General features: G+C 38.7%; 1 protein-coding gene across 1 annotated transcript; it reads right to left on the reverse strand.

The window, feature by feature from the left end:
- Positions 1–15052: 15052 nt before the first annotated feature.
- On the reverse strand, positions 15053–45149 carry GYPC (glycophorin C (Gerbich blood group)). The gene is made up of 3 exons (XM_009911115.2): positions 44973–45149; positions 18293–18343; positions 15053–15814 (listed from the first exon to the last, which is right to left on the reverse strand). Exons 1-3 carry the CDS (start codon positions 45004–45006, stop codon positions 15618–15620), a joined length of 282 nt encoding a protein of 93 aa, XP_009909417.1. The 5' UTR covers positions 45007–45149; the 3' UTR covers positions 15053–15617.
- Between the last annotated feature and the right edge of the window lie 26940 nt (positions 45150–72089).

Below are 72089 nucleotides of genomic sequence, written 5' to 3' on the forward strand. Positions count from 1 at the left end.
AGATTGAGACAAGTATTATTCACATCAGCCTCTACACCTGTACTTTTGGTGAATACTCAGTGCTAGGACTACTTACTAATTTATTTCTTTCATCACTCCATTCGTCATTCCCAATTCCCTTCTCTACTGACTTAATTTAAGCAAACAGCAGCATCTGAAGCATGTGGGGAGAAATTACAGAATTCATCTTTAAACTGACCTGGTTTTCATTTTAAGCAATGTCTATGCCCTACCCAGGCTTTGGAAGTTCACTGCTGGATAATGTAAAATGACTCTGACTGGGCTATTTATATCACTGTGAAGTGACTACATGATGGGATAATTAGCAGTGCTATATCTACTGGACTGAGCGATAACACTGTAACATATTTTTGTGTTAAACAATACAAACAACAATGCCTGCAGGTTAAACAACACCTGAGCAGCTGATAGGCCTCCTGCACTGTTATTTTCAGGAGGCAATATCTACTGGCTTCATTCATGCATGAGACACAGCTGTAATGCTGGTTTTATTACCTCTTGCTGTACTTGCTCTCTGTGCAAGTAAATGATTTTTGCAAGTAAGTTTGGTTTGGGCAAGTATGGGTATTCAGGACATTTTTAGAATAAGTAAAGTTCTGTAGAACTGTAGATCTGCTAACTAATGACCCTTGGATGAAAAAGTCAAAGTTCTTGGCCAATCAGCTTCACACTGTTATCACTGGATAGAATCCAATAGCTTGTGTTGTGCTTTGACTTTCATATTGCTTCAGAAAACACAACCAGTCTTGACTTGAAGCCATACAAGTGAGTGTGATCCATTTAGCCCACATTTAGATAAAAAGATTCTAGCTTGCTGATGAGATCCTTAGCTTCTTTTAAGCACAGACACAGCTGCAGTAAGGAAGAACTAATGTATTTCAATGGTTAATCACACTCATTAAAAATGTTTAATATGAATTTTCTCAATTTTCATAAATTGTCTGTTATGCTTTTCTCTGCAAGATTAAAGGACTATTTTGTATATGCTATTTTCTACCCAGGAAGGTTACCAATGCACTAATCGTGGCTGTCTCGAGTCTTCTTTGAGATAAGATCAAATGGTTTTCCATAAATACTTTTTTTCCATCGCTTGAGCTATGTTTGTGTCCCTTCCCTATATACTCTGTAGTTTTTCAACATCCTCTTTAAAATGTCAACAGTAGAATTAGACATGCCATTCCTGTATGCAGGAAATGTGCCAGCATCAGGTGAGCAGTGCCAGATTGTTAACAGAGATTGTGCCTGCTAGGACATCTAAGGCACGTGTTTGTTCAACCAGTATCACCCTTTGCAAAATATGTTGACCTGTGTCTTTGTTATGAACTATAAATATGACTCACAGGTTAGCAGAGTTCAATTTCTCACTCCTTTCTGCATTTCACTTAGCTAAAATGTATTTTGCTTGAATGGGCCAAACTTTCAAAGCAAAGTCTCTACCTACCTTATTGATTTTGTTTATCATGTCACCCTTTCTGAGAGGAGCAATTCTACATTTACCTCCAACTTACCTACAACACACCCCATAGGAAAGTGGACTAGGAAATCAACTTCTCATGTTTGCTGTTTCCTGGTTCTTGTGGAGAACTGTCTTGTGTTTCATGGAAAGACAAGAGAAGTCCTTGGTAAAGAATAGCATTATGACTGCGAAAAGAAACTGGAGAGTGAGGTGTAGGTGAAACATTCTGGTAATGTTCCCATGCTGTCAGCTAGTGTGACATACACCACCTCCATGACTAGGATTTATCAAATCTGCAGCCTGCAGCTGCTTTGTGTTAGCAGAAATTCCTGCCACCAGTTTATCTGGACAAGCAAGTCCATACAAACTAAGGCAAACTTTGTGCTCAAGTCTGTTAGATATCCATCAGAAGTTTGTCTTGCAAATGTTCATAACTAAGTCAAACAAATTCTGACACAACAGCTCATTATTTGGGGAAGAGAACAGTTTTTCACAAAGCAGTAAACAAATAGCCATTTATTTTATTTTTTTTAAATAGCAAAGCTACACCTGAAGACAGTCCTGAAAACCCTCTAGCAGTCTACAACAACACGAAGGTTAAAATGTTGCATGTTGCATAGAAGCCATGGATTGCAGTGTCACCTTCTCAAATCAAGGTGCTGCCACAAAGGTAGTGCCTTGGCAACTGTATTATGCAGAGAATAGGTGTCAAGCTTTAGAAGTCATTTAACAGAAGATGAGAACCATAAGAAATGCATTTCAGGAATGCAATCTTCTAGCTAGTTTAGTCTCACATCTTTTGAAAGTGCTGCTATATTTTTCCCTCATACAGGTCAGGTTGTGTTGCTGTAGCTGTTTTAAGTGGCTACTCAGAAGCCAGACAGGGTTTCCAAGTTACACCTAGGAAATAAATGGAAATAATTGTTAGTCATCTGTTCTGATGAAATGACTATTAGGGCTTGTGGTAATTTTAGGCTATGCCTTGATCTTGAGCAGAAAATTTGCTTCCAGCTGAGCTGTACTGGCAAAGGGGAGGTGGGGGGAGAAGAGAGAATTTCAACCCACCACATTAAAAAATAATAGAGACCAGGAGAGAGCTCTGCTGAGAAACCATCAGGACAGGTTCAGAACAAAGAAAAGGAAGTACTGCTTTATTAAATGTGCTGTTGAGCTGCATAGCTTCTTGCTTCAGCATGTCTGAGACAATATAAGTTATATAAATTCAAAACATTACACTGTAGTTAATGGAAGAAAAACCTTGCAATCTGAGAATGCAATGATCTTCCTCTGATATAGGATGTCTCTAAACCACAAATCTTTAGCCTATTTTTACAGAAACTGCACCATAAGCTTCCTCATTTTGTGTTCTTCCCTTAAAAATCTCAACTGGTAAAGGTTTAGAGATGAGGTGCTAGGTTACAGGGACCTGTCTTCTGTCCTGATAGAGCTATTTTATGTTATGCTTACCTACTTATAGAGCTGTACGTATTCTCCTTGACACGCTTAACTAAGCATCACTGTATTTTCACACTACACTTTTTCCTCATTCAAACTTTTCACCATGCTTGTCTTTGGTTACTACATTCTGAAACTTGAACATAAACCACTCTTTTTTTCACTCCTCTAGCCAATTCAGAGGACTGACTGAAAAACATAAAAATTTCTCCTCAGCTGTGGCTATTTACTGAATTAGCTTCTTGGTGGAAGCTGACACAGAAAGTACCTCCGTGCTGTGTTAGATTACAAACCCTAGGTGACTGGTTAAGATTCTTGGATAATAGCAGTGTTTAGGGGAATGAAATCCAGGTGTGCAAAGATTGAGTCAGTGTCAAGAAGCAAGGTACCCTGGGAGTTCTGTGTCACTGATAAAAAGCTTCTGGTCACTGAAGCCTAAAATAACTTTGGTAAAATATGAGTTGGGGCTGTAATGAGCTCGAGTGCTGTTGTCAGTCTTAGTAGCAATGCATAAATAAAGCCTTTGTTATTATTGACCTTACTAGGCAGTAAATATAGGGCTTTCTGAGATACTTCAAATGCACAGGTCTAGCTCTCAAAGGCATCTGTTAAATTTTCTGTTAGGTCTAAAGGATCCAGCCGTGTATCTCTATTTTTGCTGTGAAGGTCTTACTGATAGGAATGCTGCTTCTGAAGATAGGGTTCAACTCTGACTTAAAGAGTCTAATCAAGCCAGGGGTCTTCAGGCAGATTCTGTTCTCAGTTATCTCTGTGGAAATTGAGTATCTTTATCAAAACCATATATGAGAGCAGAGTGGTGGATAGCTTATGCTCTATGCAACTTTGTCTTCTAAATAACCTTTCTTGTGCTGCTACTAAATCACAATATTCCTTTTCAAGGAATATCTGAAATCACTTCCCTGCTGAACTAGAGGAGCTGCAAAATTTAGAGTATTCCTCTATTTCTATTTTATTTAGTCTTGCACTTAACTGAAACCAGGAAAAAAAAAAACCAAAACTATTTTTGTGAACTTTGAACATTCACCTAGTTCTCCATCTCAAGGAGTGGGAGAAGGAAGTTGTTCTTCCTCTTATTTTATACTTTAGGTTTAAGGTGATGTCTGTGCTGTACAAAGTGCTCGGATTATGGATGATAGTAGAACAAATTCTATTTGTAATCTTCTTATCTGTGACTAACTTGAAATTTTACCCTCCTTACCTCTCTATGATAATTTCTGGCTGTCATATGAACAGGATAGCCCACTTTAAGCATTATAGATCCAGCAGTAATTCCCAGATCTCCGGGAATTCTGAATCAGTGACCTATATTTTATGTGCCCTTTTAACATTAATGGCAGCTTAAATTTTGTTGGTTCTTTATGTACATATAAAAATTAATGATTTTCCATAAATTTTGCTCAAAAGTAATTACACTTATCAAATTATCTTTTTTTTTTCATCTATTTCAATTTCTCACCATTACCTTAAGCTGTTGCTATCCACAGAAAATGTGAGCAAGACTGTGCCTTCTTGAGAGATTCTCCAGCTTACACCCAGTGCAAGATCTCATGCAAGAAGTGAAAATCAATTAAAAATTGTTTCTGTTTTTTATGTCTCTAAGATGTTATATGCTTACAAGGGAGGACTTTCAAATTTTCTCCTTATTCTGACTATTCCTGTGAGGTAACTAACTTTGGACAGGCCCATAATAGTAAGCTATTGTCAGTAAGTCTTCCTTTTCAAGTGAACAGAAAAGCTTATTTAAAGCACCTTCCATCTTTGAAAGCATTTTCCCCTTCATAAACCTCAAAGTGCTACAGCAAGCTGGAGCTATCTGCATATGGAAGTTTGCCTGTCACTTATGGAAAATTCAGATTTCATATATCAAGGGCTTGTGTGAAAATTGCTTTGAGTGTTAATTGCCCAAATGATTCAGCTTTATAAGAGCCTCTCTTATATACTCAAGTATGTCTCATAGCACACCGAGTGCCAAGCTCCAATAGAGAGCCAGCTGTACTCTGCTCCCAGATGTTTGAAGAAGATAATTCTTGCCCATCATTTCAGTTCCCCTCCCAAAATCCTGAGAAATTTGTTTAATGAAGTTATTAATGCACAAAAGCATATTTCTTCTTTTTCTGTATTAAAAAAAACCAAAACTCTTCCTAGAAAGTATGCAAGTTTGTCTTGACTTTTAATTACAGTAACACATTGTTGGATTAACTGTGCCGAGAACATAAAACAAAAGCCATCAGTTCTGCAAAATTAAGACTCTGTCAATATAATTCAAAAGGACTGGATCTCCATGCTTTCAAAGATTCTTTGCTATTTCTTTGGTGTGTTTGTCATTTAAATTCTCTTGTTTACCTGTTGCAACATGAATTGTTGTTGGAAAACCAATAGAAATACTCAGTCTTAAGTCTTGGATTCAAGTCTTTTCTTAGCTATTCCTCATCTGGATCTCAATTTTCAACACATTTGTGATTCAGATGCTTGACCAATTTTAAATTAAGGTAGTTACAGTAAGGTCAAAGGATCTGTGTTTGTACCAGCTGCCTGAGCTAAACCCCTGGATCTAAACAACAAGAAAGTGGCCTTTTTAGATCACGTCTTGACTTTGCCTATGAATGTGCAGGTGCAAAGGACAGGTTTTCTGTGCTATACAGAAATAAAACATTTGTGAGATCCACACTTTGAGCTTCACAGTGAGTGACTACCATCAATTCCTGTTCATATCTGAGTTGGCTCTCAGAAGAGATTTCTCTCAAACTATGCTGTAGCTATGTTTCAACAACCACAGATAGATGCTGGGTTAATTTAGCCTGTCTTTGTGGACAGGCTGCTGTTGAGTCACAAGTATACAGATGTATTTACACAGCACAGGTGCTAGGCAATACAAATTCACTTTCCACAGTTCTCAAGGTACCATGGTGTAGTATATCTGTTTTCTCAGTTCTATGTGTCTATGTGTCTCCAACACAGCATTTTGAGCCCACAGGTTGCTCTGGTTTCACAGTATCTGAATTAGCTGCTGTTGTACGTTATGGATTCTGTCCAGCATCTGTAGTCTCTTTCAGGATTTGTTAGTTGTTGCAAAGCCCACTTTTGCTGGTTTAATCAGAGGTGATAAGACCCTATAAAAACACTTTGTAGAGGATGGCCCTCACAAGCTGGTGGCAGCTGTTAATGTGGAGGTCATTGAAGCTGCACACAATCTGAGATGTGTGGCAGTGGATCTCCTTCTGGTAAGAGTGGGATGAAGCAGCTGCTCTGAAACAGAACCACAGCCACAAAAAGCTGCACTAGTCTGGGGCAACCAGAGGAACAACAAATGCTTTTCCTCTTTAAGCAAATGGGGGATTTGCTTGTATCTCTATCATACACACCCCAGAATACAAATCTCCCTGATCTTGTTCCCACTAGTGTTACTGAGTATGGTGGTGCAAAGATTGGCTTTCTCTATACAGGCTTAGGCAAAGACCTTAAGAAATATGATTTGTATTGTTCTATTGTTCTGTTAGCTGAAATATGAAATTCTGTGGACTGCAGGATTGTTTCAGTGAGGTTCAGTGCAGCCAGGGTAGGATGTTCAGAACAAACATTTTAGACATATTTCTAAGACTAATGGACTACCTCATTCCCAGTTCTTGTAGACTCCATTGCCTTTTTGGTTGGAAATACCAACTTGCCTGAGTCACCTTGGATAATTCATCTCATAGACTTGAGCTGACTGCTTTTGTCCTTGATTTCTTTACAGATTTCCCTTGTTCTAGTGCCCTTAACTGGAAGAACACATGACATGACAACAATCCAAATTTGCCTGAAAGTCAGTGGATCTTATGGCTTTAAGTGAAACCTTCAGAAAATTGTGTGCCTTAGGAAGGGACCTGTCACCTGCTTTTAACTAATAATGTGGTTTTTTTCATATGAGAAGTAGTTTTAATAGGAGTGCTGGCTTCTTGTTACTCCAGAAACTGCTAGAAAAATAACCCAATGCTTAACTATTTCGTTATTAATTTTCTACAGATGGGTCCATTTCAAATGCTCATTCTTTTCTTTGTAGTTCTCAGGAAATATAGCATTTTTATTCTGACAGGCTTTGCTAAGTAAGTAAAATATAGTATGCAACTGCTCTCTTGAAGAAGTAGTTTTTCTACATCTTAACTCATGGAAAGGTTGTGGTCCCCCTATATTGTCTACAAGATACATATAGCTGAAGGGACCCTCCTAAAAGATGATTTTCTAGCTGCCGTTGGACAAAATATCCATGCCAACAACTATGCCATTACCTTCCTTATGAAAATGCCTTACAGAGCAGGGTTTGACAAACCTGTCTGGTCAAGTTTTAGTGGGTTTTTTTTTGTTTGTTTGTTTTATTGTATGGGAAAGCAAACATCCCATAACTAAACCAGGAACAATCCTTTCCCTCCCCTGAAGACTGGATCTATGAAAAAGTCAGCCAGAACCTAATAAGAAACTTCCTGATTCTACAGCAGGAAACAGCACAAGCTGGACTGGACGGCTAAGGCAAAATAAAGAATGTTTGGACAGGCCTGCAAAGTCTGTGTAACTTATACCTCTGAGTGGGGCACAGAGTAGGCTGTCTTGGCAGGTCAGATAAGGTTTAAAGTATTCTTATCCCGAACTGTTTGCTCTTCTACTTGGGCCTGTAATTAATTTTTCTTTGCAATAAGTAAAGCTGCAGAGATGAGTGATCTGGTTAAACATAGCTGCCAGATGTTTTTGGGGAAGAAGAAGGGAAGAGAGATGTTATATGCCAGGACTAAGAAAAGAATTCTTCGGGGGCTGGGCACAAGTCTCTATGACTAATACTTGTAGCTTAACTTTTGGCAAGTGTTCAGCACCTTCCTGTTCATGGGAATCAGCTGTTCCTGATTCTGCACTGTACTTTCATTTTTCATTCTTCTTTGCTATGTCCCAGTGTTAGAAGCATCACTGATGTCATACAAGAAGAAAGACTGAGAGATTCCTGAGCTGCCTTCATGGAACAGCAGTCTTCAACCCTTTACCAGAAAACTGAGAAACGTAATCATCTCTCTGATTCTTCAACTTGTGTTCTGGTAGGTGGCTTGTGTAGTTGGTGAGCAGAGGGGAATGGAGATATTTCAGCTCTAGGGACGAATTTCTGAATATAAGGCTGTATATATGCATAACATTACAGAAATATTAGAAAAGAGATGGAGAGCCCTGAGGGTCACACATGCATTCGTGGGGAAAATAAAGAAAAGAAAAAAAAAAAGATTATGAATGGAAAGGAAAACAGAAATTGACAGTAAAGAATGGCAGAAAGTGTAATTTAATTGAAATACAATATAGCATCATATTTGAGTTAAATGTGACTTACAGCAGGCTTTATTAAAATGCTATTGACCCCTTCATTAGGCGTTAGAATGAATAAAGATGATCGTTCCCAGTAACCAAGAATGTGATGCTGAGTTGCATTTTATCATTATATCCATATGTCACACAGAGAAGGGCTTTCAAGTGAAGATCCTAGCAATCACTTGGAGAGATAAATACTTTCTTTCCAACGTACTGGAAACTGAGTGACCACTCAGGTCGCCCTGCTTGTTAACCAATCACCAGAAATTAGGCAACCTCTCTATGTGTAGCTGTAGCAAGACTGGCTGCAAAAGCTTTAAGTGTTACTCTTTTTTTTTCTTCTTTTTCTTTTCCCAAAGCTGAAATAGAAATGCTAATCATAAATCTTGCTGGGAAGGAGGCTCATTACTTCAAGGTTTCTTAGTGAGTCAAAATATCCTTTGCTGAGGCTTCAGATTTAGTACCAATGACAGAAAGTTGTGAAGCAAATTATATGTATGTGTAAGATACAGCTATGTGATGGCACATGTTGCTGAAAAGACTCATTTTCATGTATTTGCCTTTATTTGGTAATTTTTCATTTACTCTGCAATTTTTTTCTGCTGTAAGCTTGTCAACCGCTGATCGTCTGTAAAGGATGAATTTGGTCCCAACACACTTTCATTGTTTCTCAGCAAACAACCTATGGTGCGTCTCCATGGAATTACATCCCATGGTAACAGTAAAAGCCATCACAGATTTGGGCTGCCTATGCACCTCCAGTAACACTGAAGCCCATTGTCAGATGTGGTATGAAATCAAGGTCAATCTTCCAAAATATGCTAAGTAATAATGGAGGATCCAGTGTGTAGCCTTCAGCAATCTTACCTCTCTGCTTGTCATCCCCCCAGGAGCATTGCTAATGACCTAATGGCTATTGCTGGCCTCTAAACATTCCTATGCATCAAAGTCCTATGGCACATGAAAGACCTATTGGAAGAGATGTTCTTACAGCTTTTTTATTTATGGATATTAAAACTGAGATGACACACTGTCTTTCTAGTTTCTTCCAAGTTTTCACTATTTTGAGGCAAAATACCACCCTTTAAAGACCTACTGTGTTGGGCTTTTGCCCATGGATAACAATGCTCGTTGAAAAGGAGTGGCAGTGGCAAGATTGCCATATATAGTATACTAAACATAGCCTCTAAATCTTCTTTAATTTGGGACATGTTGAAAGAAAAGATAAATCATATGGAAAGCATAACAAAAAAAGAGAGGAATACTCATATTTAGTAACAATTGGGGGGAAGGCAGACCATACACCAGTAAATACCAACTAGATGTTTTTAAGCCTGCCTTAGACAATAGACCAGTGTACAGATCCACACTGACATCTACAGGGTCTTCCCTCAGGAAGAATTATTGTTTAATTTACTGGAAGCGTGATTCCTTCTTAGATATACCAAAATCCCCCCTCTCTCTCTCTTTTTTTTTCAGTGCAGACACCACTATTATATCTTTTAGGGTTTATATACTCTATTGAGAACATTTCCAGCCCACTATTATTTTTTGATCTCCATTCTTATGAAAACAACATAATTGGCAATTTTAAAAGTTCTTGGTATTTTAAAAGAGAACAAAAATATGAGAACAGTCTTGTAAATGCTGAAAACAACAAGTTTAATTATAAAATTATTTGTTTCTGTGCTTTTTCTCCCCTCCCAATTCAAAATATAGTAGATTTAGACTACTAATGTATTAATAGCTTTGGTAAATACAAATACTATAGTCGGTTTTAACATACAGTGAGCAGTAAGCTTTGAACGCTCTATTTTCTCTACTCTTGTCATATCAATGCTTCAGTTCATATAAACTTTAATACAATATATAAGATACTTTCCATAATACATACAGTTTGAAACAACAGAAAAATGAGGAGAAGGCAAGAGGCCTTCTGAAAGATCAGCATTTATGAACATGTCTACTTTAATTTAGTGTGTTTATTTCCGAGATGGATGGTAAGGATAAACATATTCAGTGATATTCTTGTCTTGCTGAATTGAGTGGGCTTTTTTCCCCTCAACCACACAGGGAACAGTTCTACAGAATAAGTATTCCTTATCTGCAGCCACTGACAATATCACCTTTTGAACTACAAAAGTCCCTCTGCTGCTACAAGTGTTTCCTACCCTTGTAATATGGTGGGAACTTTTACTCACTGTGCATGTTTTTCTTTTATACCCTTAGATTCCTTTATTAACTATTTGAATTTCCAGACATCAGATGGGTGTTCTGTGCTTGTTCAGGGATTTGTTAGTTTCCTTTCTTATATGAACTGCTTCTGTGAAGCTTCTTCATTTTTTAAATGTACAAAGCTTTCTTATGTGAAAAACTGAGAGGTTCTAGAAAATACAATAAGCACCTCTTAATATATTTAATGTGAGTACTCTTTTGGTGTGCATTCATCATTTTTTGATGGGACTTGCACACACATGGAATTCAAACACCTCACATAATTCAAAGGAATTTGTTGTCAGCAGTTACCTTCAGCAAATAAGCTTTGATTTCTCCAAACAAATGTCTATTTGCTTGATGAAAAGCTGTTCTCCATCTCTATTGGCATCTAATTACCTTCTCCTACTCTGTATCATTTTACTGATTTACATCTTGCCTTAGCGTTTCCTGTATTCTGTGAGGAATACCTGCAGGCTGCAGCTAGTGGTGCCATAATACTTATCCTGCAGCTATAAATGTTTCAGCACCTCGTCGGCGTTCCTTCTGAAAGGGAGCAGTCCTTTTTACTTTCATGACATGGTGTTCCCTCAGTGATCCCTAGATTTGATTTAAAATCAAAATCGATGTCAATGTTCTGAGGGATTCTACAGTACTATTTTTAATAGTCCCCTGAAGTGATTTGGTCCTGTTGTTCTAAAAAGAAAAAAATAGAGAGAGTTACCTTGGCTAGGGGCTGACTCAATCCTCTTGCATTAATGTGCAGTGGCACACTGGACCTCAGGAAAACCTGGAATGATTCAGGCCATGCTCCAGAAAAAGAGTCCAGTAATGGGTGGTCAGATACAAATTTAGGACTGGCTGCTTTTGGACAGAATTACTCTGCTGAGCTGTAATGCTTCTACAGGGGCTGATGTTGGCAAGCAGTCATTTTTGTGTGGAGGAGGACTGTACAGATATACTCAAAAATTAGAAGAAATTAAGTTCCGGATGTTAAGGCAGAATGGTAGAACATTAAATCTGTGCAGAATGCTTTCAAAGCTTGAGAAGAAAAGATGGCTTAAAGGGAGATTAATTTCCCTTTGCAAACAATCACTTTTGTGGGTTTTATTTGTTTGGGGTGGGGTTTCTTTTTGGTGTGTGTGTGTGTTTGTTGTTTTTTTTTCAAGTGAAAAAAAAAAAGAAAACTCCGTGGACCCAGTCTAAAAGTTCACCCATGTAATCAGAAATACTGTGTTTAACTGTTGTTGCTTCCATTTATGTTTAAAAAAATCTTTTGTGTTCCTACAAGATCAGATTTATCTTCTCTTTTCCAGCTGCAGCAAATAATGGTAATTTTGATGCACTTCTTTCTTGTACATCATCAAAAAAGGACTTTGCGCTTCTAGATACGGACCTGGGGCTTTCTCTGCAAAGTGGGACTGCACAAGCTTTCACAGGGCACTAAGGCATCAGGACAAAAATGATTTGTTTGAGGGATCATCATACTTCTCCCTCATTCAGTAAACACTAGAGATTTATAGCACTAAGTTTAGCTAACTATAGAGCTTACAGTGCTATTTTTAGACCTGTTTTCTATGAAAATGTGGCACACGTGATCACTTTGCAAGCAAGACTCCATCAGGTCGGTCAGGTTTAATCAAATTTGACATAGGATTGGCAATCTGAAGCTAACACTTTTTGGTTCTTAACTGGCAGAGAGGGACAGAGTATCTTGACTGACAAAAAGAGGTAAATAAATACATAAGTAAATGGCCAATCCTTTCCCATGGGGGAGGCTGCAGGGATTCAGATGGGAGCCTGGGGAACTGTAAGTGAATATGGCAGCCATGGTTGAGGAGATGAGGTACTTGATAACAACAGGCCATAGCAGTTTAGGAATTTGGGATAAAAATATATGAGGGAGGGAAAGAAACTATTTCCTTAGTTCTCATCTTCAGGAAGCAAATTATAAAAAAATCATTTAATCATTAATGGTGAAAAGCTATGGATGCCAACTGAGATGTCTTGGCATTGTAAATAATGCTTGTTTTAGCATTGCTTGTTTCTTGCAGAAGGATGCTTTGTAATTAGTCCTAGAAGTTACACAAAGCTTGTAATGCACTTGTTTTACAACTAAATTGAATTACACAAGACAGTAGAGTTATTGTATGAGTGAAAAATAGCTGCATGAGGCCATTAGAGTCTGCCAGTCATCTGATGTCATGAGATTTCTTAATTGCAAAGCAAAACTTGTTCTGAAAAAAACACACACAAATAAGCAGAAAATCTCTGCAAACCATCTCTTCTCTCTATTCAGTGTGTTTGAGTCATTTCTAAATGCACAAAGCCCTGGAACCCAAAAGGACGCTGTAAAAAATAAACTAACTGAAAGCATAGCTCTTGCCAGAGTCATTGCTCTGCAAATATTCATAGTATCTCATTACTGACAGGGAAGCTGTTGCTGTACACTTGGGCTGTTTGACAGCCTAATTGAATAGGGAAAATGGGAAAAATAGATTTAATTAAGCTACTGAGAGGGAATATAATCAAAGACCAGTAGTTGCATTCAGTTCAGTTTTATGGGAAGCAACCACACCAAGCCTGATGTTGACTGAACTGCTAAGAATTGGCTGAGCTCAACTGAACTCATGCTGTACCATCAGAAAGTCTGGCCTTTGTAGTTCCAGTGCAGACAGCTGGTGTGTCTCAGTCCACTTCATAATTGAAAAAACACCTCAGCCCCCTAGTCTCCCCAAACAGACTCTAATACAAGTTCTCTCGTGTATCAGGTATGACATAGTTGTCTAATGATAATCAGCAGGCTGGAGTTGCAAAAAATAGAATTTAATGTCTGGAGAGGGAAGCAGGAATTTATTCTCCACATTCCTCACACCACCCTCTAAAGTCAATTTTCATTAAAAGCCATATGAACATTACTTTGTTCTGAGCATATGAAAGGGGACAAAAGGCTGGTAGCCTCCTGTACATCCCGCTTGCACTGGATAAATTTTTTTGGGTGCTCCCATGCCTTGTGTGGGAGATTCAGCAAAGCTCAAGTCACCACATTTGCGCTCTCCTCAAAGGAAGTATTTACATTTTATTGAATTGGAGGGTCAGGAGTCTTTAGCTTTACAAACTTAGCCCTATAGCTAGGATTAGTGAATTCCTCCCACACTTGTCCTAGTGAAATAAAACCAGATTCCTTTTTCAAAATTAATAACAGAAGATAGAACTAGAAGGAAACAATCAAGTACCAAATCAGGTATCAAAATACTTGTTCTGCTAGCACTGGTTTTCTGCATTTTATATTGTACTAGCCACCGGATACAATGTGTTTGTGCAATGGCATGTTACAAAAAATATCTTAAGCCTTTAATAAATTTGGTGTGATTTTGATATTATTTGGTTAAAATTCAAACACACAGAGATTTAAGACTCAAAATTGAAAGTATGAGGATTCTAAGAATAACTCAGAGTCTGTCTCCTTCAGATACTAAGAAAAGACTGAGATTGTGATTCCAAGACAAAAATATTCCATTTCTTCACTTGAGTCCTCATAGTCTTTTCTTGCTCAAATCTGTTTTCTCTTACAGCATTTTTGTGGCCAATGTTCAGGAGTATACCAATCTTTGGTGTCAAGGAGTGAGCACAAAGGATCAGATACTGTCTTGAAAGCAGAGTGACTTTATACATATATACACACATATATGATTGAAGCACAGGAAAAAACATGTTTAGCTGTGCAGAGTTCATCATCATCATCATTTATTTGTTATTGTGTATTCTCTATTTTCAGTAGTTCAGGGCACCATTGGAGCTGGAGATGAGCAGGTGCAAAGAACAATTATCCTGTTTCTGGGGGTAATAGTGGGCTTCAATTAGAAAGCCAACTTCCTGGGGTAAAGAAACTCATTGCCATCTATTCTTTGGTGAGGAATAAGATCTTTTCATGTGATCCACCGTGACTACTCTATTCATTTATTTATTATGAAGCATCAGTGATCGCTGTAATTCTCTAGCAAAATGTAAGGGATACAGAGGCCTTACAGAAGGAGACATCAATGAAAGCTGGTGGGATGCAGATGATCAGGCTTCTTTATAGTGTCAGCTTTATAATTCCATTGGTATACAATCTATCAGTATCTACACCCAAACAGAAATCTCTCCCTGCAAAAATTCAAAATCCTGCTGACAGGCACGCCAAAGAATTTTCCAATGCAAAATAAATAAATAAATAAATAGTCAGGTAAAAATCTTACATGAAAAAAGTCTAGCTGAGCTCCATTGTTTCTAAGGCCTGCTCAAACCAATATGCTTTACCTTTCAATATCTATTAATGCATGTATGCAAGGAATCCAACAACTAATTGGAATTGTATTTGTAAGTCAAGTCTCCGGACTATTATATACTACATTGTAAATTCCAACATTTTGCACTTCTCAAGCTGCCATGCAGATCAAGTTAAAAGTTCATCCTCATTCTTACATTTCCTGTGTTTTCCAGCAATTTTCTTTTCTTGAAATGTCTTTAATTTTTATATATATATATAAAATTTAAAAAACCAAACCCAATCTAAATCCCCAAACAAACAAAACTAACTCCCTTGTGCAATAAAATTGCACATTTAAAAGGAGGGGGGTTGTGGGGAGATATCTGGGCTACAAAGCTATTTTTGCTCCAGCTATATCAGCTTTATCTAGTTTAATGTTTGTTCTGTGACCATTTGAAATTCAATTTCAGTTAGGTCTGTATCATATCAGCATAGGATGCATCATTAACTCTAAGAGGATGTTTTCCACTGGCATCTGCTATTTTCACCAAATGTCAAGGCCTGACATTTGCTGTCTTTATCTAGTTTTGGTATATCACTCATACTGAGATTTTGTTTCTTCTTATCTGATATTGATTTCAACTGTGACCAGCTGTGTTGCTAATAAAATCAACAGGCAAGTATCTGGCATTTAGTTCTTCACTGGCAGAGGAAATGGAACAAACCAGTGACACAAAAAAAAACCAACCCAAAATGTAGAGATATTTTTCAATTGGGATGCTCGCCTGTATCCTCATATTATCCATTGCTTAGCACTTCTGATGATGTAGCATTTCTGATTCACTCCCTTGGTAAAGTCTCCATGGAAATCCTTGCTTCTCAAATGAAATATTCCTTTTTGCTCTCATCCACTGCTTCCTGGAGAGCAGGGTCATTTTTCAAAGCAGCATCTGCGCTTTCAGCAAACTCAGTTCCTTTTGCCTCATTGGTGTGGTAGGTGCCCTTATGCCTGTACATGTACCGGACCATCACCACCAGCAAGCAAATGAGGACAAACACCACTGCAGCAATCACACCTAGAGGAAAGAAACCCATTAAATATATTGCCAGTAATAAAACATGAGCAGTATCTCACAGCCAGACATCACAACCTAAGTTACTTGATAGGGAAAAGCCCATGTATTATAAAATGTTCCACATCGCAGTGGCCAGAATCAGATCAGTCTGACACTGAAAAAAACAACCCCCAACAACAACAAACAACAAAACCAAAGCCAACAAAACCTAACCAAACAAACAGAAGAAAGTGCAGGAATGTAGGTCAGATTCTCACTAGTTTTCTTTCAAATCAATATCTTGATTTGACTGAAGTTGTTGGAGCTGAAAGTTCATTACAAAATAAAGAGAAATAAGAGAATGTGAAGGAAAACCAATAGCCTTCTTTCATCCTTCCGGTAACAAATATCCAGGGGAGTTAGCAGGCAAGCTGACCCTGCCTCCACAAGTGTACTCCGTTTCAGGACAAGTACAGGGCACTCAGGATTTCTTAGAAGACATTCAACAAATAGCAAGAGCCATGTGACTGCACTACTGCTCTGTGTTTGCAAGCAACCATTTCATGCTGTGCTCTAATTAAGAAAGTCTGGTTGTAATGAATGTGGAAGTGACACTTGGGATGAGAAAGGGATTCTGGCTATATCTTTCCTGTCTCCTGGATTAAGGCTAATTACTAGCAATTGGTTGACTGGACAAAAAATTTCAATAGGTAACCTGCATGCACATGGGAATGGAAGGACTTCCACAGGCATGATGAATTGGTAGCACTGCTGGTGAAGGAAAGTAAATTCAAGTTGTACAGAGAAAAATGTGAGCCTTTGCTTCAAAAAACCCTTTTTCTTCTTCTTTTTTTTTTTTTTTTTCTTCTCCATTTCCACTGTGAGAAGTCCATAAAAGAGAGGCACTCCTGACAAATCCATTGTTGAAAAGTTAAAAGCTGTACCCTTTTTCTCCCAGATCAAATTGTTCACTTAAGGATTCTGACAATAAGTGAAGTATTTTGAAGTTTATTCAACTTGTATGATTTTTATTTTTAAAATGAAACAAACTTTCTACATAGGAGTGAGATGTGCTTATAAATGTTTTAGCTGCGATTCTGTACCAAGCTGATTGTTTATTCACATGACTCCAGGAGTAAACCAAGCATTAGAGAAATTCATAACAAAATGCACCAGAGCAGGACATTCCAAGGAAAATCACATATGTGGAGCGTGAAGCTGCTCTGAGGAGGCAGTAGGCAGGAATTCATGTGACTCATTGTAGTCTTCTACAGTTCAGCAGGCCCCATCAGAGTTTGCCTCATTGGGCTTCCTCAACTGTCATTGGAGGGTGGGTGCAGTGGGGAAGTGTGCGATTGCTCCTCTAGAACTGAATTTCTAGTTCAGATTAATTGCTGGCTGGAAATGTCTACTATTCTGCAGAGACAATGAAGGTTATGTAGACAGTATCTCTCTTCTGTCCCCTGTATCCAACATATATGGGAGGAGTGAATATCTCCAAAGCTTTAGATTTATCAGCATCACTAAAGTGATTAGGGATACTTTATTGGGAATGGACAGAATATTAGCAGGGTAAATAAAAATGATAACTGTCATAAAAAAATATGTCTGCAGTGTTATGCCACAGATTTTATGGTACCTGGCCTGGAAAGTAAAGTTACTGCTGGCAGAAATAAAATTGCCCTTAAAGGGAACTTTAGGTTTATAATAATATCATAGTTGCACTGGAGGCTTCATCAATTTTTAGGACCTCACTGGTATCCCTTGACACAAGAGGCTCTAATAGGCTTTGGATGTAGCACAATATTAATAAGCCTAAGGGACTAAGTACAAATCAATTTACCTGCTAGTTGCTCATAGAAAGCTGAAATTAAAGTTACACAAGATGGGACCTGAGGGAAATATAGCAGAACCTCACCAGTTTGCACTAATGATTGGTGCACCCCCTTGTGAATGACTGGAATTAGTGTGTTAGCATGGAAATGAACAAACACAATAAAAAGAAAAAGACAGGTTCTCTCCATGAACATAGCTTTGCTCATTTATTCTGACAACTGTATTTAGTTTAAATGCATGAGAGAGCTTTAATGCAACACCAGGAAATGCACTATGGTATACTCAGTAAAAGGTCAGCTGGTATGAGCTATCATGGCTCAAATCAAAGGTACTACAACATTTCTGTATTAAATGACAGTTTTGGCCCAGTGAATAATGAAGAATATCAGAGATTCACTTTGCTACTGGACTGTTAGGTATTTTGCTCTAAAATGAGGAATGGATTAGGGTGGTACTGCTCACTATATGATTTATGCTCATTACCTCATCTCGTTATCTTGCCAATAGTCCCTCTGGGAGCAGATTTCCCACTAGCCTAATTAACTCTAATTGTGTTGCTCCTGTTGTCTTGTCAGCAAAGTAAGGGTTTTGCAAAATGCAAGAAATCAACCAGCCCGCTGTTTTAATTTTGATGGTGCTGCTTTGTACAGTTTGCTAACATACCTCCAATAACAGCCACATCTGCTCCAGCTGTGGGGCTCTCAATGTCTCCATCTATAAATAGATTAGAACAAAAGGAAGTTAATTAAAGAAGAAGGAATTGGATCATATGTAACAGCAGTGACCGTACTGTTGATGCTGTTATTATTTTAACCTCTGAAACTCAAAACTTAAACAAGATCTCTTGCTAGGGAAAGACATTTATGAAACTTCTCATTAGACTTAGCTGTACTGTAACAATTTTCTGTCACCATAATACTGGAAAATAAATAACTAGCACATTATGCAAACTAACATGGCCCTCAGGGAAACACCTACTGTTTATTATGAGCACTTACCTGTAACATCCTCTAGTAAATGATTAAATTAAGAGCATTTAGATACTGTGATTACTCTCAGAAAGGTAGTTTTGGGGAATAAAAATGTTACTGCCTATTTATTTTCCTGATTTCAGCTCCATTTTATGGTCTGGATCTTGATTTGATGCAGAATAAGCTAGATCTATTCATTTATATTAGTATTTACTTATCTGTAATATCCTGCACTTAATCTTAGCATTTGTTTTCTTTTAAACTTGTATTTGAATTCAAGGCAAGCTTATTATGTGTGTGGCATAAAACACAATCCCCACTTAGACTAAGTCTGAATTTGGTACCCATAAACCAAATTACATATTTTACTGGGTTATAATTTATAAGCCCAGATAACTTCACAATGTAAATGCAAAAGAGAACTACCTGACGATGAAGAAATTGCTATGAAAAATTGTAACCTCCCGAAGAAGCATTTAGAATCTGAACTATATTTTGATATAGCACTTAATAAGACTATCCAAAACCAATTAATGAATAGCCAAAGTGTTTTAAAGGAGAAAGGAAAAAAATCCTAAAACAGAGTGAGAATTTTTCTCTCCTTACTGTTTGATACAGACATTAAGTGAAAATTAGTTCATATGCACATGCTTTTCTTCACTAGCTTCCCCTTAGCTGATCAGGGTAAAATCCTATTCTTGATTTCTGCTTGTATCACACAGTTGCTACTAGCTTCTTTAGTCCTGAATTATGTGGATGTCTGAGAAGGTGAAGAACTCTTGAGTTCTTTCCATGCTAGGTTTATGACTGGACACTTCTCTCTTTGTTTATAATCATACTATTTATACAGTTCCAAATTGTATTGGTTTCCAAACAAGGCAAATATCTTTATGTGAGGATTTGGGGTTTTTGTTTGTGTGTTTGTGGGTTTTGGTTGTGTGGGGGGTTTTTTGTTTGTTTGTTTTAATTTCCCTTTGGTAAATACAATGGGAAGAAAGGTATTCTTGAAAAGGTAAAAATAATAATTCCAAGTTCAACAGTGCCACTATGGCTCTTAATGATCTCTGCTTATGCTAAATTTGTGAAATATTGTGCAAGGATAAAACACTGTAAGCAGCTTTCTTCTTACTTGTGTCTAATCTCTGATATCAAATTGCATCAAACTGAAGAAAGTTGAGTCTCAAAGGATCTCCCCCTTCCCAAACAGGGGAGATGATTTTTCTGGAAAGTAGGAGTACCTTCCTCACCCTGAGAGATGCCACCCAGATTTTCTTACAGCTATATATGGATGGAGAGATTGAGCACACCTTGTGTAATTTAAAAACTCTAATTATACCTATGTCCATTCAAAACCCATGTGCCTTAGAAGAGATTAATTGCTTCAAGGTCAAACTGTTCTGTATTTCTTTATACACCAAATATATGCTGCATGCGAAGAAGCAGGCTCCTCCATAGTAATCAAATACTTGAAGGTGTGAATTCTAAAGTACTTCCCTAGCCACACAGCTTGCTTCCAAACATTAATTCCAGATCAAATCATTATCTGTTTAATTATAAAAAGGTATGCAAGTAACTCTCTGCTCTTTCCTGTCATTCCCAGGTGCTTCTCAGATTAAGATAACAAGCAGGTGCCTTATCTCTAGTGCTTGCCACCACAGTGCTTTTTGATAATGGATTACAGTACCATCACTTTGCAGAAAAGTTTCATTTCCATACTCTATTTTCTAAGTTTTCATAAGAATACTGGATCCATCTTGAGCTATTGTGTAGCCAGCACTGATCTGTTAACCTGATGAGGCTGTGCCATTCAGGAACCAGCTAAGATAATGATGCATTTTCAACTCACCACAATTCCCATTTTACTGTGAGCATGAATATATAACTTCTGCTTTGTGTGTTGACTTTTGACCTTACTGTCCTCCCAGATGGCCTTTGGTTCCATCATCTGGAGTTCCAAGACACTGCAGATACAACCAAGGACCAGAAATTTTCCAGGTTTGCTCCCCAGAACAGTTCTGGAGCAACAATGATAGAGGAGAGAGAGACACCCTCTATCCTCATCCCACAGTATCTGAAATTTCACTTTGTCCAAAAATAGATATGTGATTTATAGCAATATCACAATATTGCTGGCAAGGAGGGAAGGTATCGGTGTCATGCAAGATTCAAGCAGTATCATCCTTCATGAAATATGAATGAGGAAAATGCAAGGCATGTGCTCATGAAATGAAACTGCCTTCCCAGAGCAGGGTTTGACAACAGGCACTATCCTGAAAGGAATCCATGCTTGGCCAGTAACCTCAGCATAGCCTTTCTAAACTTCAGCTCAGTCTATGAGAGAAATACATTGCATTACTGTAGGACTGAATCCTCACTTTCTGAGGGAGCAAAGATATCCAACGTACTGGAGGAATTTTCAGCTGAGCAGTGGCTGTAAACGTTCTTTATTATGTTCTTCACAAGCAGAACACTCTGAGGTCTGTGTTTCAGTAACTGCTATTGCACCTGATTTGGTTGTTTTCCTTTGTTTTAAGGATATCTTTTGTGTTATCTGCTGCTAAATTGCCCTTGAAAAACTTCCTCTGACTGTTATACTGGCGCTTGTCCATAGCTACACTCTGGTAGCAAAAGTGTTTAGACAGTGTTGTTATTTAGTGCCATTGGTTACCATGACACAGAGAAATCCAAAGATTGTGGGGAAACTTGTTTTTCATAAAGGCTCTGGCCATCAGAATGAGTTGTCTCGATCAAGAATAGAACATACAAATCAAATTGTCTGTTGTTGGAACATATGTTTCTAGAAGCCCAAATGAAGGGAAAGAAATGTCTTTGTACCATGACCTGAAATTCATCAAATCCCAGTTCTGCCCAGAAACTTACAGATAAGGAATTTTGCAATAGAACCACAATTGCTACCTGTGTCATTCTCATCAGTCAAATAATACTGAGGAGGTGACAGACTCTGAAAGCCCCAGGAATATTCTTGACTTAAATATTGCGAACAGAACTTGGGTTTTGTGTTACAAAGGTGAGAAGTCAGTACAGCTAACTTTTATGCAGCCAATAGTGAGTTTTTCCTACTAAATTTGTTAGTAAATTTGTTAAACCATTTATTTCAGGTATTAATTTTTTTTTCCAATAAAACTTTAATTAATTTTTTCTGTTTATTTGTTTAAGCAGATCTGATTTTGTTTTGGCTAAGGTAAACTTGTTTCAAGGAGGCGGGTCCAGCAGCAAAAATGTTTGTTTGATGTTCAGCACATTCCTTGTTTTCCTACACACTTCTCCTGGTGTTTATGATACACTTTTTTCTTTATAATACAAATCTAAACCACTAAAAGGTGTAAGTCACTTTATGCTCAAAAATTATGGCATAGGTTTAAAATAATCCAAAATATACTCTACTCACCCTTTCTTTCATATGTGAGCTTCATTTATGTGTTACTTTCCAGCCCTTCTCTAAAATATCCAGGACAAAATGTGCTTTGTATGTGAAAACTGAGGTTATAATTGGCATGTCTTTGTGACATTGGGAAACAGGTCTTTAAAGAAAACACATTGTATCATGAGACTACTGATAAAGATGCAAGACTTATCAGTGAGCTGCTTTAGAAACATAACCATGTTAAGACATCCAAACTGACCAGCCTTTCAGCTTATATGGTGATGGGAAGGGACATATTTGTTTCCAAACTTCTGTCTCCCATTCAGCATAGAAACACAGATTTTAGATACTTGCAGAAAACAATACCTTAATGTGCTTCTGTGGATACTGCCAGTGACACATGAGATAAACTTGCAGAGGGCTTCAAGCTTTCTAATTTTTTAGGCATTATGTTCACCTCCTCAAGGACTTTCCAGAAAAAAATCCACTGCTTTCACCCTTACTGGTTTTCCACTCAGCACTGTAGTTATCAGTTTAGGTATCTACATGTTTGATTGCTATGGATTTATACATCAAAGAGTAATGTCACCTTCAAAGGGATCCCTACATAGGATATTTGATATGAATGCACTGGAACCACCAAATCTCTGCTGTGTAATACACAAGGACAGTTTGATGGGATAGCATAAGGCCTTACCCCAAACTTTTGTGTCTCTCTCATTTCCAAAGATAAAGCTCCAAACTAAACCTGGACAAGTGCTTACTGCTAAGTACTGTTGAATATAGAAATAAAAGCTGAGAGTACAGCTCACATTGTAATGATTTCCTTGCAGCTGTGGGTGATACTTGCCTTTTTGAAGTGGTAAGTAAAGCTGAGTGAGAATGCAGGTATCTGTGTGGGATAAGGGGCTTTTACAACACAGTTTTCAAAGTGACTCTTGACCACTCAGGCAGCACTGCTCCTGTATTTCAGGATTTTCCTACCCACAAGCTTATGCTTTTTATTCTTAGCAGCCTTAGCCATGTCTTATCATGATGCTTCATTGCTGCCTGCTTAAGGTTACAATCTCAGACAAAGCCTTGGCTGCTTTCTTGATCAACCCATTTCCTCTCTTGATGTGCCTGTTCATTGCATAAGAAATGCTTGAAATTCATTCAGTCCCTGTGAATAATGAGTTGGGTCCTTAGGGCAATCATTTCCTTCTTAGAGCTTTCCTAGATGTGCAGACTAGGAAATGTACTGTAAAATTCAATCTTCAGTCAGCTCACCTGATCACCTTATGAAAAACATCGCTGCTTCTGGGCCTTTTCCAGGTGAGGAGCAACCCAACCTTTACATGGCATTTCCATGGATGTGTTTTGCAGAACCACCCCAAACATTGATTACGATGTTGCAGGATTAAGTGGTGTGCAAGAAGTCTGTAGGAGGAAATGTTTCTTTAGAAGTCAACTATTAAATGTTTATGGGTTTTGCTTAAATATTAGCGCTATCTACCTGTGCACTTCCAGTAAACAGGGGAGATGTTAAAACATAACAACACCCAGTTCAGGATATTCAGGACAGATATCAATGGAATTCAAAGAAGGATTTTGCCTCTGTTTAGTTTGTTCTTTCAGAAAATAAAAAAATTGAGAGAGACCTTTAAATGTAAGTGGAGACTAATGAAACACGTTCAGTCTCTTTGTTTTTTGGGATTTTTTTTGCATCAACTAACCAAGTCAAACAAACCATAGTAGCTTTGCAATGTTTTTTAAAAATAGCTGTAAATGTAAAGGAAGGTTGCATTTTTATGTAGAGAATTTAAGTGAGGTTTCAAAACCACTCACTCATTCCTGATCTAATTGTTTCCACTGAAGATAATAGTAAGGTATTTGATTTGGTTCAGTAAAACATTTACTTCTGAAAGTATTGAGGGAATCAGAAAGTCTAAAAGGAAGCTTTTGCAACATTTTGGTTTTTAATATTATGTGTATAAAAATGTGTTTACTATAACTGTTCCTTTCTCAGGGGCTCTTTTTGTTCTTTGTGTGTTCTTCTGCAGTCATTATTCTTCTTGACTGTAAAAGCAGGTCTTAATATGTCCCTATTATCACCACTAAGGCAAGATTTTCCTTACCACACATTTAGTATAGAGGAACAAATGAAGTCTTAACATCTCCATTGTTTATGCAACTGTGGTATGTCCTCCTTGCCCTTTGGTTTATGTTTGTGCCTTGCCAACACATTGCATTCATGAGAAAATCATTAATCTATTAACCTTAGCACACCAATTTAATTTACAAGTTATAGTTAGAACTGCTTCACTGCGGCTGCATGTGTAAAAATGAATTGAATCAACTTCTTAAAACTTCATGTTAAAAATATGTTAATTGCTCAATCTACTCTTGGGTATGTGTTATGATATCAGACACACTGCATTGAGGACATTCTGGATTAAAAAGAAAGGAAAGAAGCAAAAGCAAGGAAGGAAAGGAAGGAAAGGAAAGGAGGAAAGGATGAAGGAAAGAAAGAAGTCATTGCCTATTTTAATATTTGACAGTAAGCATGCAGTGCCCTGCCAGAACTGGCATCTCTTATTCCAAAATGTCATCAGCCTGAAACCATCAATTTGAAATATTCTGCTGAAAAAGCCATCACCATCTCCCATTAGATAATGAAACACATCAAAGCTGTTCTTTCAAAATTAAGAAACATTTTCTCATCTGTCAATCTGGAATAGAGACAGAATTATCTGGCTTCCATTTATATACTAAATTATTATAGGGACAATAATGGTAACATAAAACAACCACATAATCTTTTGGGTAAGTAAATGGGCTGTACTCCAAATGTAAGGTAAATAACGCAGACTAAAAACATCTACAAAATTAAAATGCTCCTATGGGAAAGCTGCTTGATATTTGAAGAGCCAACACTGTCATCTTATCATATGAAGGGTGCATGAAACGAGCAGGCCTCAAAGAAGGTCTAAACTTTTTCAAAAACTGCTGCATGTGGCAACTTGCAAGTTGTACCCTGTTTTGTCTGCTGCATGCTTATAGTTGTGTCACTGCAGAATGTTCCTTACTGTCCAACTGTCAAAGTTGGCTCACATTCTGAACCTACAACATCTTGCTGTGGAATATAAATTGACCTGGTATTGCTTCATTAAAGGAGGAGTGATATATGAGGTATGAAAAAGTCTATAAGGTATAGCCCATGATCAGGAGGTTTTTTTCTGCCCCCCCCACCCCGCCCCTGCTTCATCAAAACAGAATACTCCTCTTAAGGGTTTTTAAATTGGGAATGTTTTGAATGAAACACTAAATATCCAGTGAATGTATCAAATAATTTCTGCTTGACTTTCGTCTAAAGTCAACAATTTCAAGGTCTAGTAATTTTTTTCACGAATCAAAATGGGAACAAACCAGCCATTTCTTCACTCATTGAGATCAATGCTGGATGGAAAGGAGTCACTGGCTTAACTGATTAACCATTGCAAACGTTGCAAATGATTGCAGGTAGTCAAAGCAACTGACTGTGGACATAATGAAAGCCCATCTGACAACCTGTAACAGATAGTTGTAATTCTTGAGAAACAGTGCATGAAAGAAGCATACCCCCTTGACCTAAACTTTGTGTGTTAGAAGCACAAGCATAAAAATTCGAGCCAGAACCCTTCAGCGGAAAGTCAGAGGCTAAGAGGTCTTGGACAATATGATAATTCCTTCCCAACCTCTTACGTAAATGGTTATGTGATGCAGTAAGACAATTTGACTGTTAAACTGCTTGTAATCATTTACAAAGATGTGCTTTTAATTTGTACCTAACAGGTCTGCCAGCCTCAGTCCTGACCCTCAGGCTTTTTGACTGTGTCATGAGAGGATAAGGTGATCTCTGTGTTTCTTGATATTGCTGTGCTTGATTTTATGACCTTTATAACTTTTTAAGATCAGGTCTTAGTTTACATTTGAAACATACACTTTTTAATGGATATAACAGTGTTCAAGACAAACACTAGTTCAAATTTGTCTGCCTAACTAAGACAGACTGAATTGTTTGTTAGCATTTGAAATATTTCCACTGGAATATACTTGGTAGCATTTTCCCATTGATTTTTCTCTGTTCCTGCTGTGTGCCTGACTGTCCTTGTAACCTTTGAAAGTTTGGAATCCATTATTCAGCTTCAACTGTTTTTAAAGGAAGAGCAGGCAAACACAAGCACTTTGCCTCCATTTTAATGAAAACTGTTGTCTGGAGATATAAAAGAGAGAAAAGAGTAGTCCAGCAGTGAGGGAAATGTGCCAAGGACTCAGGAATTTTAAGCTCTGTTTAGCACAAGGCAGTTCTCTAGCCACCAAGTGCTTTCCAGTCATCATGCACACAAGTCCAGAGAAGCTACAGCAAGGTGCTTCCACCACTCATGGGGAGCTGCTGTGGGAGGGAGCAAGTGTATGTTGAGGGTGTGATTTAAGGGGCAGAGACATAAATCCAAATGCAAGTGTGTTTCACTGGTTCTGCTCCTGGCAGAAAACCTGTTTTAATGAATGCTGCCATGCAAGGAAAGAAATATGACCATTAGTTCATTGCAGGTGGCAAACGCCTGTTTCTCATTTTGAGATGAAAAATCTTGGCCTTGTGTTTAAATCACATGACCAAATTACAGGTGATGTCATCTAGAAATTACCTGGAACCTGGAGAAAGCCTGTAGTTATGCACAAAGATACTAACTATCCTGACCAGTCAAAGGACGTAGTACCAGCTATTCTGTTTAGAAAAGTAAAATAATTTTTCCAACATGGGCAGATTTCTTCCTTTATATCTCATTCCAATACCGCCAATATTTTGTGGCAAAGTTGTTAACAAGTGACAATTTTTGGAAACAGGAGCTCTCTGTGATCCATCCCCTACCTTATTGATATGAATTGTATTCAGCTATATCCAGCTCATATACCAGAGCTTGCCTAAGGCATTGTCTACTAAGCATTGCAAGTGGAAATGTCAGGATGTTTAGCATACGCTCTTCAGGGACACAGAGATGTTTTCTGGAGCACTGATGAGGTTAATATTATTAAGGGAGATATCTGTAGTGGAAACAATCTTCCAAATGCTTTAAATATTGAGCATATTAAACAAAGAAAATAAAACATATTGAAACGCCTTAGAAACTTGCAAGGCAAATAATAGCTCAGGGCAAAAACATTTCTTGTTTTCCAAGGTTTCTGCAATGAATATGCAGATTTCTTTTGCATACCTGCTCAATTTAAAAAGACAAAATCTGTTTTATTATCTAAAAAGAACTTAAGTATCAGTCCAAGCTGCCTGAATTGAGCTGAGCAATCTTACCAAAATATTTTACCACCCACCATTCATCTGAGCAATTCTAGGGAGATTGTGCAATAATTGTTAAAAAAAAAGCAGAAAGAAAAAGAAAAAGAAAAAGTAAAAGAAAAAAATAGAGAAAAAGAGAAAAATATGTGTTGTTTGTCTATTATTTTTAGACAGTTGTCCAGTATTAGTTGACAAATTGCATATTTAGTATAGTGACTACATTGACAAAGCTGAGCATGAAATAGCATTTTTGAATCCATAACTGAAGGGGTTATTTTCAATGTGGGTCTTATATTGTTGTGAAATTAATTAACAAATCATTATTAATGTTCCTCTCTTCTAATGAAACATGAATGGTAAGTACTGTGTAGATGGAGAGCTAATAACCAGACTGGCAAGATGTTTGACTACTGGAAGGGAGTTTGTTATCTAAACTATTTTCACAGGTGTTTCAGAGAGGACATTAGCTGATAGTTGGCCTAGTTCCCTTCCAGCTGGAACTATTCTATTCTATTCTATTCTATTCTATTCTATTCTATTCTATTCTATTCTATTCTATTCTATTCTATTCTATTCTATTCTATTCTATTCTATTCTATTCTATTCTATTCTATTCTATTCATTGTCTTGTCTAGTCTCGTCTAATCTATTCTGAAATGTCTGCTTTCAAGGATATCCATCCAGCTCCAACAGAGGTGTGATGAGTCATGGGGAATAGGATGAGAATTTTTCTTCCCATCAAGCAAACATCAAACCTAGAAGAATAGCTTAGATTACAAGACTAGCATTCTGGAGTTTATAATTAGGGAAAATGAATCCTAACCATTACTGTTAGCATTGCTTTTCCAAAGCCTGTGCTGAGTGATTTGCCCTTCTATAAGGCAGTCAGACACATTTTTTGCAGAGCTTTCAACATGACTTTGTCAGAAGGGCCAGATCTCTCCTACAGGTGTTTAAGTAACATTGTTCACTGCATTTGTCTATTAAGTTGCAGTCAGTTGTGTTTTTGGAAGCAATCTTATTGTCACAAAATTTGATGATACTTAAATTTCTAGTTAGGAAAGCAATCAATTTAGTTTAGTCTCCTAATAAGGAGTGCCTTTTGGGTTACTATGCACTTGAATGATTTCTGTAGAAAAATGTTGACTTTCATACAACTTGAGGAATAACAATAATAATTTCTGGGGCTTTTGCTTCCCTTTCAAATCTGGCTGGAACTGGTCAACGGATCCCAAAGTTCTTGATGGTAAGTGACAGATGGAAGAACAGATGATTAAGCAGACAGATAGCAGGAACACATAAGACTCATTTAATTAGGAAACTGGACTGGAAACTGAAGTTGCTGGGGGTACTTGGATAATACTCCTATTTTGTTCACTAGTTTAAAAAATGCCATGTTTGTGTGATCATTTCAAAGCCTACAAGACAATGCCTTTAGTGGTTTAAATGACAAAGGAAAAAACCAAAGGGACATTGCTGATTCTTTTCAGCTCCATGTATGGTCAGAATACAACATTTTTATGTTCAGAATATATTTTAATCCTTTAAAGACAGATTTGGCTTGGACAGCCCTAGCAATTTCATTGAAGGATTACTGTGTGCCATTAAGCAAAGACATATGGTCTAGTACATTTCAATAGCAACAAATAGTAGTGATGGCACTTTTCTGATCAATGTATTTTCGACATACTGTAAAGCCTTTGGGCTGCTCCTTTCCTAGATGATCTTGAAGGTCTCCTCCAACCTGGTCTATTCTATTCTATTCTATTCTATTCTATTCTATTCTATTCTATTCTATTCTATTCTATTCCATTCTAAATATACATGCAGGAAAGCTGAGTGTGGATTCTTGTGATTAGAGCTGGCTGCTACATTCCAAAAGAAAATGACATGCTTGTTCCTAACCCTTTCCCTTTCCAGCTGATCCAGTGGAAAAACAGCCTGCTAAAAGTAAAGAGGTGGAGACTATTTACTTAGAGGCAAACTGATCCAAGTCTCTATGTGGTCTAATCATCCATTGATCTTTTAACAAGGAGGGGTTTGCTAGATGTAGACAGAGGGCAAAAGGCAGGAATGCTGTTTTGGGTGGGTGAAGTACATTATAAATCTATACTCAGAGAAGCATAACAAGAAAAATATCTGGATGCAGCTGGTGATTTCGTTGCTGGATTGCAGTAAACAGAACAGAAAACTCCAATTTTCACAGCTAAGTGACTCCTTTGAAATACAGCAAGTCTAGAAGGCCATAGAAAAAGTTGGGCTTGGCATCCCCTTTGTAAGAATACATTTGAATGGGTTAAGAAGTTAAGAACCCTGTCTCAGCTGTCAAAATAGAGATCTTAGGGCAGAGCTGTTATTCTGTACTTCTCTCCCTGCCTGGAGGCCTGTTGCTCTTCTACAGCTGAATCAGAGGCAATAACACTGCAACTGAGCAGCAGCAGTCATTGCTATCCCATTTACACTTGTATCAAATAAGCGCACTTTTCCAAACACAAAGTGAAATCCAAGTGGTATACATACAAGAGTGGATTTGCAAAAGCAAAAGCACTTTCTGTTAAACTGCTTCTTCTGCCTTTGAAGCTGGTGGCGGACCTCCCACACATTCCAACTGGTCATTTGGGGCAAAAGTGAAAGTTTTAAAAACCTCTATTTTTTATGAATACTCCAAACATACAGAACCAAAGATTCATAGTCAAGGTCATCATATATAGTTTTTGTCCATTCTCTCTTCTCCAGCTTCCCAGATTAATTCACCAGCTGATGCTGCTTAACAGGGTGTAAAAAATCTACCTTCTTGAGTAATTTTGAGAGAGCCTGTAAATGTCTCAAATCCTTTTCATAAAATACCCAAACTATTTACCATTGCCTCCAGAGAAGTCTGCTTTGGAACAGTATTATAAGGTCAAGTTATCCCGCTGAAACACCTCTTACTATAGAGAGAATGAAAAACAAAAAAAAGAAAAAGAAAAAAAAATAAAACAAGAGCACTAGCACAGCCCTGGAAAATATGAAGTCATAAGTAGAGTTCAGCCAGAGCAGACTCTCATTAAACTTTGTTCAAGAGCCAAGTTCCTCCCTGAGATATGTGTGAACTGCAGTTTATTTCAGGGAGAGCTGTGCTGTACTTCATGTCAGGGAAAGGCTTGCACAGAGGTATGTAGCTGTTACACATCAGAGAGGAGTAAAGCCCATTTCTCTTTAGCTTTTCTTGGATGGGACAGGAAACTGAAAGAAGTGGACAAAACAGCCCACACTTTTACAGGGCCTGTTTGTCAAACTTAATTTCACCTTCCACAAGACCCATGTTTCTAAATCCACTAAGCTAACTACATAATACATGGCAGCTTTTTCTCATGCCCCTGCCACACACAGAGAAACTCCAAAGCTTGTTTTTCTAGCTTCCTTGCTCTTGGGAGTCCCTTTAGGAGACAGTCAGCAAGAGATGTTCACTAGGATACACACATGCTTTATAAAGAAGACATGTACATAGCCTGTACTTCCTTAAAGCCTTCTGCTGAACTTTTTTGCCTGATAAACAGGAGCTTCCCTGAATAAGGAGGGAAGGAGAGGCAGAGAATTTCCCTGTCCTGTTTGCATTCCTAGACAAGGGCTAGGCACATCAGCAGCATGGACAGCTTCAGGCAACAGCCTTTATCATTGCTGGATTCAGGTCCTGCTGCTCAGCTGGCTATTAGAGGATAAAGCCATGGCTACATGCATTTCTTCCTGGCTCCTGGAGGCAATAGTTCCTGGCAGAGCAAGACATGGTCCCTGCCATGAGCTGTGCCTTCAGTAATGGTGAGCTTCCAAGGCTGAATTCCTTCAACTACAAGTTAAAAGTGATCATTCAAGAAGAGGGAAGAGGGGGAGGTAAGATTCAGTCCTGCCAAGTGCTGAGCCTGGATGTGAGCAGGAGGTTAAGTATTTCATATGTGAAACTGGTAAATACAAAAGCTTTTATACTCTAGTGCAACCCTTTATACACTGAAGTTCTCACTCTAGCTCAAGAATTTTCCATGTCTTAGATGCTTGCCCTGTGCTTTAACTCTCCATTAGGCATCTGATACTGGCTGTAATGGGCAAGATGAACCACCAGCTCCATGCTCTCTACAGCCCTTTCATGTCAAAGCTGAATAAGTGTTTAAGGCCTGTTCTTAAGGCAAGAACACCCAGCACTATCAGGATAAAACCTTCTTTGGCAATCACTTGTTAAGGATATTGTAATAGTTAGGAAGACATAGTAGTATTCCTGGGAAATTTACCTTTTCTCTATACTTGTGGAAAAATCCATGTCAAATCCCACTAGCTAGAAGATGGACTAGAAATAACCTAGCAAGGCTGGGGAATAGGAGAGACAGGTATGTGTTCCCTGGGAGATGATGCAACCATCAGCCACAGCTGGCATGCCATGGCTTTGCACCTGTCAATGAATTTGGTTTACATTTCTTGCTACATACCCCTCACACAGGATTATGTTCAGTGTGAAGAAGTACTCTCTTTTAGGGATAGGGATGTTCGTGCCTATAGTGAGCAAGATGTTACATCATTGTGCCAAACAGTGGCAAACAAAATCAATTGCAAAATTGGACATCCACATTTATCAATATCTCCCCTCCAGAATTCCCTTAGCTGCCTACAAGTCCTAGACTTTGCTGTGTGCTGCAGGCAGCAGGGCATGCTTGGGGAGGGTTAATCTCTTAGGATTTGAGAGCCTTTTCTCAGATGTGAGCTTTAAAGGGAGCCGCTTAGATGGAAACCAGCATGTGCTAGATGTTCCATTTTCAAGCCCATTTTCCTCATTCAGTTGTGAAAATACATCCTTGTCCTCTGGAATGTATCACAGATGCAATTTTTAATTACAGAGCATGTGCTCCTCCCCCACCCAATGACAAAAGTAGGTGATCAGATTTCTGAAGGGAGTAACTTGTATTTCCTACTTTGGCTACCTTCAGCAGCTGCCAGAATCTTCAAGGTCCTGGGACTAGGCTACACCACGTTTGAAAGGGAAGGAGATTTACCCATTGATTCAGTACTAAGGTCACTTTAAAACAGCATAAGGGAAGCAGTGATGTGGAAGTCATGCTCTCATCTGCTCCACTACCAGCCTCTGGAGAAAACAGGACATAGGATACATTTCCTGCTTGGGGAAAGCTTAGAGCAGCCCCAGAGAAAAGGCATGACCTTTTCCTTAAAGGAAATGCAAGTCATGGAAAGGAGCAGGGGGGTAAAAGTCCAGGCTGCACTTTATCTTAAAAACAGTGTCATGTGATTGTACCTCCTCATGCTTTCTTCGCCTGTGCTTAAAGCTGATCCTCACTTACTTAGCAATGACACATTTTAAATAGTTTAATCTGTCTCTGTCACCCCATTGTTACGCCAGTCATTTATGAACCTTCTGACACAAGTCAGATGCTGTTGAAATGAAGGGTTTCATCCATCACAACAAAGGAAATCAGAGAAGGTACCTTAAGTGAAGGGCTTGGCTCGTACTCTGCTTCCAGCTCACAAGTGCAGGATGCAGAGATTAAGCATCTCACACAGAATGTGGGAGGAGGAAGAAGAATCTTTGTCTGAGATTCACAGATTTTAATGGATTCCAGAAGGGGCAATCTTCTACTGAGGAGCAACAGCAAAGTTCAGAGAAATGCAAAACCATTTATCTCCCCAGTCACATTCCTGCCTGCCAAAAGTGGGAGGAGTGATTTACTCCTCCTTGGTACAAGAAGTCCCTTATGGATCATTAATCCACAGGGAGAATGAGCTCAGGAGCCATAGAAATTTTTTTATTATTATTATTTTTTTAATGTGCAAGAGCCTTGAATCAGCAGGAATTATTCTTCTTTGGGAGCATACAGGATCAGTTTATCTTTATTTGCTCCCCAGTACCCGTTGCCTTCAGTAGTAGTTCCTACAAGAGCTCCAGTTACTTTGCCCTCATTACCATCTGTGGTGATAGTAGATGAGGCTGCCATGAGCTAAATCAATGCATTTGAAGCAGAATAATATTAAAAAGTGAAGATGAAAATCAGGAAACTAAATCAATATAAGCAATCTCACGTTCTAGAGGACAAGTATCTCAACACCACTGACTTTGGCAGTGCAATGATAACTTGCACATAGTAAGGCGTTTCCTGAGAAGCTCTGCAGGACCATGAAGGAGAAAAAACATAAAAGGTCAATTGTGTACATGCCAGGACCTCAGGTGATGAAGCATTCTGTTTGCAGCTAGAACTGACCAGAAAAAATGCATCAAAAGTCATGGTAGGAAAGGGGTAGATCTGGTGGACAAATCTTGTCATTATGTAATGAGAAGAAAAATAATCTTTGTCTCACTTTGACTCTTTGAAACCCCCTGAAAATATTTCAACAGTGCTTCAGTTGCTAAGAGAGGAGCATGAAAGACTAGTTCTATCTATGGGCAACAAAGCTGGTGAGGGGTTTGGAGCACAAACCCTGTGAAGAGAGGTTGAGGGAGCTGGGTTTGCTTAGCCTGGAGAAGAGAAGGCTCAGAGGAGACCTTATTGCTCTCTACAACTACCTGAAGGGAGGTTGTAGCCAGGTGGGGGTTGGTCTCTTCTTCCAGGCCACCAGCACCAGAACAAGAGGACACAGTCTCAAGCTGCACCAGGGAGGTTTAGGCTGGATGTTAGGAAGAAATTCTTCACAGAAAGAGTGATTGGCCATTGGAATGGTCTGCCCAGGGAGGTGGTGGAGTCACCATCATTGGAGGTGTTTAGGAAGTGACTGGATGGGGTGCTTGGTGCCATGGTTTAGTTGACTGGATAGTGTTGGATGATAGGTTGGACTCCAGGATCTTGAAGGTATTTTCCAATGCAGTTAATTCAATTCAATTCAATTCAATTCAATTCAATTCAATTCAATTCAATTCAATTCAATTCAATTCAAGTCTAGTCTAGTCTAGTCTAGTCTAGTCTATCCTATCCTATCCTATCCTATCCTATCCTATCCTATCCTATCCTATCCTATTCACAATACACAACCATTTATGAAATCATAGAATCAATAAGGTTGGAAAAGACCTCAAAGATCATCAAGTCCAACCTGTCACCCAAGACTTCATGACTACTAAACCATGGCACCAAGTGCTACATCCATTCCCCTCTTGAACACCTCCAGGGGTGGTGACTCCACCACCTCCCTGGGCAGCCCATTCCAATGGCTAACAACTCTCTCAATGAAGAACTTTCTCCTCACCTCAAGCCTAAACTTCCCCTGGCACAGCTTGAGACCGTGTCCTCTAAATGCCACCGGTCTGTAGTGGATGACATTTTACACTCTTTAGCTCTTGAACTTTGCAACATTTTTGTAAAATATAGAACTACAATTTCTGTATTCAGATCTCCCAGGAAGCACTCACTCCATGATCAGATTTGCCAGTCTGGTAAATCCACATCTTTATTGCTGTAAATGACTTTACTGATCAGAAATATGGCTGAAAGAAAACCCCCAAAGCTGACTGGTGTCCTCAGGTTTCACCATCTCCCATGTGTGCATGCAGCAGCCTTTTTTATTTTTTGCTTTTTATCAAACATTGTGTCACAGAGTTAGTCTTTGACAAGTTGAAAAGTATGAAGATTAGAACAATCATGTTTACATGTATTACCACCTGCTACTTCATTTCTTCCATGGCACTTAAATGTTCAGGCATGTGGCTTTGAAGCATGCTACCTTCAGTGCACTTAAAAACTCCACTGGATTTCCAGCTCCCTTTGATCTCCACAGTCTGGAGACTATCTCAGAGAATACAAATAAATGTATTTAAGGGAAAAATATTTTCAAGGAGAAAACCCTACAGTCCTTACAACATGCTATGTTTTGCCAGCTAATGTCATACCTAAGGTTGTTTTTGCATTTTATCTTTATGATTCAGGAGGCCTAAATCTCTGCCCAGAATAAGCAACTTGATGAAGTAACTTGGGAAGTGAGATGTGGTCAGTGCCCTTTATCATAAGCACTGAAGTGGAAAACAGTTGTTTGGTGATTTTTTGTTTGCAAAGAAGATGGAAGGAGGGACATTTCTGTCCTGTGAAATTTACAGACTAAACAAAGTCAAAGGGATATATTTATGCAATAGAGAAGGGTCTATTTTGTTAAGAAGGAATGGGAAGGATGTTATTGATAAGATGGTAAGGCCTTGCTATTACTCATGAGTGAGAAGGAGACACTGACTGGAGAACTAGAAAGAGAGGAAAAATGTGGCTAACCCAGGCTATGAGCAAACTGGCTTCTTTCTGGTGTTACACAACACCACCTTTTTCTTCTCTCTGCATTACTGTCTTTGTGCTAATAGCTTAGACTTCATGTAATCTGAAATTGTCCACTGTACAGCAAGCAAGTACAAATGAGAGACATGTTCTTGGGTAAGAGCATGGTTAACTTGAGAAAGACGAAGCATAAACTGGAGAGATATGGTGAGGCAAGCAGCATGGGAGAGGTATTTGGAAGGACCAGATCCATCCAACTCTACAAAAGGTGAGACAGAAAGTTTTTCATCTTTTAAAGAGTAATCAAGAGCCTTGCCACTAACTGTTGCTTGAGCGCTAAGTGTGGAGAAGACACCTCTTAGTGGAAGACCAAAAGATGGCAAAAGCAATCACCAGAATGGAAGAATGAGTCCCTTTCCATAAGGTGGAGGCAGCCCGCAGAGGTGGGACCTACAAAGCTTCCTCTTCTTCCCTGATCTGATGCTGTTCTTGGCTGTGGTGATGTTAGCAGAAGCCATTCAATCATCGTCACTGGACCAGGGATAGAATGAGTAATAAGTAAGTGAGAGAGTCCAGAGAACACTGAGTGGTTTTAAAACAGAGTGAAAAAATAATAACTTCCCCTTTTCCCAAAGCAAAGGGGAAGCTGAAATGGAAGCATGGCTCTCAGCAATTTTCTTTCCTGGTCTGCTCTGCTGAACACCTTGTGCAGGGTGTTCTGTAGAGATGCAGCCTAATATCCACCTGTTTCCATCAAGTGTTTAATTGTTCTTAGTAACTAGTAGTATAGGGTTCATTAAACTAAAAATGTCCCAATGAGTTCAGTTAGGGGAAAAGTGGATTTCTATGCATCAGAGTCCAAAAATTAAAGTCCACTGATATAATTACAGCAATTCAAGAGACACAGACAATAATAAAGTCTCCCAATGTATGATCCAGGATATAAAAAATGTGCCTCAGGTTGTCTCCTGTCCTGTGTGGTGACAGGAAAGATGTTTCAGAGTAAGTTGTGAAGATGAGCGAGCAAAGCGAAACCAATGGAGAAGAAAAGAGGGTGGGAGATGGAAAAGGGAGAGACTCCCAAAGGAAACAAGTCCTCAGCTCAGAGAATGACATGAGATTTATGTCTTCCTTGCCTGTGATTTTCTTCCTTCCCACTGTCAGGACTGTGAAAGATCCTTTAAAGGAGGGAGGAAATGGCATTTAACAACTGGCATCTGTGTATCTCTCCTATGCTGAGATATGAGCATTTATTCTCAGGAAAATGTAAAGGGTCTCACCTGAGAAAGGGACTGACAGGAAGGATTAGGAGGTGCAGAAGATATCTGAACTAGACAGCTTGAGAGGGCAGGTGTGAGAGACAGGTAATGATAGAGATTGGCCCTCTCTTTGAGAGCATCCTGGAATCACAGATACCCCAGGAACTTCATTTTCTGTTCTCTGTATTGGATTGCACAGGGCACTTGAAAGAATCATCAATAGAAGAGTAACCCCTGCTAGCTCATGAATGCTGGTTATTTAAGCCTCAGAAAATAACAGACTCTTCTAAAAATGTAACTTTATGATAAATTGGTAGATTTCTAACCCTAATACATGCTTAGAAAACCTTGAAAGCAGAATTCAACAATATATCCACACAGATTCCAGAAGATGCAAACAATAGATAAAAATCCAGAGTGTAATTTTAAACATACTTCAGAATTTTTGGAAATACACATGTGGTGATTACATTTATATGGTAACTCTCCACAGTCCACTAGAAATATGCTTTTTCCTTCTGCTCATTCACGCATGTAATTCTTTAATCACCTGTGGTTAAGTGATTCATGGGCTATTTATTTTATCTAAGGGTTATTTGGTTTAGCTAAAGGTGGTTGTCAAAAGCTGTTTTTTTCATTATTATGTAACTGAAATTTTTGAAACACAAAGTTAACAGATGAGAGGTGCCTTACTTTTGTCTTAGTAAGAATGTTTTTTCAAACAAAGCAACCTTACGTTTCTTGTGTACAGAGAACAAATTTGCCTTCACCTGGAGTGAGAGCTATTTCAGTATAAATTCATTTTCCCATCACTCTTTGAAGTGGACACAGGATTACATAATATGATGGAATTGGTTCTTGAATAAGTATTCTGTTTCTAAAGAGGGGCAGATATCCTTTGAAGAATTACTTTTATTTCTGCATTAATAGGCTAAAATTATTGGTTTTCCTAGATAATGATCCTGAAGATGCAACTACCAAATTCCCCCAGCACAGATGTGGTAGTGGAGGAACACAAACCTAACCAAATCTTCTGCTGGCTTGAGGTTTAAACTTGCACCTTTCCCTGCCTAAAGAACACAGAGTTAATTTTTCCTTATCTGGATTCTCCACTTCTAAGATTTTGTCCAATAATCTACTTGTTTCTTGTGTCATTATCATTGCTTTTCTCTAGATCTTTGCCTATGTGGACATGGATTCTGTAACAGTCTTCAGGATGGATTCAGGCAAATAATATATACACTTAAATTCAAAACATGAAATGATTCAATGTCTGTACCATTGTGTACAATCAGCAGAAAGACACTTGAATCTGCCATCTGCAGGGGATAGTTTGCATAAGGCCATTCCACTGAAGTTTTGCTATAATGAGTGGATATTCTGTAATGGTTTCCAGCTTCATATATATAAATCTCTTGCTTGCTTCCTTTTTACTCAGTTTAAACCTCTTCTAAGCCATCAAAAATCTAATATTTATTTTTTCTGCTACTTTTGAAGGAATCTATCTAATAGAAAGGGAAACATGAGCTTCTGGGTATTCATCTGTGAATAGAGATTTGGTCAGGAAAATAAAACTCTTCATACCCAGATGTCTGGCTATCAAAAGGCCATACAAGTAGTGAAAAGGATGATGTGCATGTATATGTATGTCTGTACATATGTATGCATACAGATATAGAGTATATTATGTATATATACACACTGTGTGCATATAGATGCACATGTATAAAGTTTTCAAATCCATTTTCTAGGTTTGATGCTAATAAAGTAGTCTGCTTGCAAATTTAAATGCCTAAACATACGTAAAAGACTTGACGTCTGATTCTGCATTGCTGTGACCTTGTCACACATGCTCTTCATAATGTCAACTGCCTCATAAAACTGGATATTTTAAACATGCAGTCCCTAGTAAAATAGGCATTTATCACTCATGATAACATGGAGCTGTCTCAGGGTGTGTTCAAAAGGCCCCCTGCAACTTACTGATAAAAAGCTTAACTCCGTTTCAGGGCTTATCTGAAGAAGAAAGAGGTAGACCCTCATGAAATAGCTAAATTTACTTTTATTTATTTATTTATTTATTTTCCACTAAGATGAAACAGAAAGGGAGAGGAAAAGGAAAAAATAGCAAACCACAGACAAAAAACATACAAACCACTTTAAAACTTCAATGCAGTAGAATAAGTTTAACCCATTGAGATTTTAAGTGAAGTTTTCTGCTTCATCAGGAAGAACCCTGTGGTGAAACATATGTCAGAATCGACGAAGATATGAGAAATTGGCCTCCTTTGCAGATGAGAAGATTAATTAAGAGGAAAATCACTTAGCCAGATGTCTCATTGGTTAAGCTGCACATGCAAGGTACATCTAAAATAATGGTGTAACATAGCACAGAGAGTGAATTTGATTTGCTAATGTTGAAGAGATAGGAATCTGGTGTGAATTAGATCATGCTGACTCTTAGAGAAACAGAGGAGCACAGATCTTATTTCAGCTACAAATTATGAGCTGCATGTCTATTGTTATAATGTTCAGTATCGTTACCTGATGCAGTTGAGTTATAGGTTACAAATAAATTATCCAGAGAAGACAGTCCTTTTCTCCATTCGTGTTCATAAATTGTTGGCAAACCAAACCTGATTTCTCCAAGTGCCACTTTTCTTCATTCACCAAGTAGTTTTTCAGAATGCTTAGCAGCTGATGAATTTTTCATCAGCTCATTACTGGTGTAACACTGTCAAATTCATTTGACTTAGGAATGTAAGTCTTTCAGAAGTAAGTAAAACATAGTCTGTCTGCTGTCCAAATACTTGCCCAACTACGGTGCTCACGTATTCATGTCACTGTGCATCTCTGTGTCCCCTCAATTTTTCATGAATTTCCTGTTACAACTTGGATGTGAAGAAAGAAAAATGTAAACAAAGATCCTACTAGAGCCAAATGTCATGTTTAAAAGTTTTCTGTGGGAAGAAAACAGGCCAGTTGCTAAATGACTTCTGAGCTACTAATTCTTACTAAGAATGCCTTACAAAATTAAGAGTGGGAAGCAGAGAACTCTTCCCCCAGCGGATCTACTAGAGCTAACTCCTACCTCCTCACTGCTATAAATGCCTTCCTATAGCCAAAAGCTGCCCTTCCCAGTAGTGCCCCTGGAAAGCAGTCATTTCTGTCCTACCTGTAATCTGCCCTCTCTATGTAGTCTACCAGTCTTTGGAAGAAAGGGTGCCTGTACAGCACCTAGCACAATCAGATCCCTCTGTTGGCTTGAATTTCACTATGCTATAGGAATACTAATCCCTCCACAACAATAGAGACAGGCATTCTACTGAGCAGACACACAAACAGACTTTCATGAGAGAATGCAGTCCCAAAAGCCTGTTTTACAAAAGGCTTTGCTGATTGGACTCAGTCATTTGAACAGTGATGGATGCAAGGTATATGCCTAGAGCCTAGAAAGAAAGGTGCAGCACTATCAGCAATGAGATGTAAAGACCACACAATTCAGCAATATTAACAGGCTAAAGCACATAACCAGCCATAACCTAAAGCTTTAACATCTAATGTAGAAATCATTGGCTTTTTAAATTTGTTGAAATTCTTTTGGTTGCTTGGTTGGAGTTTTTTTGTTTGCTGGTTGGTGGGGGTTTTTGTTATGTTTTCATGTTTGGTTGGTTTTGGTTTTGGGTGGGTTTTTTTTTTAGGCTGCTGTTTTGTTTGGTTGAAGGTTTTGGGTTGGGTTTTTTTTTTGTGTGTGTGTGTGAAAAGCAGCACCCAGACTCCTATTTGGGTGCACGTCCCCTCCTTATTCCCCTCCAGCTTAGCACTTTGGCAATATCTCTGCTGTTTATTAGTGAAATTTCAGGTGTATTCTAAGCCTTTCAATTTGTGGACTTTCACACATACATCTCAGACAATGAGGGAGAACCCTGGGGTATAAAGCCAAATTTTCCATTTCATATGCATCACAGTGGTTGGAGACAAGTATACAACACACAGAATCACAGAATTAACCAGGCTGGAAAAGACCTTTGAGATCAATAAGTCCAACCTATCAGAAGCAGAGGTATTGCCATTTACATAAATGCTTGTGGGATGTATTTTGAGGCTTCTGTGCTAAAACGGAAAGGTTATTATTATCTTTAGGTTTTCATTGCTTATAAATTCTGACAAGTTTACTAGTGAAGACCAACATTTTCATAATCAATAGCCTTCATTTTTGTTTATTAGTTACTGTCACAGAAAAGTAATTCTGTTGATTAAGGGCAATTAAATCAAATCTGTTGCCAAGGCAGTGAAATAACATGATTAAAAGCCTACAGAGATCATTTGTGCCTTTTCATATGGCCTGTGTGTAAGGTAAGTGGTACTTCTTCAGGAACATTTAAAGGACCAGTTTGCAGCCCCAAAATGTATCTTATAATGAGTTAAATCTAGAGCAACGCTACTCTCAGAACAAGACTCACCATTCATAGCTGTAAGTCACTTTGTCCTCACTGGGGGCCACTATTGCCATGTTCTTATGCCTCCTCCTCTTTCTGGAGGAGACAGCCTACACATACCTGACTCTTTTTGCCAGAAGCTTTAGCTGCCATTGCAGCAGTTGGAGAAGCTAGGCATGATAGCACTAGACTCTGGTCCTCCTTGTGCTAGGTAAGGTTTGCACCTGGGCTACTGCTGAAATGCAGCTGGCAGTGCAGATGGCAACCATACAGATCACAAAGCTTGCTTTGCTTCATCCTCTTCCTGACCCTCTTCCTCTCTGAAGCTGAGGCACAGCCTAAGGTCCAATCTTGCCTCCTGGTTTCATGTTGGGCCAGTTCTTCTACATAGCACAGAATGCACTGCTTCTCTATCCCAGAAGGAAGACATTATCTACTGGTAGATATAAAAGATGCCTGCCTGCAGGAAGAGAGGCTTCCACGAATTTATCTTTTTAATCACTAACTCCTTTAACAGCTACATCTGGAGTACAAGGGGCCCCAAATAAAACATTCTGAACATGCTGAGTACATATTAAATCCTGTAAGGTGCATCACACTTTCCCCATGGGGAGGAATGCCTTAGACCCAAACAAATAGCTTTGCATAGATCACTGCCTCCCCAGACTGAGCCTTCAACCTTTATTTGTGCGAATCCTTCACCTCGTTTGAGCTGTCCCATTGCCTTGGAACTGGGTCACTACAGTGTAAAAAAGAAGAGGGCAAAAGCAGCAGTCTGAACAGAGAGTGCTGAACGTGTGGAATTTCTCAGATTTTGTAATAAGTCAGGCACCTACTGCCTGTACATCTGAGCAGTGGTGGGAGGAAGCAAAATTTATAAGTGATGCATTTAACACTCAGGAAGTTCACATTCCTGCAGTCAGGCTACATCTCTTTTATATCATACTAGTACTACTAACACCACCTTTACTAAGAAGAAGAAAAAGAAAAGGAAAGAAACTGGAGATATATTCACAGCACAACACTATATTGAATCCAAACCAACAAAATTCAAGACCAACTCCATTTTTAGCTTTGATAGCAGACATCTTTACTTAGATATTTCACTTTATCCCAGCTATATACAAATGTTCATTAACAAAGAATGATGGAGAAAATATACACACACTGCCTAACATCAGCAGGCTGAATTACTGTCTCTCTTGCCTCTCTGTTCACTATACTGAGAGCCCACTCCAACTGATGGGTTATCTGATCTGGGAATGGGAAGAGCCCAAAGTTAGATGGTATATGTGTTGTGGCATCCCTGTATAAAAGCAGAACTCATTTGCAGGGTTCACAGACTCGATTATTTTAAATCTGAAACAGTAGTCTGCTCCTACCTGGATTGCCCAGATTTTACTGCATTTATATCATAGTATCACTCAGGGTTGGAAGGGACCACAAGGATCATCTAGTTCCAACGCCCCTGCCATGGGCAGGGACACCCCACACTAGATCAGGCTGGCCAGAGCCTCATCCAGCCTGATCTTATCAGCCATGAGTGAATACAAGGAGATAGGCAAAGAATACAAGCAATTAGATAACACTGTACATCAGTAGGCAGCTGCTCTGTAGTCTCACCTTCAGGCACTCAGCAAAGGATTAGTATGTTCAGTATAGTCAAAAGGTTTTGTTGGTTCTTTATGCTTTTTCACATCCATTTCTAAGATTTTCACTGTGGTTATGTAGCAAAATTATTTTTCCAATTACTCTGCCTCTCTGGCAAACATCTGCTGTCCATGCTGTGCAGTGCCTTTCAACACGCTGATCTTTCAATATCTTGTTTTCTTGCAAATATTGCAGGAATTTTACTATGAAATAAGACCTTTTTTGTCAAGACCTACCTCAAAAACTATTACAAAAACAGGAACATAAACTATTGTACTTCCTTCTAATTTAATTTTGTTTTTAATTTATAAATTTGATCCATGAAATTAAAAAAAAATAAAAAATAACGAAGGGTGGAAAGAGAATACAGGAGCATTCTATCTGGATCAGTAGAAGACATTATGAGAGCAAAGAAAGAATAGTTAGCCACTATTTTTTTTCAGTCAGAACATTTCTTCTAGCTAGATGGAAAGCCATTTATTTTCACTGGCAATCATATGATCTCAAAACATTTCAAGCCTAGATTTCCTGTCTAGATGTTGGAAGAAAAAAACCCAAGAGAACCTGATGCATCAGCCTTTTTTCATGATGAAAAGACAAAAGGCCCCACGAGGTACTGACATCTCATGCAGATTCACCCTCACGCCTTCTCCATGGTCCTCTGACGACCTGGGTCTGCCAGAGAAGTGATTCATAATATATCAGAAATGAACATCTAGTCCTGGACTTGTCATCTGGCCAGGCCCATCTCTAAAGATACCTGATTGGGTCTAGACCCTTGTTAATATTACGTAATGAGCAAAATGCCCCTCAGTGAGTCATGACCACCGTCTTGCACATGCAGTAATTTGCTCAAGCTTTTCAAAACCCAAACTCTCAGAATCCTGAATTAATCTGCATGTTTCTTTCCCATCAATAATAGAAGGCAAGCTGCAATAAAAACAAAAAATAAGCTATCATACTCTAAACAGTCAAATAAAAGGAAAAACAATATAATACAGCAGTAGTATTTAATCTTTCTCATTGGTTAGAACTTGCAGAAATGACTAAAGGGTAAACAGAAATTGCTGGATGGGATTCCAGAGATGCTGCTCACTGTGTCATTTCTGCTGGATCAGCCTGCCTCATTCAACATGGAAACATTGTCAGTGTCAACATCCATACAGAACAAATTTCAGGCAGCTCCCAGCAGTGCTGTCTGCACTTCCTCCCTTCATTACTGATATCACAGTATGATAAACAATTCTGCTATTGGCAGTTTGTTTATTAAAAATAATATAAAACTACTGTTGAATTAAACCAGGGAAAAGCCATAAAAGAGATATGGAGTTATTGCAGCACTGAAGACTCAAGAGTTTTCACATTGACTTTTTTCAGCTTATCAAACCAATATTCAACTCCTTCCTGACCGTTTTCTTTTTAATACTGTCCCAACAATGCTGCCATGCTGCAGCTGATCCTCTGTGCTCACTTGAGCGTTCAGGCAAATTATCTCTTTTCAAGTTTACTGAAATATGCCAAGTTACACCAGCAAAGGACTTCCCCTCCTGTACCCTCTCTTGCTGCAAAACTAATTTGTTTGTCCTTTAGCTCACATTTATAAATTTCCAGGAGCAAAAACATACTGTGGCTTTAAATATAGACTGTCAGTTTGTGGCTTGTGTCTCATATTACACGCAGACAGCTTGAGACTCTGAACGCAAGTTGGGCAACAGCATTAATATCTTAGAAAAGCGTCAGTATGCTTTCAAAATGCTCTATCTTTTCATTCCTGGAGGTGGGGGGAGGGAAAAGCATTCAAATGAAACTTTTCTAAGCAGGCGTTTAGGCGGAAATGTTGCTAACTTTTCTGGGTCCTCTTCGGGAGCCAGAGTTTGCAGAGCCCATTTCAGTTCTTCACACACACCCACAAGTGCACAAACACAAAGAATAAAAAAGGAAAACAGTTTCACCACAACTTTTTTCCTTCAAGATTAGTTTCAGGCTTTTTTTTTTTTTTTTTTTAGGTAGATAAAACACATTAAACAATCTTTCCCTTAAGTGGAAGACTGATAAATCCACTCTTATTGTAAGGGGGGGGAGGGAGAGGATAAGGGTACTCACGTGGTTGAGATGTCGTATTGTTTGGGTAACTCATAATTTACGCCTCTGAAAAATGCCTTATTTGTGTTGACAAACTCTCTTCCCTGCTCAGAACCGACGGCACGACTGAACAGAACAGCTGGAAGAGCCCAGGAAAATGCTTCTCTTGTTTGGGCTCTCCTTGCCTGGCTCCTGACCCCTTTACAACTGGAAAAGGAAACAGCACATGTGTCATTCTCTTTTGCCTGTGTAGCTCACATGAGCGGGGAGGGGCACACATTTGCAGATAGAAGTAACTGTATTCGAGTTTTGCAAGTTGGATGTTTTCCATCCCTGTGCTTTCGCTAGCCAGCAACCAGTGGAAAAAAAACCCCACTCTTTTAATTCCTAGCCACATCTAGATGCACCTATTAGATTGACTCCCCTAACCCCTACCCGCCCCTGTTGCAATTATTTCTTTTAAGTGAAAAACTTGCTGCTCTTTCCCCTTTTCTGTCATCAGAAAGTGATATTGAAAGTAAGGATTTCAAGTTACACTGCCCAGCAGCATCCTTAACACTCACAATCTACCTTATTCTGTCCTTTTAATGGATGAAAATGGAGAAAAATACATATAGCTTGAATATACACTGTGCTCAGATCAAGGAGGAACCTGTGGCTGTGGCCCAGGCTAGGGGGACAGGTAGCTCCAGTCCTGTCTCTGATGTGGGCTTTTTATGGCACCTTGGGCAAAGCAGTTAATCTGTGTCTCAATTTGTAGAATGAAGATAATACAACTGATTTCCTCCCAGTGTTGTATTTTTATTTTAATCTGCAGGCAGGCATCTTTTGTTAACAGGATATGCTTTTTAGTTTGTATGGATTAATTTACTCAGGCTTCACAGAGAGTTTTTCATCCTGGACTAGGCTGCTAGCTCCCTTGTTTCTCTTACTACAATTTCAAGTGATCTGCTTGGCTATTTGCATGCTATATTGCATTCAGCAGTATGTACTTGGTTTAAGTGTTCATGAACAGAAATCAGTGGCTAGGACTTTGATGTCATATCAAAACACAAGCAATTTCTAACTCATATGTCTTAGACACTAAGGGAAGTGGACAAAGTTTCCATTTTCCTGGTTTCTCTGAGTCAGGATGAATTAACTGCCTGCCTGTGACAGCAAAAACACAGTAACCACTAGATTGAAAATGGGAAAAAAACAGTGTCATGAAATTCAGGCTGAGATCCATCCTGTTTTGCAAAACTGTCACAGGATATTTGTGGGAAATAATCTCGGTGACCTCCTACAAGAAATCAGTGTTAGTTTGCAGTATTTAACAGCTATGGGATGGAAAGACAGTGACTTATTTACATGCCAAAGACAAATAACAGCTTGTTTGTGAGCATGGATACAGTAAATTACTTCAGTCAGCATTTTCCACATTCTGGGCTCATGGTAGAGCGCCCTGGAACATTCAGTGATAGACAGAGCAAAGCAAAGCAAAAAAAACAAAGAGGGAAAATAATAGCAAAACCTCTTGACATTGCTCCACTGGCTTCATCTTTTAGCACAACATTGTTTTATGCTAGATAGCTTCTCTATGAAAATACTAATGGGCATATTAACTATTACTTCTATATTTGAAATTACAATGTACACAGGTACATTTGGGGCTTTCTGTCACAGTGCATGAAAACTGTTGCTGTATAAGGTTATTGCATTTAAAAATCTTTCACCATCCAGATCCCTGAGAAATTTCAGACCTCCTGTTGAGAAAAGACTTCTCAGCTGATGCAGCTGAACTGAAGGAAGGAAGGTATGCGAGTCTTCATTATGTTTCTGCCAGTGATCTAGACCCTTCCTCAGAGTTTTGTGGCAGATTGCTCCAAGTGTCATACACACACTCAGGCAGGCTGGCCTAAACTGAGGGGTTAGGTCCTACTGTTTAACCCCATTGCATCTCTGAAACACTTCCTACATCTGTCATCTTTGTTCCTATTCAGGCTGCTCTCCTACCATCAAAATCACTGGGAGAGCTGTACTAAAGTTTACATAAGAGAATTCCTGCAGAATGAAGTCCACATGGGGAACATCCCCTTTAACACCTTGTATCTTCACTTATGACTTCTTTCTTTGCTTATTGAATGGACTGGGATTCATAGGAAATCAGAGAGCTATTTCCCAAGGCTGTTGCTTGCCCTCAAGCAGGCCATTAAAGAGAGGCTCCTTGACCTTTCCCACTTGTCATTAATGGGAAATATGTGAGTTCAAAAAGGGAAGTGAGCAAGAAAACTCCATGCAGCCCAGCATGCTTCCAGAGGAGGCTGAGACCAGGGCACAAAACAAAGAGCAGCCCAGTGCTCTCTGCCTGCCTTGACCCTCAGTCTACTGCCCTGAGGGTACAGAAGGCACTGAAAGAACACAGAGCAAATGCTGGAAATGGAATGGTGGGGGGCAAATTATGTGATTAATCCTTAGTTTCCAGTTTATCTGAATTTTCTCCTAAACTTTAACTACAGAGGTTGCTTCTGGCAAAAATGCCATGAAAACAAGTGAAAAGGAGAAGAGAAGAAAGGGTAGCTGAAAACATTTATTACCCAATGGTTATGGCATTCATACGGGATCCACTGGATCTGTGGGATAATGCAGGTGTGTTGGGAAGTGTGTCAGCCTGTGATTTTCATCAGCCAATTACTTGGTCTTATGTGGCCACCAGGTTCCCATAAACTTACAGAAGAAGTATTAGTTTCCTGCCCTGGTGAATACTTCTACCATATCTTCAACCTTTGAAAGCTCAGAGTGCTTTCATCAGAGTAATCAGGCTGTAAAAACTGTGTCAAGATTGGAGAACTCCTGGTAATGTCCTTCATTGTCCACCATGTGCAAACTCCCAGTCTCACAGACTGGATTTACTACCTGGACCTTCGTAGAGAGGATGTAGCAGCAGCTGAAGCAGCTTTTATCTGATTGTCAGTTCAGGATGGGCCTCATGCCTTTAATGATGACCACATTTGTATGACCCAGACGTGTGCTCCACCATGCCACATGCTATGGTCATCTAGCCAGTTGACATGAAAGAAGGTGATGGCTTTCTCCTCTCCTTTCCTGGCTACACACCTCATGCTGTCTTAAACATGTCAGACTGGTAAGCTATGTGTGGTTAGGATGGATCCCAAACTTTGAAGACTTTCTGTAGGTCAGGGGGAGATAGAGCCATAGTGCAGCAGAAGCTAGGCTGAATCCTGAAGGAGGGATACTTCATATGACAGAGGCTTCAGGAAAGTGTTTGACGCTGGACACCTTGTGAAATGTCATTTTCCTGCTGATTGCATTTCTGTCCATCTCTGAAAGGAACAATAGTCTATATTTTTAGCTTCAGTCCTCTTGTTTCCTTCCTGTTTTCTATTTATTTTTGTGAGGGTAAGGATTACAGGCCATAGACTACCCATCCCCTGTGCATGCCAACTCATGCCTGATGTAATGTCATGGAGAATGAAACCTTTGTGACTGTGAAAAAGGCATCAAAGTAGAGTTACTACCCATGATGGGCTAGGATGCTACTAAAACTCCTGATTTATGTGGTGCTTATGAGGCAAGCGACTGTGGGTGCAACTAGCTTGTGAAATCCTTGGGGAACAGAGCAGTAAATTTCTGTCTACAGCCATAACAGTAATGGTTAATGAGCAAGTTCTTGGCCTTCACATATGGCCAAAAGAGAAGGATTTACTCCAGAGATAAGAGATCGACTCTCCTTCCTACTTGTTATCTTGGACATACATCTTTACCACCACTCTGACTGCTGCTCAAACCTTTGGGAGATATTTGTATTCCTGGAACACAACATACCCCTTACTTTGCCTTATCTCACAATATTTGCAGTTAAAGGGTGTAGTGTGCCTGTTTGTATTTAAGGCATCCCCACTAAGGCCGTTAATTTGGGGCAAGTTCTTTTCCATTTGTATCAGTGTTCTCAGAGGAACCTGCAGTGTTACTACAATGTAAATCCTTGTCAAAACATCAAATACAAGGAGAATCTACATCTTCTCTACATCCCTGTGCTTGGCTTTCTATGAACTGCAGTTCAATTAATGACACTATAGAGGGAAAATGGATTGGGTCAAGAGTTCAGTGGTCAAAAATGTTAGATTCTCTGTGACTATACAGAATATTGCCATGTCCAAAGACCAGGCAGAATGCCTTAGAACCACTGACTCCTGCCCTCTCTCAAATCTAATGCCTGAGACGACTGAAAAGCACATAATTTGCTTGTACTCTAGACTAGTCAACAGGATGTTGACATGCTGTTTGATAGTGCATATTTGGGACAATGGTAACATAAGCTGGGTGTGCATGGAGGAGGTGAATCATACTATTGGCTCTTGCTGAGTTCAAGAAAACTGAGAGCAGGCTTTGGTACATGGATTTCTCATAACAAAAGAACTAGGAGATAAATAAAATAAAGTTAATCATGCTGAACTTTAAAATGAAAGGAAACACAAAACAGAATTAACCACTGGATGTCATTGTCCTAGGGGATCTGGCAGAGTGAAACCATTGTTTTGATTGAAAAACATCACTCTTGTTTACATAGTTGGAACTGTATTATCTGTAGCATAATTTAAATCAGTTGTTTTTTCTAGGTCATTGCATAACTGTAAAATGGCCAGCAAATTGAATGTCAAGAGTCTTCTAATGCCTGTGGAGTCTGGTGTGTTTTTATACCAAAATGTTAAATAATGCTTTCACTGCTAGTTAAGTGCAGGTCAAAATCCTCTTACAGGCTGCTTGTCCATCACCTGGACTGTCCTTGTATAACATGAACTATTGTCTTATCTTAGCCTGAGCTCTCTAGGAGTTTGAATCCTAAGATCTCTTGCACTTCAGACTCTTTTCTGCCTATTCAAATGTGGGTGATGAGACACAGATAGGACACATCCAAAGCTGAGATCTTTCTAATCACAGTGTGAAAGCTTTTACTAGTAGCTGGGGTATGTGCGGTTTAAATTCATTTATGAGTCTGCTTCCCACATTGCAGCAACATGGAGCCAAACAGACACAGTCAGATTGGTAGATAATATTTCCTGAAATATAATATCACTGAGGTACTTACTCTCATTTTTAGATGGCATGTACTATCCTCTCTGGAGAAAATGGCATAAAATTAAGACTATTTCTTTCTATAAGTGCAAAAGCAAAAAATCTCTTGCTTCTCCTCTGTACCTCTGCTCAATACACAGCACCATGCTCATATTGATGTTATAATGACCTTTACTTTGGCTTTCAGGTTGCTTTCCATGACCTTGGATCAATTATATAGAGTGCAGAGTTTAGTGTTTCAACCCACTATCTGAGCACAAAGCTGGCATGTGATAAAGGCATAGTTCCATTGAATGAAACTGTGGCACCATGAAGATATGTGTGATGACCCCGAGATCCTGTCGCTTAGCACTGCTCCTATCACTGGTTTAAAAATAACTCCACAAAATTCCTAGTCCAAGAGGCTTGAACTTCACTTTCCTCATGAGTTTTTGTTTTAAAAGAACATTAAACTCACACAGTTGGGGTTTTTTTGTGTGTTCAATCTGCAGCTCCTCTGAGCAATCATGAAAATGTTTATGTTTGTAGAAGTAGTCAAGTTGCTTCCTATTTTTAAGTGATTACTTATATAGCTAGAAAATGTAGCCAGCAATCCTAACGGAGTCCATTAGAATTACACCAATGAATCTGCACTGCCATTAAGGCTTACAAGCAGTTAACACAAACCTGAGCCCTCCCAAGCTCCCTCATGGAATGTTTTCTGATCCCTTGCTGGAGTATTTGCAGATCCTTAGGTTTTTGGACACATTCCCAAAGTGGCAGGCAGTTACCATATCCTGCATTTAGAACATCCTTTAGGACCACAAAGATGAAGTTTGACAGCTCTCAAAGCAATTAATACTTTCATCTGACAGTGGTTTTTATTTGTTTTGTTGGTATTTTTCTTTGGTTTTGTCCAGTTTTTATTTGGTTGGTTTCTTTTGGTTTGTTTCTTTTTTTTTTTTTGGGTGCATTCTTTGTTGGTTTTGTCTGTGGTTTTGGTGTGTCATGTTTGTTTGGTTTGTTTGTACGTTTTTGTTGGTTGGCGCTTTTCGATTGTTGGCTTTTAAAATATTGTTTTAAATCTTATTCTAAATAATTCCTAAATCAACAGGCACGGGATCCAGGGAGTCCTTGATAAAATCCTGGTGTAAATTTACCAGCGGAAGTAATTCTTCCTTATCTGCTCACTCCTGTCCTCAAAGGAAAAAGCATGGATTTTGACCCCTGCCATGTGAACATGTGTGTCTTCCCTGTGCAGTCATGTGATTGGACTTACTAACATCCTGCAGACGGCTCCTTCTGTTGCTTTCGAAAGACTATTCACAGGAATTAAGCGGATGAGAAAGTGACTGTAAACCAGAGCTCCAGGGAGGACTCTTCAATACCTTACTGAAAGCCAAAACCATGCCAAAGCAACAGACATGTGATTCCTGCTGTCTTCTAGCAAGACACAAGTGGGTGCCTTATTTTTCCTTTTAATTATAAAAGAGATTTCCCCACCACTGCTTAATGGGTAGCTTGTAGTTCTCTCAAATAGTAAAATACTCATCTCACTAAAGTGAGCCTCCTAAGCCACTGATAAGAGATTTGTTTTATAAGCTTTATGCAGGGAGTAGAAGAGAACAAGTTTCTCACATGCAACTAAATGCACTGAATGTGGCTATCCTTGAAATGCACTCCACAGTGAGCCCAACTAAAGTGGGATATGGTCTTAAAAGTAGCCGATCTGTTAGTCCTTTTTTATTGTGCGAAGTAAGTTTTTATACAAACATGGATATACTTGCCTGCTGTGATGGGAGTAAAAACTTAGAATGGTCTATTCTAATAATAAATTGCATGCTGATCATTTTTTTTACTGAAGCAAAGGCAATTCCGCTGTATCTGATTGGCACTACTTCAAGATTTTTGATGTTCAGCAGGAGAAGAATATACAGCTGCAAAAATCAAAACCAAGCAAAAAACCTCTCAAACTACACATGCTGGAATGGCAACAAGCCCAACTGCAACAGTTTACCAGACCCACTCACAACTCATCAGGCACTGGGATACACAACAATTTTTTTTTAAATGAAATTGTACAATGAATTTTGTTTTAACGCAGAATCCAAATGTTTCACAGTGACACAGACTCCTTTAAAACTTCTTTAAATGATGTGTATGAAAGTGGTTGAAAATTTCAGCTGTTGATTCTGCAACAGTCCTACAGATGAACTTTTTATCATCCTTATGCCCCTGCTGGATGTACTGAGAGTATGTAGAGATTAGCCCTTGTAGTGAGCTGAAAGAAAATTCTACTGATATAAAAATACTCCTCTATGAAATCTGCACTGCTTTATTTGGAAATAGCTTTCATCCTTACTAAAGCAAAGATCTGCCCAGAAAGTTGTAATTCAGAACAAACATAACTACATGAAAAATATCTGAATAATTTAAACATATGTTTTCCTTACCAGGTAAATAATATGAATTTTTTTCTTGTGAAGTCATGCTGAAAGGATGTGACAGGGGGTATTCAGGAATGGAACTGATTTAGATCAGGAAGTTTTGGTAAGGGTCACGGTTCAGAAATCTCTAGGATCACTGGATCTTGTCAGCTTTTTTCAAACCCTGAAATAAGAGCTGGAGCAATTCTGTGTAGCACTGACACTACACTGCTGCTGCTCTGTCTCTGTGAGCTCAAAACCATATTAGGAAAACACTGAAGAATGCCCTTATGGCTGTCTTAATTTAAGAAAGCACAAAGCATGCTCTTAATTTTACGTACAAGCTTAGGTTTCCAAATTGAAAGTATGCTTAAAGATTTTCTTCATGACTGAAAGGTTCCTATAAATATTCATATATGGACACATCCTCTACCAGATCACCCAAATTAAATTCCCTGATTAGACTCTAGATGAGGCAGTCTACTGAGGAAACTTTTTAAAGATAAAGGGTTAATGTCATTTTATGTAACTTCGGTGATTAAGATATTAGTCACTTAATCTATTCCAGTCTTTGGCATTCTCTCTGGAGTCAAAGGAGGAGATAAACTTTTCCAGAAGCTGATTAATTCTCTTCCTAAAATTAGGTGCAATGAACTACATCACAAACAAAAAATGTCTCTCTCTTCTAAGGAAAAAACCCAGCATCTTTCCTTCCTGAGATTCAGACACAGAGGATGTTGCAGTGTTTCTAGGAATATTTCAGTGTGCTGTTTCTAATCTGGTACCACGTCGTGCTCCTCACAGAGTTCATCCATCTTGTATTTAGCAAATACAAATAAACAGAGTCCTGCCTTTACTTTGTAAAAGTTCTGGTGTGCAATAGTGGGCAATCAAACTATCATTTAGTAAATGTTACTGATTATATGCACTGTGTAGCACGAATAAACACCCTGTGTTAATTAACACCCTATCAGTGTTCCATAATTTGAAATTTCTCCTGCCATCATCTTCTGTTGCTTTCATAACTTCAAAAAATGATTTGCAAAGATCCTCTGTAATGCCCTGTTTATAGTTTAAATAAATTTAAATGAAGTGGCAGCATTGCATATTATGCATAATGCCATAAAAGCTTTAATTGCTTGAAAAGTACAGTAATTACAAACAAACAAATTTTGACTTACTTTGTTCCTTTTACTCTTCATTAGGGGGTTTTATATTAATTCAAAACTTGAACTTTCTTTGAAAACCTTTACTGGTTTGTACCTTTACCGGTTAATATTTGCTTCAGAAAGAATGGTTTAATGCATTCTGAAATTTACTCAGCAACATTGTTTTAGTTCTGTGTTAGTAAATATTTAGAATACAACTTTAGACATGGAATTTGATAGTGAGATAGAGAGATAGGAGTTCTAATAAAAGAGAAGAGGGGTTTTGTGTGTGTTTTTTTGTTTGCTTTGCTTTCCAAGGGAAGCAGTTAACATCTACCAAATAAGATTAATTGCAAATATTTAATAAGTTCTCCTACTTTCAAGTTTAGAACTGAGAATAACCCCTTGAAAACTGAATTTAGCTAGATGAATAACACTATTATAATACTTTTAGTTTCTTTTTTCTGCAGTACCTTCAATTTTTTTGCCATTTTGCTATATGTAGTAGCTTAAAATAATTAATCTTTGGGATGTAAGATCACACATTTGATATCGGTACAAATATTGCTGTGTGTTACTTTTTCTAGGTTCAGAAATAAAGGAGAGAAAGAGAACCTTAAATACATCTAGGGGATTTGGGCCCAATTCCCATATAAATCATCTCAGCTGAAATATAAAATGAAAAATAAAATGGCAGAGTCTTCCTGGTATCTGACCTCACTTAAACAGGGTACTCAGATATCTTCTATATATAAAACCATCGTGGTTCACAGTGGTTATGATGATATTTTGTCCTCCTACAGTATTTTAAATGTGCAATTCACTTGAAAAAAAAAAGCAGAAACACCTCCACCTATTCATGCTGTACTCCTCTCTTGTTACCAGGTACTTCTTTTGCTGCTAGCTCTGGCTTGTTAATCTTCCCACCCAACTTCTGCTGAATCGCTGGTGATCCAGCACAGCTGCTCTGTGTTACTACAGGCCAGGCCAGACACTAAGTGTGTTGATTGCTACATCCAGGTATCTGTACCTAGTAACAAATTAGCTGTGCATGTATATGAGCAATCTAATTCTATTGTTAGCATTTTTAGACTGTTATATTATTAACATTTTGTATTGTCATTGTATTTAGTAGCCAATGCAATGACAAATTAAACATCTGTGGGCAATATCTAGACATTAGTTCCACAGGCAGGCACACACACACACAAAAGGGGCAAAAAAAAGAAAGAATGGAAGAAAAAAAAAAAAGAAAGAAGTATTATGCTTATAGTCATTTTTTTTTAATAGTGCCAGGTTAATGCTTTTCAAGTGTTGGAAGATACATGGGGAAATTCAGTAATTCAGTTCATGGGTTTATACTAGTAGCAGGAGACTGGATGTTTCTAGCAATTCTCCATACTCTTCTGTTGAGCTGATATTGCAAAATTACAGTTTGCTGGCAGAGAGCTAAGAATTGTTTGGATTCCTTAGAGGAATAGAAGATCACCTACAGTGTACTGACAGAAAAGGTTGGAAATGTTGAGTTCTTTGATCATTGGGAAGAAAGAGATTTAAAATCATCCTGCACTGCAAATATTTCTCTGGGAAGAGAAACACACCTATAATATTGAAGCCTGAAGAGCTTTTCTTCATTTAGAAGTTATATTAGTTTAACACAGATTATACTGAAGGTGAAAATATAGACAAATCCATCAGACTAAAAATTATATCAGCATAATCTAGAATAGAATAGAATATAATTAACCAGGTTGGATAAAACCTTTGAGATCATTGAGTCCAACCTACTATCCAACACTATCAAATCAACCAAACCATGGCACCAGGAGCCCCATCTGGTCTCTTCCTAAACACCTCCAGTGATGGTCACTCCCCCACCTCGCTGGGCAAAACACTATCCTTGTAAAATGCACACAAACTAAATGAGAGATCACTGTATATCCACTTTATTGTTAACTGAAGTCTTTGCCAAAGGTAGACATTGATAACTTGACATTTTTAGCTCTTGGCTTTGCTGAGGAGATATATTCCATTGGGTTCACTCATAGCACTGTGGTTAGAGCACATCGTGGACAAGCAGGAGCATTGATTTCATGCTGCCAGGTTCAAAACCTGTTAGGGCCACTCTGGGTTTCTGGGTAGGAGCTCTGGCCACTAAATGTTTTAGGTTCCTCATTGTTTATTCACTGTTAGGCAACCCTATTGAATAGCCGATTTGTCATTATGAATGTAGAATGCTTGCAATACAGGACTTGATTAGGTTCACTTTTTTACTTCCCCTGTGCCTCACTACTTCTGTGAGGTGAGGTCATGTGAGAGCCTAGCAGTGTGAATGGGTTAGACCACCTCACAGAGAAATTGAGGTTATCTGTTGAAACAGAGAAGAAGTGTCTCTTTTAGGCATGCTAATTCGTCTGTTGGTATAATTTCATTTTCTTCCTCTGACTATAGAGGGACTTTTGCCCCTTGCATAGACTATCTGAATCCTGGCAGAAGGCTGTTTGACTGCTTGAAATTAAATGTGCCCTTTAATTTATTAAAATAAAAGAATCTCATCAGATGCAAATCTGTAAGAAGTTTTAGAGGAGAAACCAAGAGCTGACTTCAACTCTTCTGGGAACTGTGGTGGCTTGAGATATCTTCAGTGGTCTTCTCAATATTTTGGAAGACAAGAAGCATCATGGAGGAGCTTTTTCTTTACCATTTTGAAAGCATGAAAGTTAGATATCTCTAAGTATATTTGATTTATGGTTTATACAAGGCCAAGGCCTTGTTGCACAAATACAGTTCTTCAGCTTATCAGAAAGATAATATGATACACAAGACAGTACGAGATAATATGATTATTTCTTGCAGGTATGTCTATAGGAAGGAAAAATTGGGCACCAGAAAGGGTTTGGAATCTAGTGAGGTAAAGTTTAATAAAAGTTAACAATAGCACATTTACTCTGACACCATGCAAATGAGAAAAAGAAGACAATTTTGTAGCTATCAAGATTTGGAACAAAGTACTGACATAGAATACATAGAATAGGCTGGAAGAGACCTTCAAGATCATCGCGTCCAACCCATCAACCAATCCAACACCACCCAAACAACTAACCCATGGCACCAAGCACCCCATCAAGTCTTCTGAAAACCTCCAGTGATGGTGACTCCACCACCTCCCCAGGCAGCCCATTCCAATGGGCAATCACTCTTTCTGTATAGAACTTTTTCCTAACATCTAGCCTGAACCTCCCCTGTCGCAGCCTGCGACTGTGTCCTCTTGTTCTGGTACATAAAGTAAACATTTTTCTACTTCTTGGAGTCTTACATACATCTTGCTAGAAGAGTTATAAGTCAAACAGAAGTTTAGTTCAGTATTACTCTGTGGCCTCAGTGGCCTTGAGGATACTAATCTGTGAACTAGCCAATGAAAATCTTTGGCCTGTAAAGGGTAGAGGATTGGCCAGCATGGTCATGATGTCTCTTCTGTCCCTACAGGCTGGAGGCTGATGAAACCTTCTATATTAGCTTGCTTGTTTTATCACTGCTCAAGAAATTCACTGTAAACCACCTCCTTGGTTCTACCTTTATGTGTGTGTAAGTGGGCTCGAGGCCTGAAAATTAAGTCATGAGCACAGAGGATGGAGAGTGTCACCAAGCAAGCTATGGATGTGACATTTTAAAGCTGCTGGCTGACTGCAGAGTGATATGCAGGCTTATACATGAAAGATATCAGGAGGCAGGAGACATATATCAGACAGCAGCTGGCGTATCAAGTCTGGGATAGCTTCTAGCAGGAGACGAAAACAGATTGCAATTCCAGGCAGAGTATGGTGTCTCTTCTCTCCTTGCCTATAGAGATTTTTCTTTCTTGTATTTATACAATCCAAATAATGTATTTCCAAGATTGGTCCTTTTACTGTATATTCCTTCTGGTCTTAATGTACTGAAGCACAGTTTATTTTCTGTTATCTCACTGTAAAAGTGGGATAAACCTATTTGATTTGGATCAGTATTTTGAACTCAGAAGAGCAGAGTAACTTCAGATTTATCACTATGTAACCGAGAATGGTATTAGGTATTAAATTTAATACATCCCTCCCCTGCACAAAAGAGAGAGGGCCAAATTCTCTGCTGATGTAAACTGACAGGGCTCAGTTGGAGATAAAAGAGATTCTGACCTGAATTTCAGAATACTTAAAAACTACCTAGAGAGAACAACTGAATAGGAGGATATATTGTTTTTTACTTTATTCCATGACTTCAGCATAGCTGCTTTTCTCAGCATGAGCCCAAGTCATCAAAGTTTTTCACTGCAGAGTCATTCACTACAGGCTTTCTCTGCCGTCCTGCTGTGGATGTTAGTGCGATGCCATGAGCTCTCTTGCACCTGCATTTATGGCTTCTAAACAGATTTGTGTCCGCTGGAAATCAGGAAATATTTGTCCTTGTGAGGTAACCCCTTCTTCCTTGGTGTGACAAATTGTGTTCTACCAAAAATAACCTGCTCATTGTTACTTTCCTGAAATGTTCTCAAAAGGATATGATGTTACCAATAAATGTTGTGCTGACTAGACATACAATAAGCAAAGGGTTCAAGGATGGTTTGCTGTGTGAAAGTGAGAAATAGGAGGTAATTATGATTTAGTAATAAGCAACAAATTAAGAAGTGATAATAGTTGATGTGTTGCAGTATGTTATATTGTAGTAAACAATAGGGAATTAGGTAATATTGCAAACAAAAATGAAGTGGTAAAGTGCTTCAGAAACAGGAATGGGAAAGAAGTTCTCCTTTCTTTTAGAAAGAGACTAAAGAGAAGCAGAGAGAAATAATAATTATTCTTCCTGGAATAATGATGCAGTAAAGTAAATCAAGCTGTCTTTAAATGATGTGTTTTATCTGCCTGTCATTCGGGGTGTCAGGAAGAAGTGTAGGTGTGCCAATACTCTGTGGACCTCTTCTAGAAAGGAAAACAGCCCTGTCAAAGCTCTCTACTTTCACAATTGTATTACTTCTGGACATAGTGCTACTAAATAGACTAGGTTTTTTTGCATAAAGCAGGTAATTTCTACCTCCCTTGCAAAAGGTCACCCATGAGGTTCAAGCTGTTCATCCTCCTGAATATGGTTTGAGTATATTAAATATTTAATGTAATCAGAAAGCCAGTTTTGTTTTGTAACCAATTTTTATGGATAGTCATGCACTAAGCTAACTATCTCAATTCTTCTCAGTAGTGTGAACTGCAGTCCTCCTCTGTTCTGACTCCAAGGAATGAAAAAGATACTTCTATTTCCTCCCCCCTGCCCCCTTCTCCTTCTTTTTATCTAAAACTTGTACAATTCATACTCTGTGTCTGGTCTGTCTTGCAAATTGTTGACAACTCAAGTTTCAACACAATTAGAAATGTTTATCTCATTAGAAGGACTGGGAAAGTGGTGCAATAAAATAAAATTAAATTACCACAGTATCTTGGGTATTAGTGACAATTTAGAAAATTATAGGAACAAGAATAGCTGAGGAAGTTTTACAGCTCCCCAATGCCTAACACTGTAGCAACTATTCAAAACAACTGTTATGTCTTTTTGATGTTTGCTTTTCATAACATTTTTTTGGTGCCAGATTTCTCCAAACCGTGTATTAACGTTCCTTCTTTTTATGCTTGTGTGAAGTCCTCAAGAGTCCTTGTGTGTTCTAATATCTGGATGCTATTTATGAGGCATCTGTTTTCAAAGCTGAGGGCACCTGTTACTAAATTCACTCCATATGAATTCTGTGATGCTTGATTGTACTGAAGTTTCTGGAAGGAGCTTGTATCCAAATGGTCCCACATGCCCCAGGATGGAGCTGCAGACTCTGAAACCAAATGCTACCCAGTTGGAAAACTCTTGGTAATATATGCAGGTGGCAATTTCCTAGCAGGCTTCAAAGGTCTGTGCTATACATATGCATTTCACCAGAAAAGAAATATACCCTTGAGAGACAATGAAGAAAAAGATGGAGACCAGTGCAGCTGAACCACCTTAGAAAGGAGGCTTCCAAAGCAGCAATATCAATGACAAATCTTGGTCTAATTTTCTAGATTGCTGATGTTGGATGTCTGTATGCATTTTCTGGTTCATAGTTCTAAACAAGCTTCACCAATGTCTAATGCACAAAGGTGAGTCATGGGGGGGTTATAAAAGTGATCCAGTCTTGGACTGCCGTGAGGCCATACCTAGGTAAAGATTACCCATGGAGTGATGTCTGTGCTGAAATATCTGAAGACAAAAGAAATAAAGAGCAAGACCTCAAATCACTGTAAATATTGAGGACATGGTTATTTCTGCAGCTATGACAAAATATTAATAATCTTATCTGTGAGGTTTGGTCATACAATAAATCAAGATATAATGTGCAAACAAAGTTAACCTAATTGCATATTTTATATAGGTATATTGATCACACAACTATTTCACCCACTTTTCTTTATATGTAGGTATCATGGATTCAGTTGAACCTGTTGCTGTTATTCATACCATGATGCAGACATGCCAGCTTCAAACACAAAAGTGCAACATGGGAGGCTTCCTGTTCCAGTTGTTGCTTCTGGGTCTCAGCTTCTTCTTGGGTGTTGGTCTTTTCCTCCGGGATGGAGTCAGGACAAGGAGAGACGGGGGAGTAGTTTTCTGGCTTGGGCTTGCTTCTGCTTGTTTCTGCTTTGCATTGTGCTTTTTCTGCAAATAGGCTAAGGTAATTATGCATTTTGTACCATGTTTACCTGATTTTTGATCAGTAAACTCTATTCTCACTTTTTTTTTCCTTTTTTCTTTTTTCTGTGATCTCAATCCCAAGTTTTTGTATATTACTTTTCCCTCATTTCTGTGTTGGGAAAATAGTTCCGGTTGAGCCATTTTGTTCTGATTCAAACCATCACGGTAGGTTCACACATCACATCCAGTTATGGGAGATTTGTTTTTTCTGGTGGTATCATAATCTAGAGGCCAAATGAGTGCTCAGGATCTCTTAGAATATATTATACAGTTCAATCCCTCTAAGTACTGAAAATTGATGTGTAATCTGCCTACACATATCTCACCTGATTGGCTGCAAATCAGGCATGTTTGTGGTCATTCATTTGCACTGCTGTAGCTTCGCAGCGTGCCAATCGCCATTAAAATTTACAAAAGCTAAGGGCTTTGCTTAGTGCCTTCCAGTATAATAGAGTATGCAGCCACTTAAATATCTGGTCAAAAAGATACACAAAGGAAATGCCCCAGAATGAAAGGAGTGCTGAATCTTTTATTAATGTTTCTTCTGGATTTTCTAATATGTTGTCCATTTGGTGAAGTAAGCCAAGTGCATAGTGCAGGCTTTCAAGATGTCCTTGAAAATAAAAGATGACCTCATTGTTTTCTTTCCTGTTGAAGTAGACAAACTTTACAAACAGCAGATATTTGCTTCCTGTACTTTTGTTTTGGAGATGATCCATAAAAGGAAGGACCAATATTCAAGTGGATCCCCAGAGGCAAACCAGCTCAGTCACTAATGAACTGCACTTTCCATTTACGTATCTGAAATAGTAGGCAAATCACCTAGCAGTTTCCTTCCTAAATTCACTGTGTTTATTTTCCTGGTTTTGGAGCCTTTCCTCCATTTCAGACCATAAGTTTGTTCTTCCTCTGTCCATTCATCATAGTCTATTAGTTATAGGGGCATGAGTCTCTGTTGGATGATGGTTTGGCATATAAGTAACACACACAAAAATGAGTAGCATGTAGTTAACATGTTGCTTGTTCAAATCCTCGCCAGTTCCTTCGAAGGAAACTGAGGGGGTTTTCTCAGTTGAGGGCTCGTTTTTTCTGCTTCCTCCCTATTGCTGTATTCTTTCTGAAACCTTGGGAATCTGTCTCTTCAAGTTTTTGTTGTTCCCCCAGCTAGCAAGCACCATTTGCAATGATCTCATATTTTAATAGTTTCAACTAGTATGGTTGGCTTCTCCAAACTGAGCACCTGATCCTGCATGTCAAATCCCCCCCTTTTTACTGATCCTGAATCACATGTAAGAGAAGGATTCACATTTTTTTTCTGAATCCTCATGGTGTCTTCACTAGAAATGATTTCCATGTACTTGCAGTGCTTAAATATTACTTCTTCAGAGGTCTGTGTACTACACCCTTTGTCCTTTTCCCTGTCTTAACTAAACTTGTTTGCAACCTGCCTCTGCATCATGATGAATTAAAGATCCTGATGATCTCTGTGCAAGCCACATCCACTCCCCTGCACTTCCAAGTATGCTTCAAAGTAATGCATTACATTATTTCAAGTAATGTGCTCTTAAAGATCCTTGACTGATAAACGACTTCAACTTGTTAGCAGCTCAGAAGGTTTCCTCTTAGAGAAAAGTTAGTCACAAGAATTGACTGTTTTGTCTTCTGTCATCAGGTTTTGAAAGTTGAAATAGTTGCATTATACAGCTGAGTCTCACCCCTCTACTGAGATTTAGCACAAAGGGAAGGGGCTTGCGCTTTTAATATAGCCTCCAGGTCCTAAAGGGCTGTGTTCATTCTTGTCAGGTCAGCAAAGAAAAGCAGGACAAGACATGACAATAACTTGGATACAACTTTTAATTCTGTCTGTGGACTGTCTAGGATATGTCAGCTTCAAGCTTTCTGCTGAGACCCTTTTTCCAAGTTTGAATATGTGCAGGGTGGATATACAGATCATGGTGATTCCTTTGACAACTATGGGAAAGCAGTAGGCGTTTTCAGGCCGTGATTTGTCTAATCCCTTTGAAACATGCAATTTTTGCCTGTGACAAATTGCAACTGAGAATTTCCTATTTCTGTCCACACTCCATGAAGGGAGTCTATACTATATACTTTAAATACAGATGCTAAACCTGAAGATTTTACAAATTAAGCAGTGTTCATTTCACCTGTGACATGACTCACCATCTCTGTCTATATTGCTTATTGCTTTTTGACAAGAAATATACTAATACACACTAAATCTACATTACATGCTGCAGTAGGCATTCTGAATATTGTCTGCAAATGTAAGCTAGGATTCACAAGTATATATATGCAAATACAGTAGTCACAATAAAACCAGTGACTGGCATACTACAATAAAAAAGGGATTTTGCTAGATTAGGTGTCTAGACTTTGGTTCTTTATTCTGCTCCATTTTTTTCTGATATATTTGAACTAGAGTTCTGTTTTAATTTGTTTCTTCCCCAGGCATCACGTTTCCATAATCCATGAATAACAAGACAGGGGGAATTTGGCGTATCTGGGCAAACACTTTGTACATCCAGGAAGAAGGAAATGACTGGCTTCATCATTGGTGGGACAATACTAGGAAGCAATTTATGTTCTTTAATAGGAAGATGTGTGTTTCTCAGGCCCCAGGAAAAATTAGATGATGCTTTGTGCACTTTGTATGAGACTAGCAGCAAAGTGATGAAGCAGGAGAAATTAGGTCTGGTAGATTTGAACACAGGCATTGTGGAACGTTGAACAGTCACATTTCATAAAGTGTGACATTTTCCTGCTCCTGTCTTCTGTCTTCAGTTGTAAAAAAAAGTGTGGTAGGGGGAAAGGACAGGGACATAGTGAGACAGCAAAATAAAAATGAGGAAGGGAGGATGATATAATGAAACTTCTGTCCAATGGGTATCAACTGAGAGAAAAGTGGTGATTTAGTGATTCCATCTTCAAACAGAACAATATTTTGCATGTAATTCTGCAGGCCTATAAAACTGAACCTTTTAACTTCTTTGTGAACAATCTGCCTGATGCAACAGAAATCATGTTTGTTAGATCTGTAAGAATATAACCTGGAAAGGACTTGCAGAGAGACTGGGAAAGAAGGTAAGAATTCAAAATAGTTCTGTTGTGTTGTTGACACAGCTGGGAAAAATCTGGGATGACATAAAAATAGAAATTGTGAGACAAACAGGAGACAGAGAATAGGTAGCAGCTCCTCAGACAGTTTAAGAGTTGTAACACTTGAACAAATCTTGTCATGTTCATGATGTCACATGAAAAGCAAACATATAAGCAGGACTATCAGCTGTAAAATACAAAAAGTTATCTGAGCATTGACAAGACTTTAGATGAGCTACCATGCTCATCTACTTTCTACACTACCCTGCAGAAAAGAATGTGAAGAAATTTAAGAGTTCAGAAGAGACTGAGTGAACGATCAATAAAAGAAATAATTTTTCCCAGCTGCAGCTGCCAGTTTGAAGGTTTAAAAAAAACACCTAAACACTCAGTTTTCAGATTCAGTTGTATCAAAGGAGTTAATTAGTTCCACTTGGTTAATTAATTTATTTTGATGGACTTTGACATTGTAAGGCAGATTGGCATATTAGATTAGATTCCCTGGATATGCATTAAGTAATATTAATGACAATAACACAAATCTTGCATTCCTTTTTAAGTATTTGTAGAGAGTATTTTAAAGCCCTAATTTAGAAGTGGGTATTTCTCTTTCAAGGGTGTAGCTTCATTTGTTCTGAGGTTTGGACTTTGAAACTGGGAACTATCACAAACTGTTCAAAATGTCTCTGAGAGATGAGGCAGACAGAATTAACATTTGTTTTGAAGAATATCTCCATGTTGGCAGGAGCTCTAGGGTCTGTATTAGTAGTAAGAAGAAAATACAGTGCAACCAAATTAGAAAGATGGAAAAAAATCCCTGGGAAGAAGCCTGATTATCTTAGACCTTGGTATTAGGAGCATCAGAATATTTTCCTGCCCTTTTTTCATCTGTTGCTCCCTCATCTCTGACTCATTGTGTGCTATAATACCTTACAAATTAGTATTACTATTATTGTTGTTGTTGTTATTGCTTTTATTAGTAGCATTGTTATTTGCCCCTTCTCTTTTCTTTGTACTTGAGCTGGAAGCCTGGGCTTTTAGCATGCTCAGGCCCAAAACCAAGAAGATGAAAAAGAATAAGAAGAGTAACTGTAATTATAGCCAATGGAAAGGAAGAGAAAGTGTCAGGATAATGTCCTGGGATCCCTAACATTTGCACTGTCTTCTTCCTCTCTTATACTCCACTGAGAGGAGATTTGTAATCACTCAGGCAGAAAGAAGAATTCCACAGCCACTGCTTGCTTCCTGATTTCCAAATGAGCATGAGGAAGATATCAGTACCTGAATAACCAGCTAGGCTGACAGCCAAAAATGTCCTTACCATTTTTTTCATCTCTCTGCGCAGCTCTAAGACTCCAGTCAATATCAGGACCAAAACATCAGGGCAAGCAGATGGGCAGTCATCCTGTCTTCCTAGGGATGAGCTGGGCTTCAGGTACAACCAGCTCCCTGCCCACACAGGACAGCTGCCTGTTATAGATGCAGCCCCATACAGCCTTCCACTGGAAGAAATCTTGAGGTGGATATCACAGTGTCTTTGGGTTTTATTTGCTGTTTGATCTTCAGAAAGAGATAATGGCTTGCAGAATTTAGATATGTGCTTTCTCTCTGGAAAACTATGTCCATTTCTTTGTCTGCCTTCTCAGATCTTGTTTTATTTCATTATCTCTCTCCATTGCCCATCATAACTGTTTACTCTTCCTTTGCACCTGGTTCCACTTCTTTCTGTTTTTCTTAATCTCAAGAAAAAATGTGAGAACACTTCATATTCCCTTAAGCTTCTTTATTTCTTCTTTAAAGACTCTCAGCCCCTCCTCAGCCTGGATTTTTCTTCACAAGAGAAAACAAAAGGTCTAGCATCCTGAAATTTAAGGCATCCTGAAAGACATGTGCTCAGATAAACATGTATTCTTCTTCAGTGTTGCCAGAGGAATCTCAGACAGCCTTCTTTATGGGAGCAAGATAAGATAAATTTGTGCAAGAGATGAGTATCTGTAAGCAGCACTAAGAGCAAGAGCTCTGGTCCTCAGCAAGGGAGAAGAAATTGCTTAAGCACTCAGCTTCTGCTTCAAAGACTGTCTTCTCATGAGTCCAAAGTGCACAGGTATGTCACTCTGACATAGTATTATAGCATAAGATATTGTAGCACCAGGTATCCTTCAACAACCAAAACACCAGAAAGATAAACCCACTGCTGTATTATACGGCAGGCTTTCAGGTAGCCTATAATGCATGTATAAGAACTAGGTAGGTAGGTGACTCACCATAAAGACTTTTGAGATAAGATTTTTATTGTGATATCTGTGGGGCTGAGAGAGCCCTGTGGAAATTCAGTGGAGGAAGAAGATGCGACACATCACACACTCACAAGCCTCTGTCTCAAGGAATTGCTTTACAGGGAGGAAAATATCTTCCAGCACAGGCATGGTCCTGACACCCTCTCTTTTCCTCTTTCACTTGTTTTGGAGCATTTTCTATCACAACTGATCAAAGTTATAGCATTCTGCTCTTAGTAAACCTGATGAGGATGAAGGGACATCCTAGTCCTGGCAGCTGGTGTCAGCGATGCTTCACTAAGAGGGCTGAAAATCCATACTTTTTAACAGAAGGTGGTGGTTGGGACCAAAATGATCCTGCAGAGATTTAGAGAAAGAAAGTCCAGGGAGGAATGTGAACATAAATGTTGCAGGTGGGGACTAAAAGAGAGGTCCTGGAACCTGAATTTTACTCAGCTTCTTTGTATTTTATTTCCTTTGTTTTGGGGAGGAAAAAAGAGAAAAGGATAAAGAAGAAATTAAAATGAAAAAAGTGATGCTTGTGTAGGAATACCTACAACACCATCAGGGCACATGGCAAGGGTAAGGTGAACATTTTTCTAAGAGCAAGATGTATAAACTGGGTTTTGGAATATGAACTCAACAGTGCAATCTTAACATTGAATTCCCTTTTCAGAAGACTCAGGCTGCTTGCTTTCCTGTAAGGCTACTTCTCCTGTCATGTTATCTCTGTCAGAGGTCAAACCCTGAGCTGTTAAAAAAAACCAAACCAACACAACAAGGTTGGTTTAGAGCTATTTCTATTTCTAGATAGGATTTTAAGGCAGGAGTAGCTAGTCTACAGAAGAGTCAGTGAAGTAAGTGCAAACTCTCCCATATCTAGGAAATTAGTTGGGTCAGGTAGGAATCAAGTATTTTTAGTGTCCATCAGCTGATGGTCAGTCTATGTGTAATTACTTCCTTTCTTTGACTGCTCTGTGGTGTGAATTAATGTTGACAGTTTCAGTCATCAGAAGGAACAAATAGATCCAGTTGGCTGAGTTGAGTGGTTTGTGACTCTGGATCTCTGACACTTACCTGAGGGACCGGCCCCTGTTCCCAGGCTGTTAGTGCTGCTGTTCCCCAGGTTCAAAAACGACAACACAGGTAGTAACAAGATGGCCATGGCCAGCAAGTGTTTTAGCCTTCTTTTTGCCAGACTAAACAAGCACAGATTCCTTAACCTCACTTTGCATGTTGTGTGCTGTAGGTCACTGTTCCAGTAGCCATGAGTGGATTGGTTTTGGCTAGCTCTTCTTAAAATATAAGAATCGCTTTTGATCGGTGATGCTTAGATTTTGAAGGTAAACATCAGCCATGGAAGGTGCTATAGAAAGTTATCACATAATATTACTTGTGGTCTCAGCTGGAGTATTAGCTGAGAATGGATTGAATCTATGAGTAAATCTGCAGATTCTCTATGCAAAGAAAGATGTTGCACCATTTATATAGTGTGTGTGCTGTTCTAAAAGATATTCAGGGTTTTCTGATACAAGGAGGAAAGAAATGAACCTAACTTTTCTCTTTTAAAGAGCAAAGGTCCTGTTTGCAATGAATTTGCAATGCCATTTACTGGCAACTTTATCAGCTCACTTATGAAACCATTTTTCAGGACAAAACCATAACACAAAGCACTGAGGACAAGGCAATGGAAATTATCTGTCTTCTTTCTCCCTGTTAGCAAGGATATTGGCTTCTGATCCATGTTATAAGCTTGTATATCTTGGGAGTTTTCTGTTTTTAAATGCATGGTGAATATTCCACAGGGGTCTTTTGTGTGTGTTTTTTAAAATGAAAATTGAATCTTAGATTCCTATTTAAATGCATGAAATAAATACTTCTTCATTATTTTACTTTTATCTGAAATAGTTGCCAAGTCATCCTATGAACTCATTACTTGTTCATTTAGGCAGGAGAGGAACAGGAGAAGGGAAAACAATATTCCCTGCTAAAATTCAGTCTCAAAAATTTATTTTTTGATAAAGTAAATCAAGCAGGAAAAGAACAAATTAACACCAAGTAGTCAAGAGACATTAAAAAAAAGTAGTATTGTAAACCCAGACTCTTTTCATTGAAAGCTGAAAGACCAGAAAAGCAGCCAGCAGTGTGTCAGTCTAGAACAGTGAAACAAAAACAAAGTAAACCCTTCATCAACACCAAACCAGACTGCAGAAAACTCCCTCTCCACAAAGGTATGTTATTCTTTCTTTTGGCTCTGTGGACACCCTGATAGAATTTATTCAATGAATTGATGTTTGAGGAAGTAGCAAAAAAAAGGCAAGAGAGGGTAAAACAAGCAAATAACCTGCATGTGCAAACGAAAAAAGTACCCTAATGGGAAAACAAATGTTACTCAGCTGATCACATTTGGCTTTTCTGTGAGGTGGCTGCTCTGGGTTCCTGCTGACTTCACAACTCAAATGTCACCTTGTGTCATGGGAAGCAGCAACTCTGCCTCTGGTGATGCATTGGAACTACCCAGGATCTTGTGACTCTCCCAGAGGCACTCATCCAGCAAACTTGCAGTGCAGGCTTTTGACTCTTAATAAAAGTGCTGCCATCAGGCAAAATCAAGCAAAAAGAAAGAAAAAAATTCGACAATTTTGGCAGATAGAATTCCTTTTAAGGTGTTACATTACCTACTTTTTCATTTGGAACACTCTTTTAATGAAGATTTGATTCATCTTCAGGTTAATGATACTTCTGATCAGTACCCTTCTCTAACACAGAACTGTGGGCATCAAGGAAACAGTAGAGAGATTTGAAAAGTTAAGAGAAGAAAGGCTTTGAATCCTTCTTTCATGAATAGCCTGCACTTCCAGCTGAGGCAGATATGCTTGTTTCTGATGATAAAAATTTTCTGACCAGCTCTTCCCCATGCTTGTAGAGGAGGAAAAAAACCCCAAACACACAGGGACTCACTACCTCTTGAAAAAAAGAATCACTTTGGGGCTAATAAAGCTGATAAATCGAGGAGACGTACAGTCAGAGACCTGTGCAGAGCATGTGCTCCAAACAAGATCCAGGGAGGAACAGGATTGCTATAATCACAAAAAAAAAAACCCAAAAAACAAAAAAAACCAAGCACCCACAACCCAATGCCAAGACCTACTTTTGTAGACTTACACTGGAAATATTCTGATAGATTTTGATGGAGATGGATTGTTAATATTTATGAAGCCAGGCAAGACCTCCAGATGGAAGTGGCTCTAGCTTTGCTATTAATATTTATTAATCTGAAAGCTTACTTCATTTTTAGGCAATTTTTGCTGCATGCTTTTCCTAAGCAAAATAACATTAAATTTGTGGGATCTGTGAATTCTTGGCTTCTTACTGCTGACTGTGATGCATATTGCACTTCAAAGAAAACAGATGGGAAATACAGAAAAATGTTCAGAAAGTTGCAATGTGAAGGCTCAAGAGCTGTTTGCAGAGAGCATTCCTAGCAAATGCTGAATGCTTGGACTCTACATTGAGCAACACAAAGTTTTCAGACCAGATCCTGTGACCTCTATGAAGTCACAGGGAGAAGATCCTCCCCACAGGAAATTCCTCTCAAGGTCTTGGATATTTTATTTGTGTTTATATTGATGTGTGCTACTAAATGGTGTTCAGGATGCTTGCCACCCTTTTTTCCTGGAGCTTCAGTTGCTCTAGATAGAAATAATGTGAGAGGACAGTTATAAGGGCACCATGGCTATGTCTACATTGCGACTTGGGTAATCCTGGTCCCCTGATCATTCAGACTAGCACACCCAGGTTCTCCCTGTGCCCATGTTGGGATGCCCTCCCAGAAGAATCTCCGAAATGAAACACATCAAATTTTGCCATCATGTGCAGCTGGTAGATGGCCAAACTGCTTCCAGCAGCCAGAATTTCACCATTGTCACAGCAGGGTGTAATGCAACTCAGTTGCTCTTATTCGGGGGCTGAAATTGCAGCACTTTAAAAATTGATAAAACCTTTTTGTGTTCAGAAAAAAGGAATTAACAGAACCAGAAGTCCCTACGAAGCCTTTGCAGGTGAGGAAAATCTTTCCTCTGAACACATCAGGCCTAAACCTAATGAGTAGAATGAACCAACGAAATTTGCTGCTTGTAATCTCTACTAATCTCACTAATTCGAAAATCACCCCTAAGTGAGACTTGGAAAAGGCTCTTCCTAAAATGAAGTTTAACAAAAGGAAATAGAAACTCTACTCTTATTAAAAGTGTCCTATAAATGGCCAACTTCATTTTGCAATGACTTTACATCATTTTGTTATTCCTCCTGGAGAAAAAGCAACAGAACATTTTTTGTCTTTTTATTTCTTTGTCAGTCATATACCTTTCAGTAAAATTTTGTAAAATACTGTGGCTTGCCTGAGAAAATAGGAGTGACCTATAAAAATCATGTCTTAACAACACTGACCTATGCTTGTTATATTCAAGGAAAGGCAAGGGGATTAATTTTTCACCTCTAACAGCTAAGAAAAACTACACAGAGTGTTTAAATGTTCTGTCAACATTGGGTGTTTCTGACTTCCTTGTTGACATCTTCCCAGAACTTTGGTCTGCAAAATCCAGTCAATAAAATTTAGCTCTATTCCATCAGCTATGATGGAAGTAACCTTTGTGACTCAGCAAAAGTAAAGTGATTGCTTGTTCTCAGTTTGGGCAACGAGCCTGTTGAGAGGCCTTGAGCACAAGCCCTATGAGGAGAGGCTGAAGAAGCTGGAGATTGTTTAGCCTGGAGAAGAGGAGGCTCAGGGGAGACCTTATTGCTGTCTACAACTACCCGAAGGGTGGTTGTAGCCAGGAGGGGGTTGGGCTCTTCTCCCAGGCAACCAGCACCAGAACAAGAGGACACAGTCTCAAGCTGTGCCAGGGGAAGTTTAGGCTGGAGGTGAGGAGAAAGTTCTTCACAGGGAGAGATGTTAACCATTGGAATAGGCTGCCTAGGGAGGTGGTGGAGACGCCATCCCTGGAGGTGTTCAAGAGGGGATTGGACGTTTCACTTGGAGCCATGGTCTAGTAGTCCAACCTTGTTGATTCTATGATTCTATGATTCTGTGATTCATTTACCACATGCAATTCTTGAGGAAAAAAAACAAACCACTTTTTCGAAATAGAAACAGGAGAGCCAGGACTGCATATCTTTGTAGCAGACCAGGAATTTTCCATGAAGATCTGAACTTCAGGTACACTGTATTTTATGTACTAATCTATACTGTGTAAGTTATGTGATTTGGAATTAAAATTTGCTCCAAATAGTCCCACCTAATGTCTATATGAAGATGGATGAATTAACATTTCTGAGGGAAAGTTTTGAAGTTTGCTCTGAATAAAAAGTAGCAGGTAGACAGAATGTTCTTAGAGAAAGAAGGAGAAAAAAATTCATCTCATCAAGTCCCTGTCCCTCTCATGCTTGTAATTAATGCCATTTGCTGAAGTTATTTCCAGATGCACAGTGTACAGTGTCCCAGGATAAGTCTTACAAAACAAATTACATTAATAGTCCCACCTTTTAAAAAGTATTTAGAAATATGTTTGGTGGTTTTTTGTTTGTTTGTTTACTTCTGAATACAAAAATATCTGACACGTAAAGAAAGCCTTATATTAGTTAAAAGTGACATGTAGTTTTCAACATGTCAAAGACATCTTCTGCCACTGAATCCAGCTTGTGTTACTATAGAGAGAAATGTCAAAGAAAATAAGAAATGTATAAGTTTTTCCTTATTGTTAGTTTTCCTTATTATTAGTTTCTCCTTACTTGCAAATTTCTTAATTAAGAAATTTATTAGCGTCTGTTTTAAAACTGTTTACCCAACAATACTCTTGGAAACCAGTTCTACAATCTTACTAACTTAGTGGGTAAGAAATGTCTGCTAATTTACAATTTTAAGTTATTCAAGGCAAGCTTATGTCAATGTATTAATGGTCCCAAATTATCACTTAATTTAAATAGCTGCTTTAGCTCTTCTTTCTCCTTGGAGATGTGTTTTCTCCCTGTGACGTATCTATAGGGATCCGTTCTATAATATCTCAGTCTGTTTTATGTTAAATTAAAAAGGACAAATTCTTCTATCCACATGAGATAAGAATTCTTCATGCCTCTAGTCAGCCCATCAGTGTTCTCTGCAACTTGTTTTCCTCTGCTTATTTTTGATCTTATATTCATTAAACGCAGGTGGCCAGAACAGTAAGCAATCTTCCAGACACACCCCCCCCACACCCCCCCCAATATCATGCTGTTAGTATTTTTCTGTTCTTAACAGAAAATGTTGCCTGATTACTACCCAGGACTGTGTCTGAGGTTTTGATGTGGTTCAAAGTCCTGTCCACTGCACTGAACGTCTGT

Source organism: Dryobates pubescens, chromosome 2 (assembly GCF_014839835.1).
Source record: "Dryobates pubescens isolate bDryPub1 chromosome 2, bDryPub1.pri, whole genome shotgun sequence".
Classification (NCBI taxonomy): domain Eukaryota; kingdom Metazoa; phylum Chordata; class Aves; order Piciformes; family Picidae; genus Dryobates; species Dryobates pubescens.

Coding starts and splice junctions, on each gene's coding strand:
- GYPC (XM_009911115.2), bottom strand. CDS start 45,006: ATGAGTTACCCAAACAATACGACATCTCAACCAC. Junction 18,344..44,972: donor CAATACGACATCTCAACCAC/GTGAGTACCCTT, acceptor ATCTATTTATAG/ATGGAGACATTGAGAGCCCC. Junction 15,815..18,292: donor AGATGTGGCTGTTATTGGAG/GTATGTTAGCAA, acceptor TCTTTCCTCTAG/GTGTGATTGCTGCAGTGGTG.